The sequence below is a fragment of the Palaemon carinicauda genome, chromosome 23 (genome assembly GCF_036898095.1).
Source record: "Palaemon carinicauda isolate YSFRI2023 chromosome 23, ASM3689809v2, whole genome shotgun sequence".
NCBI classification, from domain to species: domain Eukaryota; kingdom Metazoa; phylum Arthropoda; class Malacostraca; order Decapoda; family Palaemonidae; genus Palaemon; species Palaemon carinicauda.
This window is the reverse complement of record NC_090747.1, coordinates 108,414,111-108,473,697: the sequence shown is the minus strand read 5'-3', so window position 1 is coordinate 108,473,697 and position 59,587 is coordinate 108,414,111. Positions and strand designations below refer to the sequence as shown.

The window sequence follows — 59,587 nt, the reverse complement described above, 5'->3', positions numbered from 1 at the left end:
CCTTTCATTAATATATACTCTGCACAATTAGGATAAGTTCCTGGATCTTAAGAACATAGAATTTAAAGTTTTCTGGGTCGAACCTGTGGCGCCGGGCGAAAAGTCCTTCTTGTATACCTTTTCTGATAAAAACCTTCCAATTATACCAGAGAAAGATAAAAGCATGGAATGCTGAGGTTACAACCCTCGCGCGAGCACCTTTTGGGTGTCGTGTATAAAGCAAAGGCGCGTGAAATCCACTATTCACAGGTTGTCTTCCATTTAGTTAATTCCTTCGCCAAAGGGATGGGCCGATATAGAGGCCCTAGACACATCCCCACGCCACGACGCGAGCGCCATCTGAACATCATCCTTCTTTTTGGAATTCAAGGTGTTGAATGTTTTCGTTGTGCTCTCGGTCTTTTTTATCTATCGTGGATTTATTTTGTCATGTCCGAAGCTCCATCTTCACACATTCCAATGTTAAGTACCATAGTTTGTTTTGACAGTATTTTATTGTACCGGGCTTGTGTTTTATATCCAGTATAGTCTGTTTTATTATTCCCGTCTGGCCTGTCATGGCGGCCATTGTTTGTTCACTTGTTTGGGAATTCATCTTTATCTGCCCGTTTAGTACTCTGTCACTTAGGTTCTTGGTTAAGTCCCTGGCCTTATGCCTTTAGAACCGTTATTATTTTTATTTTTATTTTTTTTTTTTTTTGTGTATTTATGCTCATGGTACTTTTTGCAAGTAAGTCCAGCCTACGATCGAGATAGCGATTTAGCTTTGTTTTTGTTTAGTAACCGCCCGAGGCGTTCGTCACTCGACTCGGTTAAAGGAACAGTGCTATTTATTTTAAGTTTTAACGGATGCTATTCTTCGATCGTAGTATTATATGGATGTACATTTTTATTTTATACGTTTATAATAGTGTTTTGTGATTTTTAGTCCTGTTTTTGTGTCCAAGAGAGCGGGAGATTGGGGGTCCCCGTTTTCTGTTCGCAGTCACGAGTTACCCCTTTCTCTCGTTTTCTTTCTTAGCTCCGGTGGGGGAGTGCATTTCCCGTTTTCCGTTTTGTGCGTTCAGCGGGTTCTCCCTCCCTCACCTCTCCCCCTCTGGGTGGATGATAACTTACGAGTTATTTATTTTTCGTGTCTTTTCAATTGTTAGCGTTATTTTGGTCCGTGTTTCGTCCTCTCCCCGTTACGGCTCGGGAGTAGTTATGAACGTTATCCACTCCGCCTTGAGTTATACTCCGCCACGAGGGATTCTCAATAACTTTCGTTCTATTGTTATATTTATATTGTTTACTACATGGGACGGGCTTCATATTGTTTAGATAAGACCCTCCGGTGGCCCTTACTTCGGTCTCAGGCCACGGCCATATCCACAATAGCCTTTGTTATTACAACTGTGTTGTTATTCACAATAATTATTCAGGACCTTTCTTCTCCCTCCGGCCTCACCGGAGATCGTAAATACGCTTTACTATAATCTAAGCTTTAGTCTTTAGCTACGACTTAGCTTTTTATCTTTCACAATTGAATTATTAGCCACAATTGAATTATTCAGGGCATCTCATTATCCTCCGGCGTCACCGGAGGTCGCCCAAACACTTAACACTTAAAGTTGCCTTAGCTAATTAGCTAAGGCTCCTTTATTCAGGACATTTCATTACGATCCGGCCTCACCGGAGCTCCGGCTTCACCGGAGGTCGCCCATACACTTCACACTTATATTTGCCTTGCCTTTAGCTAAGGCTGGTGTTTGTATTTATTTTAAGGGCATGTCACTGCTTCCCCGACCCTTGGAGGTCGGCGGATTACTTTAAGCTTATTATCCTTATGTCATTAACAGACATTGGGTGCATTACAAATATACAGACAATTGAATTTTAAAGTGCCAACAATGGTATGGGGCAGTATCAACTTAAAGTTAATAGTTAGTTGTTTGGTCAATGCAATATGGGTGCTTAGGTAATTCAGTGAGTGCCAGAACTCTAAAATAATAGGTTTTTATCCCTTATCAGAGTTTCAAGCATCACCAGACTCATGTCTCCTTTCTTTTACAGAAGGCCCGTTGTACTGCTGAAGGATGCTCTGCCTCGTTCAGCGACCCCGTTGGGCATGACCTCTGCCGGTCTCATGCTCACTGCTCCATTCCCTTTATCCAGGAACCGGGACAGGCCCAATACCCAGTGTGGTTCCCGGATTTGTGCTCGTTCTGTTACGAGTTGTCGTCAGTTCTGCTGAATGATGATGTAAGTGGGTTTTCCCTTTGTTCCTTATTTCTCGTTGGCAGACACTAATATAGACATGAATATGATATACACAGTATATTTAGGAGGGCAAACCCCCTCCTCCATCACTAATCACTGCAAATCTTACAGGCCGATGATGTCTCTCTTCGGTCAGCAAGGGCTACTCTTCGGCCGTGGGTGTCGGGCTTTGGCAGGAATGCCCCGTCTGGCGCTCCCTATCTCCTCGATGGGGATATGGCCTCCCGTCTCTTCCCAGGCTCGACTACTGCTGCAGTCTCTCCTGACCTTGCTGCCCCTTTAATTGAAGAAGTCAGGGCTACCATTTCCGTGGAGGACGAAACCCTCGTACCGATGGACATGGCTGGTCTGGATATAGACGTAGAACCCAGGGACGAGCAGGTAAGTGGTGCCGAGTTGGTGGAAACCCTTTTCTCTCCTACTCCCTCTTCTACCTCTTCCTTTCTAGGTTTTGATAACTCTAAGGCTTCTCCTCGGGATCCCTCTGCCTCCGTACGACCCAAGGTGAAGCCACTTCGAACTTATAAGACTTCAGATTTGCCAGTATCAACGTCACCGGTCCCCGGACCCTCGACAGCTCCTGATATTCATATTGCTCCTCGTAAAACCACTACTCCTAAGAAGTCTAAGTCTACCAAATCCAAGAAAAAACCAACGGGTGCCTTTCAGGTACCCTGGGCTGATCTCCTCCCCATCCAACTGATCAAAGGATTGGTCAGGGATCAAGTTCAACATCACTCTGGTGCAATAACAGAGATTAAGGATATGATGGCTACTCTGATCCGCGCCGGAACTCAGTTCCCTCCCCCTTCTGCCCCAGACGCATCGAAGCTGCCGCCCTTCGATAAAAACAATCCTTGGCGGTTTGCTTTGCATGCTCCATTCGTAGATGGCTCCCTAACTCTGGAGGGCATGGGCACCCGCCCTCTAGAGGACCTGGAGTTCTATCCCCCGGACCTAGCATTCCCGTTCAATGGTTTTGTACGGTTAAAGGAACATGCATTGGTCCGTATGGACAAGGTACCGAAGGAAACGGTCATATTTCCAAAGAGCAGGCCCAGGCTATCTGAGCCAGAACACTATCAGAGTGGGGGTGTATTAACTCCAAGCTCACCCCTCACAAGGGTTCCTACACTATTTTTACGACAGCGGCCTCCATCTCTTTGCCGCTCATAGACAAAGTCACAGAGCTGACTATACAGGCCATCAAAGAAGGCTCTTCCATGCCGGCTCTCAAGGAGACGGACCCCACCTCTTTGCTTATTCCGGGTTCCTCGCAGCCTGGGATGCTGCGGCCTCTACCTTCACGGTGGGAAACTAGACCCGGACTGTGCCCTCTACTCTTTTCTCTGAGAAGCTTCCAGATTAATAGAGAGTCTTCTCAAAACTGAGTTCGAGACCCGTACTAGACTTGCTAGGTCCCTCAATCCATCACCTCCATGGAGTCCCTTGCATCTCTTTACCCAGAGGAAACGCTGTTCAGAGTCGCCACAAAGAACCAGCTGCTATCCTACCAAATAATCTCCATGACTTCTGGTCAGCACGGGTTAGTTGCAGGAAGTTCGTTCTGTCGGAGGCCACCATCAGGCATGAGCCGAACAGACTGATAGCTTCCTCCTGCTGGGGTAAGACCCTCTTCCCTCAGACCGAGGTGGATAAGGTTCTTCAGGACGCAGCGAGGGCAAACCAGAATTTGCAGGTAAGGTGGGGTCTCTCAGCCCAAAAAGAGGTTCGAACCCCAGAGACACACATTCTTCAAGAAGAAGCTGAGGTTTAGTCCTTACAAAGCGGCCCCGGGGGTACCTCGTCCCCACAGCCTTCCGCTGGCCTCGACTTCTCGACAACAGGCTCCTCCTCAGCAGGTAGTCTATCTCGCTGCTCCCCCTGGTACACAGCCCCAACCCCTCTTGGATGCCCTCACCCTGCATACAACCCTGCCTACGAACCCTCCGGTTCTTTCGTGGATACCAAAGAGGGAGTTCCAGAGGTATGAGGACAGTTCCGCCAACGCGGCGGGCCCAGAGCAAGGGGTTCCCGTGGGAGGGAGGGGGCCCTAAGTTCACTCCCTCCCAATGATGTGATGCCGGTAGGAGGGAGACTTTATCACTTCCGGGATCATTGGACCTTCAGTCTATGGGCTCACAGCATAATATCAAGGGGCTTGGGTTGGAAATGGTCACAGGGATCCCCTCCTCCACCGGTGACCTTCTTCCAGAGACCCACTCCCATCCTGGAAGAGTACACTGCGGAGTTACTCAAGAAGAGAGCAATCAAGCGGGTTTCGATCCCTGAAGTTCCAAGGCCCCGCCCTGTTTACAGTCCCGAAGAAAGACTCGTCGGCGTTGAGGGTAGTTTCTGGACTTGTCGAAGCTCAACTCTTACATCCTTTGCGACAAGTTCCGTATGCTGACTATCTCTCAGGTACGGACCTTACTTCCCCGTGGGGCCGTCACCACCTCTATCGATCTTACCGACGCCTATTATCATGTCCCAGTAGCTCGAAACTTCTCTCCTTATCTAGGCTTCCGTCTCGGCAAGAGAGCCTTCGCATTCAAAGTCATGCCCTTTCGGTCTCAGCATTGCCCCCAGGGTATTCACGAAACTGGGGGAGACGGTGCTCGAGCAACTCAGACACCAAGGGATACAAATCGTCGCCTATCTGGACGATTGGCTCATTTGGGCCCAGTCGCACCAGGAATGCAAAAGAGCTACGTCGAAGGTACTCCATTTTCTCGCCAAACTGGGCTTCCAAGTCAAACCTCCGGAAGTCCCGCCTACAACCATCAAGCCTCTTCGAATGGTTAGGCATCCGTTGGGGACCTCTCAAAGCACAAGCTCTCCCTTCCTCCCAAGAGGTGAGGGAGATAGCTTCCAAGGTCAGGAACTTTCATCAAACACAAACAGGTGTCCAGAAGAGCTTTAGAACGGGTCCTCGGCCTACTCCAGTTTGCCTCACTGACCGATCTCCTATTAAAAGCCAAACTCAAAGACATCAATCGAGTTTGGAGAAAGAGGGCGACAATACCTTTAAGAGACAAGACCTCGAAGATCCCCTCTGTCTTGAAAATGAGACTACAACCATGGTCCGATCGGAGGAACCTCTCCAAGTCGGTTCCTCTACAGTTCCCCTCTCCACAAGTGACAATTCATACCGACGCGTCTCTGAGTGGTTTGGGGGGGTTACTCCCAACATCAGATGTGTCAGGGCTCTTGGTCACCCGCCATGAGACAGTTCCATATCAATGTTCTCGAAGCCATGGCGGTGTTCTTGACCCTGAAGAGAATCTCCCCTCCGAGGTCGACCCACATCAGAGTAGTCTCAGACAGCACAGCCGTAGTACACTGCCTCAACAGGGGGGGGTCCAAATCACCCAACCTGAATCAGATCCTGGTCACTATCTTCACCTTGGCAGCCGACAAAGACTGGTTCCTGTCAGCAACTCACCTAGCAGGAGTCCCAGAATGTGATAGCAGATGCATTATCCAGGACGAGCCCACTGGAATCGGAGTGGTCCCTGGACATGCACTCCTTCCGGTGGATACTCAGGCTGGTTCCAGGTCTCCAGGTAGATCTATTCGCGACCCGACTCAATCACAAACTCCCGTGTTATGTGACACCGAACCTGGACCCTCAGGCTTATGCCATGGACGCATTAACCCTGGATTGGAACCATTGGCAGAAGATCTTCTTATTCCCTCCAGTGAATCTTCTACTGAAAGTCTTGCACAAACTCCGCTCCTTCAACGGGGTAGTAGCTTTAGTGGCACCCTCACTGGCCAAAGAGCAGTTGGTTTCCTCTCCTCCTCGAGTTGAAACTCCGTCCCTTCCGGATCCCATTCCCCAAACTGACCCAGGTGGTCCAAACACGGACTGTGTCAGATTCCTCAAGGATAGCCAAAACCCTAACTTTGTGGATTTCATGAAGTTTGCGGCACGTAGGGACGCAAACATCGACCCAGATAATGTCCTCTTTATAGAATCAGACAAAAGGGACTCAACGATTCGCCAATATGATTCGGGCGGTTAAGAAACTAGCGGATTTCTTAAGGACTTCAGACCATTCGGTTATGACTCCTAATTTAGCCATCTCCTTCTTTAGGTCCATTTTTGACAAAGGCCTAGCAGCTAGCACTATAACCACCATTAAGTCAGCTCTGAGGAAAGTCTTCCTGGTTGGGTTTAACATTAACCTGGCGGAGTCTTATTTCTCATCTATTCCAAAAGCATGTGCTAGGCTTTCGACCTTCGGTCCGTCCTCAAAAGGTCTCTTGGTCTCTAAATGATGTCCTCAAACTGGCCTCCGACACGGACAACGAATCCTGCTCTTATATCACTCTTCTTAGGAAGACTTTATTTCTAACAGCTTTGGCCTCGGGTTCCAGAATCTCAGAACTAGCAGCTCTCTCACGAAACTCAGAGAACATGGATTTCCTCCCTTCAGGTGAGGTACTTCTTTCACCAGACAGGGCGTTCCTAGCTAAGAACGAGGACCCCCCAAAATAGGTGGTCCCCTTGGAAGATTATTCCTCTTCTCCAAGATACTTCTCTATGTCCGGTCACCACTCTCAGGGCCTTTTTTAGCCAGGACTGCTACCCGATCGTCTGGCCCCCCTGTTTATCAGAGACAAGGAGGTACCATTTCCATACGTGCATTAGGCAACAGATCCTATACTTCATTAAACAAGCCAATCCGGGATCATTTCCCCATGCTCATGATATCTGATCGATAGCTACCTCCATCAACTATTTCCAGAATATGGACTTTGATAACCTTAAGAAGTACACGGGTTGGAAATCTCCTATGGTCTTCAAACGCCACTATCTAAGAACTTACAGGCTCTTAAATATCCAACGGTTGCAGCTGGGAGCCTTATCTCTCCCCATTGATCTTTTGTTCTTCCTTTCATCCATCTCTTCTCTTCTCCCTCCTACCCGCCACTCGCACCACGACGCCGCTTCCTTGGTGGTTCGTTAGCCCTAAGTGTATTACATATTAGGTTAATATGATTGACTATTATTGTTTTCCCTTGTTATTAAGTTGGGATATTCTTAGCCATGTCAGTTTTGTTGCATGTTTTCCTCTGATACTCAGAGGTTTCCTTGTTATCATGTTTGTTTATCCTTACTCTCACTATGCCCTGTGGCTAGTTTATATTTTATGCCTACTTACCTGAATTATATATGATTTTCTTTACATGGTGTTGTTTCTCTCCCCTTATTAAATTAGTAGTTATTGTTGGGCTTGGAAGGCATTCTCTGGTACATTTTCGCCCGGCGCCACAGGTTCGACCCAGAAAAGGGATTTTGACGAAGGAAAAATCTATTTCTGGGGAGAGACCTGTGGCGCCCGGCGAAACCCTTCCCCTTATTTTACACGATCCCACCCTTTCCTTTCCAAGCCATCATGGTCAATACAGAAGGATGTTGTTCAGATGGCGCTCGCGTCGTGGCGTGGGTGGTGCGGCGATGGGGATGTGTCTAGGGCCTCTGTATCGGCCCATCCCTTTGGCGAAGGAATTAACTAAATGGAAGACAACCTGTGAATAGTGGATTTCACGCGCCTTTGCTTTATACACGACACCCAAAAGGTGCTCGCGCGAGGGTTGTAACCTCAGCATTCCATGCTTTTATCTTTCTCTGGTATAATTGGAAGGTTTTTATCAGAAAAGGTATACAAGAAGGACTTTTCGCCGGGCGCCACAGGTCTCTCCCCAGAAATAGATTTTTCCTTCGTCAAAATCCCTTTACTATACAGTAGGGTCCCGAATTAAGAGTGTTCGAATTACACGATTCCCCTTTTCCGCGATCGCTATTTTTCAAAAATAAATTTTCTGTATCTGCGAGGCTGTTCAAAGTTCGCGAGTCAAGCACTACAAAATGTATCAAATCTATTGTCTTTTTAAGTATATTGGTAGCCCTAAATACGGTGATTTATAATAAATGTTACAAAACAATATTAACATTACATTTCATTAACATAATTTCATAATGAATAGCCTATTTAAGGATAAAATTCCACATCAACAATGAAATCAACTGTTAACTGTGCGAGTCCAGCTGACAAAATGTAAACAAAAATGTGGTTACGTTCTCGGCAATCTTTATCTTTCTCCAACCTTACGATAATTGTAATGGTAGTGTTAATGATGGTATATTAAAGCACTATTTTTGTTTAGTACAGTATATTTAAAAGCCTTATTTTTCCCACTAGGCGTTCAAGGTTTTCACGAGTAGACTGGGTTCGTTTATCGGCAGTGAATAGCCTAAACTTCGGTAACGAGTCGTCAATATTTTGTGTTTATCGGCAGTGAATAGCCTAAACTTCGGTAACGAGTCGTCAATATTTTGTCATATTTTAAACAGTATACATTTGATTTGCAAACATTGGTTTTGTAGAGTAGACGGTAAAATAAAATCTAGAGAGAGAGAGAGAGAGAGAGAGAGAGAGAGAGAGAGAGAGAGAGAGAGAGAGAGAGAGAGAGAGAGAGAGAGAGAGATTTGATGGCAGAAATCTCTCTCTCTCTCTCTCTCTCTCTCTCTCTCTCTCTCTCTCTCTCTCCGTAAGAAATAAAACCATAGTTCACATATGGCAACTTGAGTTTAAGAATGAAATTAACATGAATATTGTTAGTTGTGGCGATCAATTCCTCGCTTCAGGGGGTACACGAAACAAAAACACGACATTCAATTACAACAGCTGATTCTCCTCTCTCTCTCTCTCTCTCTCTCTCTCTCTCTCTCTCTCTCTCTCTCTCTCTCTCTCTCTCTCTCTCTCTCTCTCGTTATACAATACTTACAAATAGATGAAGAAACCAAAATCGGTTTTCTTGAAGTGTCAATTAAATACAAAACGAAAAAATTATACCGTGTATACATCAATTTCAATCATAGCTTAAAATACGGTAACCGATTTCGTCCGCAAACCACTATTTTTTAGGAAACACCATTCTATTCCAGAAAATTTTTACTCTTTAAATGTCAATTGCGCTATAATAAAACATGTACTTATGTTGTTAAATTTCGGGTGTTTTAAAAATCGAGTATTGCTAACTTATTTTTGTTTTACTTTTGGCTGTGATCACATCAGCTGATGTCTAGCTTCCGCGCAAATACAATAACAAAGAATTGTTTACACCATTTCTTAACTTATTCAAACCATCTATACAGTTAATATTACATAAACACCAATGTGTTATAACCTATCATTTTTATGAATAGAACTTACCTGGCAGTTATATATACATAGCTGCTAATTATCTCTATTTCGGCAGAATTTTTCTAAAACTAGGCAACCGCCTTGTGGTGGTTGGGTGGTAACACCCGTTAAAGGGTGGTAGGAGGAATCATTCCCGTTTTCTGTTCTTCAGTTCATCTCTGCCGGCCGGATCGATAACACTTTGGTCCGTCATTAAGAGTTTTTCTTCGCTTTCCCTGCTCGGTGTACCAGTCTGCTTTTTTGGTGAAGTACTCTGATTTGGGGTTTTGGCGATCGTTGTATTTTGTTTTCTCTTAGCTTTTTTTTTGCTGTTTTTCATTATGAGTGAAAAGAGTCATTACCGTATCTGTGCGAATGAGGAATGTAAGGTGAGACTACCCAAAATGGCGGTTGATCCTCACACTGTTTGTTCTCATTGTAGGGGTTTTGTTTGTGCCCTTGATAATAGGTGTGGGGAATGTAAGGTTTTGGATGAGAAAGATTGGTTAATTATGAAGCGCTATGTGCGTAAGCTAGAGCTCGATAGAGTTAGGAGAGCTTCTAGGTCTAAGTCTAAGTCTGTTAGTGGTAAGGAAGACGAACTTAGCGTAGATTTATCTATTGATCCTATTATTGATTCCTCTTTGGAAGTTGATCCTTCCCTTGAGGTAGTAACTCCTGCACCTTCTACAGGTTCCGTATCTACGGATGACCCTTGGTACGCTAGCCTGGCGGCCGAGTTGAAGGCCATTAAAGAACAGCTGGAGGCCTTTAAAGGTAAGGAAAGTGAAAGTGCTTGTGTTAGTGCATTGGAGGTGGCGACCGACCGAATCTGTCATACCCCTAGGCCTAGACCTCTACCAAGCTCCCAGGACCAAGGGAGAAGGTACGTCGATGACCGAAAGGGGGTGAGAGGTACGTACCCTCGGTCAGCCGTCGCCTCAGACAGTCCTGTTGTCTATTCCCAGGCTGCTCTTGACCGTCACGGGAAAGACGAGTCGGATGTGTTGTTTTCTTCTCCGAATTCGTCCAGACGTAAATGGAAGTATGAAGCTTCAAGACCTACTAAGAGGAGATGGAACCGCGACGAACGGTCTCGTTCTTTCTCTCCCGGTTCTAGCAGTTATGAACCTTGTCCGTCGGAGGATGATTTCGACTCCGTGCCTGTGAAAAGGACGAAGCCTGCTGCCGAAGATACGAGTGTTATTCGTCAGCCCCCCCCTTCGGGTCCGCAAGACCCAGCTGATGTTGCTAAATCCTTTATGTCTGTCATGCAGGAACAACTTTTGACTTTAGTACAAGCCTTTAGCCGCCCTCACGCCCAGTCTGACAGACGTAAAGACGACTCGTTGCCGATTAAGAAGTCTGCTTCTAAGAGAGAACGGAGTTCTTCTTTAAAGAGAACTTCTCCCTCTCTACGCCAGGATGAGGAATGTGTGCTTTCGCCAGGCGATACTTCTTCGCGATACCAGGGCGATACGTTTTCTCGTTCTCGATACCGGGACGATACCTTATCGAACGACGCTGCTTCTCGTTCTCGATACCAAGACGATACCGCCTCCCGTTCGCTTCGCCACGACGATACCTCCTCTCGTTCGCTTCGCCACGACGATACCTCCTCTCGTTCGCTTCGCCACGACGATACCTCCTCTCGTTCACGACGCCACGACGATACCGACCCTAGTTCTCGACGCCACGACGATACCGCCTCTCGTTCACGACGCCACGACGATACCGCCTCTCATTCTCGCCGCCACGACGATACCGCCTCTCATTCTCGCCGCCACGACGATACCGCCTCTCGCTCTCGACGACAGAACGACTCTGCCTCTCGTTCTCGGTCCCAGGGCGATACCACCCTGCCTCTTCGGGACGATACTGCCTCTCGTTCCAAGGATTCTTCTAGCGCGGGACTCCAGGATGCAACCCGTCTTTTGCAGGATGATGCCTTTGATTTGCCCTTGTCGGGTTCTAAGGATTCTTCTCTTTCGAAGGATATTGCAGATGTGGATCAGGCCCTCGAGGATGTTTCTGATGACGATGATAATCCTGCCGACGCTGTGGGAGATTACAAAGTTCTCTCTCGCTCCCTTCTTGAACTTTTTGGAGAGGAATTCCAACCTGCTGCCCCTCAATCTCCTCAGTCCCAATTTAACAGAAAGAAGGCCAAGAAACAGTCGGCCTTCATCAAGATGAAGCTGTCTATCTCCGCAAAGAAGGCTCTCACGAAGATTGATGACTGGATGATGGAGCGGAGACAAACAGTTAAGACTTCCTTCTCGTTTCCACCAGCTCGTCTTGCTTCAAGAGCGGGTATGTGGTATGCAACTGGAGAACCTTTGGGTCTGGGAGTGCCTTCCTCCTCCAAGGGTGACTTCTCTGGTTTAGTGGACTCTGCTAGAAGGCATGCTCTCAACTCAGCCAAGGTCATGTGGTCAATGTCGGAGCTGGATCATCTCGTCAAAGGTATTTTTAGAGCCTTTGAGGTTTTTAGTTTCCTAGACTGGTCGCTTGGGACTCTCGCAAGGAAAACTGAACAGATGGATGGATCTAGGGACCTTACCAGCATTATGTCCTGTATGGATAAAGCCCTCAGAGATGGGGCGAATGAGTTGGCTGCTCTGTTCTCAGCTGGGGTCCTAAAGAAGAGAGCTCTGCTTTGCTCTTTTGCTTCTAGGTCTGTTACCAATGCTCAAAAGTCTGAGCTTCTTTACGCCCCCCTCTCTCAACATCTTTTTCCCGAGTCCCTGGTTAATGACATTACGCGTTCTCTGGCCCAAAAAGCCACCCAAGACCTTTTATCTCGTTCTGCTCGTAAGCCCTTTGCAGCCCCTCCTTCTTCTTTGAAACGGGAGGAAAGGAGATTCCAGCAGCCCTTTCGGGGCAGGACTACTTCAAGATCAGATTTTAGAGGGAGAAGGCAAGATTCAGGACCAAGATCTACCAGGGGTTCTTTCAGACCTCGCTCCAGGAAATGAAGTTCGTCTCCTCCAGACAGTAGGCGCAAGACTGTCAGGTTTTTGGCAGTCCTGGAAGAGGAGAGGGGCGGACACCTGGTCCCTCTCAGTCATCAAGGAAGGATACAAGATCCCCTTTCTGAAAAAACCTCCTCTCGCAGATGCTCCGCTGGCCTTAGTAGCCCGGTACTCAGATCCTGGGAAACAGAAGGCTCTAGTAGACCTTGTCAACCAAATGCTAGACAAGGGGGCGATAGAACCGGTTCGGGATCTAGTCTCCCCAGGCTTTTACAATCGCCTGTTTCTGGTCCCCAAGAACTCGGGCGGATGGAGACCCGTCCTGGATGTCAGCGCTCTCAACGTATTTGTGGAGAAGACAAAGTTCTCCATGGAGACGACTCAGTCGGTGCTGGCATCAGTACGTCCAGGGGACTGGATGGTGTCCCTCGACTTGCAGGACGCATATTTCCATGTCCCCATCCATCCGACTTCGAGGAAGTACCTGAGGTTTGTAATGGAGGGCAAGTGCTTCCAATTCAGAGCTCTTTGCTTCGGTCTCAGCACGGCTCCTCAAGTCTTCACCAGGGTAATGGCGAGTGTGTCAGGTTGGCTGCATCAGGAAGGGATAAGGATATCCTTCTATCTGGACGATTGGCTGATTCGTTCACAATCGAGGGAGAAATGTCTGGAGGATTTACGGAAGACTTTTATGATGGCTCAGGATCTAGGCCTGGTCATCAACAGGGAGAAGTCTCAGATCAGACCGAATCAGACTATTCTCTATTTGGGGATAGTTCTGAATTCAGGTCTTTTTTGGGCTTCTCCCTCTCAGGAAAGAGAGACCAAGTGTCTCGTAAAAGTCAGAACTTTCCTGGACAAGAAGAGATGCACAGCGAAGGAGTGGATGAGTTTGCTGGGGACTCTATCCTCCCTCGAACTGTTTGTCTCTCTGGGGAGACTCCACCTAAGGCCTCTTCAGCACTTTCTTTCGAAGACATGGAACAGAAAGATGCAGGAAGACTCCTTTTCCTTCCCCATTCCAATAGAAGTCAAGACTCTTCTGAAGTGGTGGCTGGACCCAACCTTGTTAGGGGAAGGGATCTCCTTACACAAGAAGAACCCAGACCTAGTGTTGTTTTCAGACGCATCAGAGTCAGGCTGGGGGGCAACACTAGGAAGCAAGGAGGTCTCAGGCTATTGGGAAGGAATTCAGCTGGGATGGCACATCAACAACAAGGAGCTGATGGCCATTTTTCTGGGGTTAAAGGCCTTCAAGGACTTGGTGTCTGGGAAGATTGTGGAGGTCAACTCAGACAACACCACAGCTCTTGCTTACATCAGGAAGCAAGGAGGGACTCACTCTCTGTCTCTCTTCGAGACAGCAAGAGAGCTCCTTCTTTGGGCGAAGGAGAACAGGATAAGCCTGCTGACGAGGTTTGTTCAGGGACAGAAGAATGTGAGGGCGGACATGCTCAGCAGGAAAGGGCAGGTCCTTCCCACAGAATGGACCCTCAACCAACAGGTCTGTCAGAGTCTGGAGGCTGTGGGGGAGACCCCTCATCGATCTTTTCGCCTCCAATTTATCCAAGAGGATCCCCATCTATTGCTCCCTAGTTCCGGACAGAGAGGCAATAGCAGTAGACGCCTTTTTGATGGATTGGACGGGGATGGACACTTATGCTTTTCCCCCGTTCAAGATCATCAATCTGGTAGTCAGGAAATTCGCCCTCCTCGATTCGGGACGGATGATCCTGATAGCTCCGTTCTGGCCGATGAGGGAATGGTTCACGGAGGTGGTGGACTTGTTGATGGACTTTCCAAGAAGCCTCCCTGCAAGTCCAAATCTGCTCAGACAACCCCACTTCGAGAGATATCATCAAAACCCCCTCGCTCTCAATCTGACTGCCTTCAGACTATCGAGAAGCTCGTCAGATCGAGAGGCTTTTCAGCGCAAGCTGCGAAAGCTATCGCCAGAGCGAGGAGGGTCTCTTCGCAGAGGGTCTACCAGTCCAAGTGGGAGACTTTTAGGGCTTGGTGTAGGAAGCACAAGATTTCCTCATCCACTACCTCTGTGAGCCAGATTGCGGATTTCTTGTTGTACCTCAGACAGGACGCTAAGCTAGCTGTGTCCACTATCAAAGGGTACAAAAGTATGCTCTCGAGGCTTGGACTTGTCTCGCGACAAGGACTTACATGACCTCTTGAAGTCTTTTGAGACGACCAAGCAGACCCAGTTAAAGCCCCCTTCTTGGAACCTTGATGTGGTTCTTAAATTTCTGTGCACCAAGAGATTTGAGCCCATCTCACAGGCTCCCCTTAGGGAGGTTACCAAGAAGACCCTCTTTCTTTTGGCCTTAGCAACAGCTAAAAGAGTTAGTGAAGTCCATGCAATTGAAAAACAGGTAGGCTTCAATCTGAATGGGGCAGTTTGTGCCTTGAGATTAGACTTTCTCGCTAAGAACGAGAACCCTTCTAAGCCCTGGCCGAGGACCTTTGAGGTTCCTAACTTGACCAACCTAGTGGGTCAAGAGCAAGAGAGGCTGCTCTGTCCAGTACGAGCCCTCAAGACCTACTTGTCTCGCACAAAAAGTGTGAGAGGCTCTTCTAGCTCCCTGTGGTGTTCTGTGAAAGATCCTCAAAAGCCCCTTTCCAAGAACGCTTTATCCTTTTTCCTGAGGGAAGTGATAAGAGAAGCGCATCTCTTGTGTGAGGAGGAACACTTCGGACTTTTAAAAGTGCAAGCTCACGAAGTGAGGGCCATTGCGACCTCGCTTGCTTACCGCAAGAACATGTCGCTCCGTCAAATTATGGATGCGACATTCTGGAGGAGCAACTCTGTGTTCGCCTCTCATTACCTCAGAGAGGTGAGGGTGGATTATGAGAAATGTTATACCTTGGGACCATACGTAGCTACGGCTTCTGTATTAGGCAAAGGAGTTACTACCTCCCCTCAACCTTAGTTTTGTTTACTTGTACATAGGTTGGTGTATTTTTTTTTATTGGTTGTCTGAGGGCTTCGACTTGTGTACAGTCACCTCAGTCTAGTTAGATTATTTTTATCTACTTTGCAAATGTTAGGTGGTTGGTTTGGTAAAGTTGCGGTTTTTTATTTTGGGCAATAGGTAGTCCTGAAGTCTAGTCAGATTGTTGGTCTCACCCCGTTGACAGACTCGATTGAGTGTTTTTCAGCACTGCAGGTCACATCCTGGCTGACACTCCTAAGGGAAAGCGACTCAAGAGGCAGGAACCTTTGAAGTCAGCTACCTTAGCAGGTAAGGAATCAAGGTGTTTATTTATCCTACAACTTTTTTGGTTGTTTCCCCAACGATGTTACTGTCTATCACCCTCCTCCAAGTGTGTTAATCAGCTATGTATATATAACTGCCAGGTAAGTTCTATTCATAAAAATGGAGTTTTTATGATAAAACAAAGTTTTGTGAATACTTACCTGGCAGTTATATATACATTCGAAGGCCCACCCACCTCCCCTCAGGAGACAGGTCGGGCATAGATGAACTGAAGAACAGAAAACGGGAATGATTCCTCCTACCACCCTTTAACGGGTGTTACCACCCAACCACCACAAGGCGGTTGCCTAGTTTTAGAAAAATTCTGCCGAAATAGAGATAATTAGCAGCTATGTATATATAACTGCCAGGTAAGTATTCACAAAACTTTGTTTTATCATAAAAACTCCATATTTATTGTTTAGTACTTTAAAACCATCCCTCTCTCTCTCTCTCTCTCTCTCTCTCTCTCTCTCTCTCTCTCTCTCTCTCTCTCTCTCTCTCTCTCTCTCACATCGAACGTTATAGCGGTAACCTAATTGTTCGGTGACTTTAAAAATAGGCCTAGTACTGTACTTTCTTCTTTTACCTTTTTTGCATATGGATCCATAATTGAGGTGGGTACAAGTTGACTTATAACTGAAGTTAGGAAAAGTATTTTGGATATGGAAAGGACAATTATCTTTCGTAACAGTTTAGAATTATCGTAAGTTATCACTCTGTCATTAGCGGCAGTTTGCTATTGTGGATTAAACGCATAAGGAAAAAAAAAATTTCCAGCTTTGCTACGAATTTAGGAATTTATATGGATACGGTAAGTAAAATATTTGTAATAACATAATGTTTACTAAATGTTTGTAATATCATTAGTTATGACTTAGATCATGTGTGTTTAATGCATTTGTTTGTTTATTATGATCGAAGATGGAGCGTAAACAAATGGAAGGTTTCCGTTTCAGGCGGCATCATAGAGAAAAACATTTCATAAATGGCATTCATTTCATTTATTTGAAAGTTCTAATAAAAAATAATTAGAACATTGGTAATAACAAATTCAACATATAATCTATACTTGGTAAAATTGCTGTCAATTCAAAAACACAGATGTATAAATGCGTCTGTTTCTTCATTGTGATCAGAGATAAACGTAAACAAAACATTGGTTGTCGTTTTCTATTGTGCTTTTTAGCGTGTTTAGGAAACACATGATATAAAATCGCCTTTATTTTGATAATTCTGGATTTTCAATCATACAACAAGCTAGTCTATAGAGTGATGGTTTTGCTATTCACCAGTTGTATTATACAATAGATATGACAAACATTAAAATTTGTCTGTATTTTGGGTTGTGTTATAACGGGAAATATATGGTGTTTACACCTATCCTGTTTGTAATTTTAACCATTTTTCAAGTTATTAGAACTTTAAAGTATATTAAATGTTTTATTTATTTACAAGAACAATTTGATTTTCAATATTTAACTTAGCCGGTGATTATATAGCTGCAACTCTGTTGCCCGACAGACAACTCTACGGTAAAAACTCGCCAGCGATCGCTACACAGGTTGCGGGTGTGCCCAACAGCGCCATCTGTCGTCCAGATACCCTGTACTCAATGTAAACAAAGACTCAATTTTCTCTCTGTCGAGCTATCGACAAGACGTACTTACTCGCTGTTGCTAAACTGGAGTTTTTTCACAACTAATTGGTGAAGTACTTTATTCTAGTTTTGAGCTTTCGCTATGCAGGTGTTTTATCTTCATCTTAAATCTTGAATTCGTTTTGGATAGATTTAATTATGGTGGCAAAGAGAGTATGGGCTTTCTTTCACTTTTAAATGGCCGACCCTTCCCTTAGACGGAAGTGTGTTTAGGCTTTTAGTAATTATATCACGTTATAGATTTTCCTCTATTTTTTTTTATATCTCTCCGCCTTTATTAGGCCTCTTCGATTAACTTTCCATTTATTATAAACATATAAAAATAATTTTAATGTTTTGTTTATATAGACCTTTCCTGAGAGTAGGCGGTCCTAACTTGGAAACCGAAGTTAATCTACGTTGAGCCCTTTATATCGTAATTAGCTTTTAAAGAGCTAAGGATTTAAAACTTTTTAAATGTAATATTTTATGAAAGAATTTCTTTGATAGTCTTCGTACTGTTTTCAAAGATGAACTAACGTTTAGTTTATTTATGCTACGCAGTTGTTGACGTTCAGGACGTTCAACATGCGTTCTATCGTTACGATAGAGAGAGAGTGTATCACGGTTTCACTTTGCAGTAAGAGTAAATCGATTCTGACGTTTTGTTCATTCTTTCTTAGCTTAAATGTTTTAAATTCTATTTTAAAGGAACTTTTTATTTGAAAAACCTTTCAGTTTTTTCCTTTAGTCAAATAACATGTTTTTTTGACGAAATATAATTGGGCTCTTCTCTTAGGTGCGAAATCAAGAGAGAAAGAGAGAGAGAGATAGAGACGGAGGGGGAGAGAGGAGAGAAAACGTTCCGTTCAAGCGGGTAACGTTGTTCTCGAGTTGCTCTCGTCCCTAGTCGCTGTACGGGGAGGAAGGATAAAACGTTTTAGTATTCTCGTCCCCAGGCTATGTGCGGTGAGAGATTGAAAACGTAGTTATATGAACTAGTGTTTAGTCTCTTTCCCAGCCACTGATTTTTTTATCTTAAAATATGTTTTCTGTTTTTTGCTGGTATTAATGAGCTTGCATTATACGACTGATTTCGCAATTACTACCTTTTAATGAAGGGTAGAATTGCGTGTTTCAGGTAGAAATCAGTAAAAGTTTCGATTTCAGTGAAATAAGTGCAAAACGAAAATCGAAGTGATAAAGTGATATGCGCAAAGTGTTACAGTGTTGCGTCCGAGGGTTCGTCTGTTCGTGCCTGTCGTTCACCTAGTCCGGGACCTCTTACATGCTCCCAAGCCCAGGGGAGAAGTAATGTCAAACGACTTATGGGTTCGAGAGGCCTTGACCAACGAACAGACGTTTTCCCTCTATGGTATCGGGTGTATCTTACCAAGATCTCCCCTACCATAAAACGAGAGAGACGTTGTTTCTCCTCGTCATCCGAAGGCTTTTCGCATAAGAAACCTGTCACAAGGTTTCGAAGCCCTTAAGCGAAAGTCAGTCCTTTCAGGACAGGTCCAGCGTCCTGGTTACAACCATTAGGACAGCTCTGACCCTATGCAGTCATCGGATAACTGCTCGCCGCCTAACAAAAGCGTAACACAGACTCCGAGTCTTTTTTTTGTAGGCAAAGTGTTGCGGTCACAGAAGTTACCCTCGTCTCTTACCACAACCATTTCCGTTGATCCTTAATGGGTTGTATGGCAAGACATGCAGTATATGCTTGCCTCCCTTATGGAAGACTATTCTGCCGATTAGTCCGTTGAGTCTAGCCGTTTATCTCATCGATATCCTGGCTTTCAGCCAACCTAACGTTCCTTTGTGCTTACTGTTGACGTTGGCGTAGCTTAGTCACGTCAGTCAGGTTGTTTAGAACCACACTCGATGCGGTCTCGTGTGGTTTTTCAGCCGCATTTGGACGTTAGGCCACTTGCTGATGCTCCTGTTGACGTTCAAGACGTTCACTAACAATCGGAGTTGACTTGTTTTGACGCTGTGCGTCAACCTCCGCATTCTAGAGTTGTTTTGACTGCTCAGTCTAGGCAGTCAAAGCAGTCTCGAGTGGACGCTGTGCGTCCTCACGCACCTGTTGTGGTTGACAGTTCAGTTGTTGACAGTTCACAGACTGTCAAGCAGTTACATGACGTTGCGTTCTGGTCCGCTACTAATGCACCAGTGAGTGTGGACTCTGCTTGTAAAGCATTGCCATCACGGTAGGTCTCTCCCTTGCTTGAGACTCAGCTTTTATCGGACAAGGTTCCTGTAGATGAGGAAGTTGCTGTTCCCCCTCCTACTGATATTCCCTTGAGGACTCTGTCAGATGGAGAGGAGCCTAAAGCTGCTTAGCCTCCTATGGACTTTAATTAAATCATGATGATTTTGTTAAGGATCTTTGTCCGGATCTTTTTGTAACTGCTGCTCCTCGTTCGCCTAAACGTCAGAGCTTACACTAGGCCTAGCTACTTCGAAGCCGTTGTTTTTAAGCTAGTGCTCTCTCGCTCTCCTAGAGAGCTTTACGTTGGCTAGGCGACTGGTTTTTCACCAGGAGGAGTTTGGGGGATACAGCCTTTGCTTTCCATTCTTTTAAACTGGTTTATAGAGCGAGAGTCTGATATGACACGAGAGAAGTTCTCGGCTTGGGAGTTCATGCCTCAGCCCAGATAGACTTCTCAATTCTCGTAGACTCTCCCTGGCGCCTGGCCAGGAGACGCTCCAAGTTGTTTACAGGTCAACTTCACAGCTGTTTTCGAGCCTTTGAAGTTTTGCTGTACAATTATGTCACGCATAACAAGGCTTTCAGGGATGGTAAACGGTACCGCCTCAGTCGCTAACCCCGTCTGTTGCCACACCTGCTCCCGTAGACCCTAAATGGGCTTTGCTGCAAGACATGCAGTCCAAGCTTGCGTCCTTGATAGAGGACTTTAATGCGGAGAAGGTTGCTACCGAACCTTCTGGCCAACAACCTTCCAACCGGTCGGTTGTGCGCCCTGTTGACGCTGAGGTACCTACTCGCGTCTGCCAGTTGAGGTGGTTCCTCCACCGATGCGACCCAGTGTGGGTTGCCAGCCGCACGTTGACGTTAAGCGACGCTCGGAGGTGGTTGTTGACGTTCAGGACGTTCAACAACCAGCAGAGGTGACTTGTTTTGACGCAGTGCGTCAACCTCAGCAACCCGGTAGGGTGTTGACTGCACAACCCAGACGGTCTAGACAGTCTCGGGTTGACGCTGTGCTTCCTCGCGCACCCATGGTTGTTGACAGTTCACAGACTGTGCAGCAGTTCCATGATATTGCGTCCGGCTCCGTCACGCATCCACCAGTGCGACCGGACTCAGCGAGCCAGACGTTGCCCACTCCGTTGCCGTTTCCTCATCAGTTTTCGGATGAGGAACCCTCTGATGAGGACGTTGCTGAACAACAAGACGATCAGCCCCCAGAATAGATCAAGCCCTGCTATCCATCCAGAAGATGCTGAAGAAGGAACGCTGCTCAGTCAGGCTGTGGATGTCTGGTAGGGACGCTGTCATCCGTGGAACAATTTGTGTCACTAGGAAGACTACACCTCCGTCCTCTTCAATACCATCTAGCTTTTCACTGGAAAAAGGACAAGACGCTAGAAGCGGTCTCGATCCCGGTTTCCGAAAAGATAAAGTCTTGTCTGACTTGGTGGAAGGACAATATCAACCTAAGAGAGGGTCTTCCCCTGGCTGTTCAGACTCCCAACCACGTTCTCTTCTCGGACGCATCGGACGTGGGCTGGGGCGCGACACTAGACGGTCGGGAATGCTCAGGACTGTGGAACTCGAGTCAGAGGAGCATGCATATCAACTGCAAGGAGCTGTTGGCAGTACATCTGGCCTTGAAAAGCTTCAAGTCTCTCCTTCGAGGCAAAGTGGTGGAAGTTAACTCGGACATCACCACGGCCTTGGCGTACATCTCCAAACAAGGAGGTACCCACTCACTGACGTTGTACGAGATCACAAGGGACCTGTTCATCTGGTCAAAAGGTCAAGACATCTCCCTAGTAACGAGGTTCATCCAAGGCGACTTGAACGTCATAGCAGATTGTCTCAGTCGGAAAGGGCAAGTAATTCCAACCGAATGGACCCTCCACAAGGATGTGTGCAAGAGACTTTGGGCCACTTGGGGTAAAACCATCCATAGATCTCTTTGCAACCTCGCTGACCAAGAGGCTTCCAATCTATTGCTCTCCAGTCCCGGACCCAGCAGCAATACATATAGATGCTTTCCTCCTAGATTGGTCACATCTGGATCTCTACGCATTCCCACCGTTCAAGATTGTCAACAAGGTACTGCAGAAGTTCGCCTCTCACGAAGGGACAAGGTTGACGTTAGTTGCTTCCCTCTGGCCCGCGAGAGAATGGTTCACCGAGATACTTCGATGGTTAGTAGACGTTCCACAGTAGTCTTCCTCTAAGGGTAGACCTTCTACGTCAGCCACACGTAAAGAAGGTACTCCAAAGCCTCCACGCTCTTCGTCTGACTGCCTTCAGTCTATCGAAAGACTCTCGAGAGCTAGAAGCTTTTCGAAGGAAGCAGCCAGTGCGATTGCTAGAGCAAGGAGAGCTTCTTCCATTAGAGTCTACCAATCGAAGTGGGAAGTCTTCCGAGACTGGTGCAAGTCAGTTTCTGTATCCTCGACCAGTACCTCTGTAGCTCAAATAGCTGTTTTTCTCTTATACCTGAGAAAAGGACGATCCCTTTCAGCTCCCACTATCAAGGGCTACAGAAGCATGTTGGCATCGGTCTTCCGGCATAGAGGCTTAGATCTTTCCAAACATAAAGATCTGCAAGACCTCCTTAAGTCTTTTGAGACCTCCAAGGAGCGTCGTTTGGCTACCCCTGGATGGAATTTAGACGTGGTACTAAGATTCTTCATATCAGACAGGTTGGAGCCGTTACAATCAGCCTCCCTGAAAGATCTCACTCTTAAGACTCTTTTCCTGGTATGCTTAGCCTCGGCTAAAAGAGTCAGTGAGATTCATGCCTTCAGCAAGAACATAGGATTTTCGTCAGAAAAAGCCACTTGTTCGCTACAACTTGGTTTTCTAGCCAAAAATGAGCTGCCTTCTCGGCCTTGGCCTAAATCTTTCGATATCCCCAGCTTATCGGAAATCGTAGGCAATGAACTAGAAAGAGTCTTATGCCCTGTTAGAGCTCTTAAGTTCTATTTAAAGCGTACTAAACCTTTACAAGGCCAATCTGAAGCTTTATGGTGTTCAGTTAAGAAACCATCCTTGCCTTTGTCAAAGAATGCTTGGTCAGACTTTATCAGATTGTTAATACGAGAAGCTCATTCACATCTGAGTGAGGAAGACCGAACTTTGCTTAAGGTGAAGACGCACGAAGTTAGAGCTGTAACAACTTCCGTGGCCTTTAAGCAAAATATATCTCTGCAAAGTATAATGGACGCAACCTATTGGAGAAGCAAGTCAGTGTTCGCGTCATTTTACTTGAAAGATGTCCAGTCTCTTTACAAGAACTGCTACACACTGGGACCATTCGTAGCAGCGAGTGCAGTAGTGGGTGAGGGCTCAACCACTACAATTCCCTAATTCCATACCCTTTTAATCTTTCTCTTGAAATGTTTTTATTGTTGTTTTTTGGGTTGTCCGGAAGGCTAAGAAGCCTTTCGCATCCTGGTTGATTTGGCGGGTGGTCAAAGTCATTTCTTGAGAGCGCCTAGATTAGGGGTTTTGATGAGGTCCTGTTGTATGGGTTGCAACCCTTGATACTTCAGATCCTAGGGGTCGATCAGCATCCTAAGAGGATCGCGAGGCTCCGTAAGGAAGACGTACTTAAAAGGCAGAGAAATTGTTCAAGTCGACTTCCTTACCAGGTACCTATTTATTTTGTTTTTGTTATTTTGATAACTTCTAAAATGAAATAAAAACTCTTAGCTCATAAAAGTGTAAACATATATTGCTGGTCTCTACCCACCCCCCTGGGTGTGAATCAGCTATATAATCACCGGCTAAGTTAAATATTGAAAAATGTTATTTTGATAATAAAATAAATTTTTGAATATACTTACCCGGTGATTATAAATTAAAGGACCCTCCCTTCCTCCCCAATAGAGACGCAGTGGGACGAGGAGAAAATTGAGTCTTTGTTTACATTGAGTACTGGGTATCTGGACGACAGATGGCGCTGTTGGGCACACCCGCAACCTGTGTAGCGATCGCTGGCGAGTTTTTACCGTAGAGTTGTCTGTCGGGCAACAGAGTTGCAGCTATATAATCACCGGGTAAGTATATTCAAAAATTTATTTTATTATCAAAATAACATTATTATAAAGAAATACAGTATAGTGCAAAGAAAGTATTGGAAATGGGTAGTAAACACATTTGAATAGGCAAATTGCTGGTTGCCATGGCCGCAATGGAATTATTTCTGTTAGTTGTGTTTCGAAATTCGCGATTTTCCATTTACACGAGGTCATTAATCGACCAAATTCTCGCATAATTCGGGACCCTACTGTATGTTCCCTGTGACATGGATTAATAGTTTAGCCAGACTGCCAAAGTATCTATCTTAAGTCTAGTCCATTGTGTTTAGTCTTTAAAGATATATTAGTTTGTAAAAATAAGTATTGTAACTGAAACAAAACACAGTTCTTTCCTCTTAGTTCCTTCTCTTGGCCACTACAGTGGCTCACTTGAACCATTTTAGGAGCCATTGTGATGCAATTGTATTGCGAAATCTTTTTTTGTAATGGTAATTCACTAGATACGAAGAATTGGTTAACTGTTTTCAGAACTGTAATATTCAGGTAGTAAAACCATTAGTTAAATAAAAAAATTATACTGATACTATGATTATAAAAGATGATTATTTTAGTTATTGAACAGGATTTTTATATTTATTTTATGTCATTGCAGATAATCGTGCAGGAGGATGGTATAGCTACAGGATGTCGAAAACAGCTTTAAACATGGCAACCAAAAATTTGAGTATAGAACTTGGACGTGGAAAAAAGAAGGTTGTTTGCATTGCTCTTCACCCAGGTATATTTGAATACTTTATTAGAATAATTAATTTCATGTTACCCAATCAATGTTCTAATGAGATGTTTTAATATTAAGCCAAGCTGAGCTGTAAAATTATTTTGCTCTTAATCATTGCATCCCCACAATTGAGCTGATATATATTATTCAAACATTCTGCTTACAACCTTTAGAAATTAAAGATAACATTAATGTAGCTTTGGTATTAAGATTGTAGTACTATTAAATATTAAAGTCGGGTGTCACAGTATGGAAGATTAACGATATATAGATTGCCCGTTGTTTTATGATTGTTATTTCTTTATTATTGCTGTTGCTTGGTAATTTAATGAGATTGCCACATTGCTGTACTTATAAGATACCCCAAAAGATTTGCTTTTCAATGAAAGGTTAATTTGGAACAAGATAAATTCTAAAGATAGAAGCTAAGAGAAAAGGACAAAAGGAACAGAAAAAAATTAAAAGGCAGAAAGCAATGCTCTTTGAATTGAAGGAAAGTTGAAAGAGCCTATATGGCAGTATCATTATCATTTCTTGTTGACATTACTTGAATAAGCTATTCATGAAATAAAAAGGGGTTTAGTTAATGCCAATGATTTAAAAATATTATAAATGGAGCTCTCTTTTGGTGTTGTAGCTAAAGTTATTATTACTATGAATCTCACCTAAGGCTCGTAAGACTTCTTGAATCCAAGTAAAAATCTAAAATTTCCAATTTTCTGTAATAACCATGCCCACTTATTGGAGTGGTGTAGGGCAATAATAGCGCTAGGTCAAGCCATATGGTAACTGTCTTTGATTGCTAATAACTTGAACAATTTTAAAGCAATTTCTTTCAAACTTGAGCAGCAGTATGACCCATACGGAGGAAGTATAAATCTAGAAAATCCTGCAAGCAGCAAAAATCAGTTAAAACGTTTGCTCTTCTAAATCCAAGAAATGCTCAATCAATTGCTTTCAAATTTTTTTGCTGGTGATACCTTGGGCCATGTTCTAGTGCACGCACAAGTCTGAGCTAATTCTGTTAAGTAGTTTCTGAGATATCATGACATCAAAGCTGGCTGCTACATGGTCGAAGATGCTAAAATCGGAAACTACTTGGCCGATTTAAACCAAATTTGGTGGAAATGTAGACGGTCATGAGACAGCATAAAATATGCAATATACATAATCTAGACCTTGACCTCAAGGTTACAGGACGATTTATGAGACAACATAAAATGTGCAATAGCATGACCTAGACCTTGACCTGAAGGTTACAGGACGATTTTTGCGAAAAGATTGATTTAAAAAAAAGAAGAAAACATTTATGGTGCTATCCAGCCCAATTTCATGCAAGATTTCATCTGAGCTTGAAAAGTAGGGGTTAGGTGGCCTTCCAAGGCTACCTAGATGGTAAAAGGCTGGTTACTTTAAGGGGTGTAGTTTAGGTCCCTTTGTAGGCCTATAATCAATAAAATGCCATTTCTAATCATATTTTTTCTTTATGCTTAAGAGCAAAATATTGGCAAATTCTGTGTGGAGTTCTTTCTAATGCTTCGGCAATTTTAATGTTCTTTAGTTGTTATTATGAATAGGTAAGCTACAACCCTAGTTGGAAAAGCAGGATGGTATAAGCCCATGGGCTCCAACAGGGAAAATAGCCCAGTGAGAAAAGAAAATAATCAAATGAATAAACTTTAAGAGAGGTAATGAACAACCAAAATTAAATATTTTATGAACAATAACATTAAATTATATCTTTATATAAACTTTAAAAACTTGGAAAAACAAGAGGAAGAGACATAAAATAAAATAGTGTGCCTGTGTACTCTCAAGCAAGAGAACTCTACCCCAAGACATTGGAAGACCATGGTACATAGGCTATGGCACTACCAAGACTAGAGAACAATGGTTTGATTTTTGAGTGTCCTTCTCATTAGAAGTGCTGCTTACCATAGCTAGAGTCTCTTCTACCCTTATTAAGAGGAAAGTAGCCACTGAACAATTACAGTGCATTAGTTAGCCCCTGGAGCAAATCAATTTTTTTTGGTAATCTCAGTATTGTCAGGTATATTAGAACAAAGAGGAATATGGAGGAATAGGCCTGACTATTCGGTATATTTGTAGGCAAAGGAAAAATGAGCCGTAACCAGAGAGAGGGATCTCCAGTGGTAGTATCTCAATGGGTGGCTGGTGCCTTGGCCATCGTACTACCTTTTAAACAGAAAAGGAGTCATGAATTGGCAAATCTGAATGCTTCACCATATCAATATTCAGAATATGAGGTGGAAGTTGATTTATAACAACTGACATGGATGAAGTATCACTGTTTCAGGCGTTACAAAAGTTTAATGTGGAAATTTATTCAGAAAAGTGAATTCAGGGAAGTTCTGATAGTGCTTATTTTACATTGTTGTCTTTTGCTGCTAATGCTAATAGACTTATACTCTAAAGTTTTGTAATATTTGATGTATCAAATGGAAGGGAAGTCTACTAATACTTCTTCCCATCTGATATTAAAACTTTATCTCCTGCAGAATCATTCATTATTTAAAAAACTAATCTATAGCCAAACCTTACCATTCCCCTAGATTAAGCTCCTTTGCTAGTATCCCAGGTAAATATAAACAAAACAAGTTGTTATTTGCAACTGGTTTGAGTTGGTAACTAAAGATGTGTTCAGTAATTTATGGGTAATTACTTAGGGGGTTTTATTTGAATTCTTGCAGATTGAAGAAAATTTTGGGGGTCATCGGGATCTTAATCTTGTATGGGATTACTTGGCATATCTGGATCGAAGAGTTCCAGATAGCACTAGAGGCTACTGCTATATTTATTAGTTTTGTTGTTGAACGTAGAAAACTTTGTTCCATTGGTTGAAATGTTTTCAGGTGTGTAGAAACACACACCTTGTTTTGAGTTCCAATTTAGATCAGAATATGATTGATAGTTTTATCGAGCAGCTGTATTTTAGAATGAGAAATGACGTTTAGAGAAAGTAGACTGAGGTGGTATGGTCATGTCATGAGAAGAGATGAACAGTATATTGGGAGGAGAGTGATAGAAATGAAGGTACGAGGAACGAGAAGGAGAGGGAGACCAAAGTGAAGGTGGGTAGACTGTATCAAGGATGACCTTCGATCAAAGGGATTAACCGGTGATGAAGTGTGGGACAGAGGTAGATGGAGAAAGCTGACCAGAAACATCGACCCTACATAGAAGTGGGAAAAGAAGTAGACAAAGAAGAAGTGACGTTTAGAGGTCATTTCACTAAGGCCTGTTTTTTCTCCCTATCATCATGTCACCCCTTCTTTTTAAGACTATTCCTCTATACCTCCTTGGGAGAATTTCGGAAATACAGGATTTCGAACTTAAAGAAGGCTAAGCAGAAGTGCCAACAGGGCTTGGCGATCCTGTAGGTTCTTTAGGATTGATAGTCATTACAAAGTAATTCCAGTAGGAGAATACTTTCCCACTTATCAGTTTTAGGAAAACTTTCACTTCGAACAGTAGGTCCTCTTAGTGGTAAGAAAGAGTTTAGGTACTGAATTCCTCTGTCCTGTCCTCCAATCCTCCTATGTCAAAGGAATCCATTTCTTTCCCAAATTGCCTAAAGAATTTGGCTAAATCCCATATTTTGATATCAGGGATTGCAAAACTTCAAAAGAAAGCCATATAGGAAGTCTTATTCCTTCCCATGGTTTTACAATGGCTTATTTGTAGTTGCCAAGGTATTGGAAGGGTTGGAAGCCAGATATGGATGTCTTAATTTTAAAGAGGTATTCAATTCTCACTGAATTTTCAATAGAAACTCCTTCTGTAGACTTGGAAGCAGTGAGGAAAGTAGATTGGATATTTTCAATAGATTTAACAGATGCTTTTTTTTCATTTAATCATCAGGATATAAGGAAATTCTACTTATGGACCGCTCAAAAATATATCTTCGATTCCCTGTATTCAACAGGGTGAAGGCTTCAATCTTAAAAAGGTTGAGATATCTGGGAATCAGGCCTCTGTTGTACCTAGACAAATTCTTAGTTTTGGATACATTCTTAGAAAGGATTTGGGTCCATCAGGTATGATTGGTCAGGGTATTGAGTAGGTTGGGAAACTGTCAGTTTGGAAGAATCCCTTCTGATTTCAACAAAAGGAGCCTATATTTCAGAATGAGGATAGTAACAGTTGGTTTTTGGCTTTTTTTATTGGAAAAGAGGATTTGGTCCTTTTTGTCTTTGTTAGATTTCAAATAGATGAAAGCAGTGTCGGTTTGTATGTAGATAAGGCTCTTAGATACCCTGGTGTCTCTCGAGAAGTTCCTTTCAATGGGTTGGCTGAAGAAGTGGGAAATATTTAGTTACCTCTCAATCATCATTCGAACAAAACCTCCAATCTAGGTAATATTTGTGTGCCAATGATTTAGAACATGCTAGTGCTTTTAAAATAGTGATGACCCTTGTCATTTGGCTTGGTGTGGCATTGGATGTAAAAGTTCTAGGCGTGTATTTTTTCAGACATGACTCTGGATACGGCTATTACTATAAAAGAAAATGGGAAATTTAGGATTTTAGAATAGTAGTCTATAGTTTGCTAGCTTTGAGAAGGAAGCCTTATTGTTAATACACTATTCTTGTGATAACCGTTTGTTACATCACTTGACAAATGACAGTCAAACACTGAATGAGCAAATAAAAGGGAGGTATAACTTTTGTGTCAAAAGTAAAAGAAGTTAGAGGCACTGAGCATTTCTGTCTGAAAATACGATTTTTTTTCCAAAATATTATTGCTTGAAGTTAATTTCACAAGACCACTCTAGTTACCATATAGAGATTTTTGTAAATTAAGGTAAATATGCCGCAAGGTAGAATTGCAGAAAAGAACAAAAGAACAATGATGCTGAAGCTAAAATTATGATATAAAGAAACTAGTAGCTTCTACATTATGCCATACAAAGCATACTTTGGTAGTACTAGACCATATATAGCGACCAGCATGCAACATTTTTGGAATCTAGTTAAAATTTTAATTAGTCATTTTAAGGAGAGGTTGGTCATATTCAGGAGATACTGTATGCTGTATATACAATGAGAAAATTTATATAGTTTTCTGAATAACTTAAAAATGAGTGGCAGTTAGTAAAGGCTTAGGATGTAATTGTGTGTTTAGTATATACTGAAAACAACTAATTCCAGAATAGAAACCAAGTATGAAAATCTAAAACTAGGAATAATTGATAATTAGAACTAGGTTTCTATCGAATTTTTGTAGTAAGAGAATGGAAAATGCAAGTAGAAAATAAGCATTTTTGTTGTTGGATTCCATGGAATTATAGCTGTCTGCAATAATTTTGTGAAATTTCTTTGTTCCAATTTTTTATTTTATTAGTACTTCAGCAAGTATGAGGAAATATGAATTAGTACTGTGTTTTGCAAGATTAGCATCTTTATTTAAGCACAAAGGGTTTCTCATTCTTTTACAAAAAGATAAATTACTTCTCTCAAGTAATTCCAGATCAAGTTGAAGATTGTGAGGTTCATGAAATTCATAAACAAACTTTGGATCTAATTGTATGCCAGGAGTGATATTGTTCTGCCTCATTTTTCATACCTTTATTGCTAAATTTATCTTTAAAGCTAAGATTTTACGTAAAGATGAAGGGTTTAATATCAAAAGATGTCTTGAATTAAAACTTGAAGATTGCAGTATATACTCTGTTGAAGTAAAAAAAAATATAGTGAGAAGTAAAAATACTGCAAAAAATTTACTATGAAAAGTGTGATAAAAGGAGAAAAAGCAATATATACGAATTGCACGTAGTTTACTACTGCTCAGGTTGCCATGGATAATGCCATAAAAACTTGGATACCTGCACACCCCGGACGTGGGACCAGGTTGTGGGTTGAGGCCTTTATGAGTACTAGACTTATCCACCACCACAGTATATATAACTTCTTATAATCATAGTTTTATTGACTTGATTAAATGAATAGAATATTAAGAGGGTAATAAAAGTATGGAGTAATATAGCTGTTAACTAAAATGTTATGTCTTTCCTTTTTACAGGAACTGTAGATACAGAGCTGTCTAGACCCTATCACAGAAATGTTCCACCAGGGAATTTGTTCTCTCGTCAACAGTGTGTTGATTATTTGATGGCTATCATTGACAGAGCTACTTTTGCTGATACAGGGAAATATTTTGGATGGGATGGAGCTGAAATCCCATTTTAAGGTATGTGTTCTTTTATTTCTCAATCTAAAGTAGCTTTGATACACCACCTAGTCCCCTCTTTTGGAGCAATATGTTTAGTTTGTGACTTGACCAGCTTCAGGTGAAAGACTCTAAACATAAAAGAAAAAATCTTTTGATTGGGGTGGAAAATCCTGAGACAATTAGGCTATTATATTACTTACCTGTCAGGGGTTGGAACTGTAGTTGCAAGCTTCATAAACTAACTAAATATGTCATGTTCGTGCAATCTGATAAGAAGGCTTGAGTGTCTTTGGGCAAAAACAATGATACTATCCTAACCTGCACTGTTTGGAAGCTTAGGCTAACTCATTAATTTTGTATTAATTTTGCCGAGTGGTGGTTGTGTACCAGTTGCCAAGAATTTTGATGGTACTGTACACAGTGAATTATAGAGTTGACATTAGGCTTCTTAATCTTCACCCTTCTACTAAAAATAATGGTAATTATATAGTTGATAGCCTCATTACAAGCCCTCCTTATCTCAAATTACTTCAGGTCCTTTAATTGAAAAAGCTTGCTCTTTCATTTTCCGTCTACTTTATACTGTACAACCTCTTGTTTCCAAGATAGTGTGGATCCCAGTTTATGTTTGCCGGTTGAAGCACTGATGAGTAACCTTTATTATAATGTTCCATATCATATGGTTCCTGTGGAACCAGGTACGAAAATTTTAAATAAAATTCCTCAATATTTTTCTGGAGCTGAAAAATGGTTGCCTTATGTTTAAAATGGCAGTGGTTTTCCACCTAGGTTTGGCCAGTACCACATCTGAATTTTTCTGTACCAATGTTAATATTTGAGCTTGTACCTATGTGACCAGAATGGGGCTTTTTCTTAGAGCAGGCAAAAGAGCTACCACTTATTTGTAAACAAAAGTCATGGAGTTTGGGTTGGAGGTCACTTTTAGCCGTCTTGATTTTAAATATTTATGTAGTTTCCACCAAGTTTTCATTAGAAGCAACTCCTACAGTCTTTGGGACAGAAAGGAAAGGGGATTGGATGTTTTTGATAGACTAAATGCATGATTGTTTTCTTGATCCTATTCATCCAGAATAAATAATTTTTTTTGGTGTATGGACTGTGAAAATATATCTATTCAAGTACTGTACCTGTGTTTTGTACTTAGGTCTGTTCCTCAATTATTCACCTTGGTGATGGCTCCCATCTAGAATGGATTATTCTAGGTATCAGAGTTAATACTGTACATAGATTAATGGCTTGTCTTAAACATATCCTCAGGAAATATGTCCATGAGGTATCGTTGCTAAGGTTAATGAGAAGTTTGGGAGTCTTGGTCAATATCGAGAAGTCTCCTCTGATTCCAACTCAAATGATTCTATATTTGGGAATGAAATAATGTTGGTTAGTATGTGGATGAGGCTACTAGGGACCTTGGCATCTTTCAAGAAGTTTGTTTCGGTGGGTGGGTTGAAAACGAAGGATTTCCAGTTACATCTCAATTGTCATTGGAATAGGACTCCTGACATAAACACAATTTGCATACCATTGATGCAGAACGAGTGAGAATTGGGGAAATAGTGGGACAACCATGGTTGTTTGGTTTATGGAGTGTTGTTTGAAGTAAAGATTCTGGACTTTCCTCTTCACAGATGTTTCCCAGGAACGGTTGAGAGCAACCATGGGTTACGTTCACCTGTCAGGATAGTGGTCAGAGAAGAAGTCTGCCTTACATATCAATTGCCTGGAACTTTTGTCTGTACTCATGGCCCTTAAGATTTAGGAGTCTGTAGTGATGGGAAGTGTGTAGCGTTTTCTTCAGGTGAACACAACGGCTGTCTTGCATTTGCAATTAGGTCGGAGTAATTGTTCTGCATAGTGAAAGTGTTTTTATCTTGGACATACCTGAGGGGAAACTCCTCCTTCCTCAGTTTATTCCACTACATCCTTTGGTGCGTCAAGAGATTTGGAGTTGTGGGGAACACCAAACTGGGAATTTTTTGTGACTTCCCTTAACAAGATGATGGTGTTTTGCTCTCCAGTTCTGGTTCCCCTAGCATAGATGATGGACTTAGACATGTATGCATTTCCTCCATTCTCAATGATTTGGGCATTAATAAGAAAGTTCATGGTTCAGTATCTTCAAACAGCAGGATGACTGGTGTCTTCCATTTGGTCTCAGAGAGAGCTATTTACTGAATTTTGGCATGTTTAGTTGGAATGTTGGAGGAGATTACATTACATTATAAAAGCATTCTTTCCAGGTAACCAATTTCAAGGTCAGTTCACCAAAATCCCATGCGCTGCATGTAACCTTGTTAGGACTATCCACCCTGTCCACCTTATTCTCGGAGAAAGTTTTCTGGGCCCTCAAGATTTTATGTTAGATTCCAACAGGGAGTCTTCAATAAATTGTAACAAAGACAATGGATTGTGTATTTTGATTGGTGCAGGTCCAGGAATATTTAAACTAGTTTGGATATTATCGTTAAGTTTATGCATTTCCTTTTTTATGAAAGAAAATTATCTATTTTGGCTTAGTACCATACTTGGGCACTTGGGGTTAGATTTATCTACCTCTGGTATTATTATTATTGATGCGTTCAGGTCCTTTGTAATTACGAAAGTGTTACCATATCTAAAGGTCTCTTGTTTTAAACCTTTGGAAGTTCATTAAAAATCTTACAACCAAGACTGTTTTTCTCTTAGCTTTGTCTTAAGGTAAACATATTAGTGAGCTACAGTTTTTTCCAATATTGTGGATTTTGGACTTGGGAAGGTGATTGTCTATCACTTGACTTCACTTGAGAAATAGGTTAGCTGTATGTCAGAAAATAGGTTTCTTTGTCTCATTAGAGCGGTCAAGATTTATTTAGACAAGTTAGAAAATATTAGGGGAAAGGTTCCTAATTTATTTTGTGGGGTTAGGATTCCAATGTGTCCTCTCTACAAGAGTTCTGCCTTTTCTTAGTAAGTGTATGGGGACAGAAGATCACAGAGAATTGGGTTTAGGTCAGATGAAGGACTTGATGGTTTGAGTTCATGATATTAGAAATGCAGCCGCTGCCCTTAATTTCTATAAGTCTTTTTTGGGAAAGTGGTTTGGCAACAGCTTAGTTTCATATTAAGTAGGTTATCACCAAGCATTAATTAAAAGAAGCCTGGCTTTCTTATAAGAATCAATAGACATTGGGTGTGGGGGTAGGTTTGAGGGATATAGAATGAATGTGCGCTATTCGTTTTAATCAAACTCCTCAAGCTACTAAAGTAATAGTACTGTATAATTTTTATCATTGCAAAATTACCTCGTATTGAGTACTATAGCAGATACACTACTGTATGTTGATGTAGTGTTAAGTATTAAATTGTGTATTTTCCCAATTTTCAGTCAGGAGTGTAAAGCACAGAAGATTCTTTAGTGTATCCCTTTGGCTCTCGGCTTCATAGTTGTATTGTCTTCTGCATTCTAATTTTTATGTTTGCCATGCTCTCTTACCCATCCTGAAACTGGGTCGTTTGGCCAAAATGAAATGATCCTTCCGTCCCACTTATGCAGCTTACCAACTTCAAGAAATAAGCCTTGCCCCGTTTTATGTTTGTAGTCTTAAACAAATTCCCGGGCGAGACTTGTCTATATTTGACTGCGTTCTTATTAATTTACTAGAGAATTTATACTGTACATTGCTTTCTTGGGATTTACTTGTGAAGGATAAATATGAATATCTTAATAGTCTCTTGTTTTTTTTTAAGGTTATTGCACTTGTGGCTGCATCTCATTTAGATTATTAAAATCCTCTTTATTCTTTATTTCAGGAGGTGTCCAGTTCCAGTGTTTATGCCTAGCAGTTATTAGTTTTCATGTGTGTGGGAATTTTACATATTTTAGTTTTTGTAATTAATGTAAGTATAGTAAGTACTGTACTGTTGAATTTACAACTGTGGTCTTTGCATGACCTTTTTCTTAATAATCTGAGTTTTTGACAGTTTATTCCTTTTTAGTGAATTTTGATAGTGTTGGTTGAAATTGTAAGCAAGGTGAGAAGTAGGAAATAAGATGGCGTGGTTTGCAATTATAAAATGAAATATGTCTGTATATTTATGGTACTCTGTACAACATACAGGTTTGTTCTAACATTTGTTACATGTCTTGAACTAATCTAGGTGAAAATATCTTTTCTTGGAAAGTCGTCGTCGTCTTTGACTGCATCTTTTCCCACTTTTATGTGGTGTCGATGTTTCTGGCCAGTGTTCTCCATCTACCTCTGTCCCACACTTCTTCACCGGTTAATCCCTTTGATTGAAGCTCATCCTTGATACAGTCCATCCACCTTCATTTTGGTCTCCCTCTCTTTCTTTCTCCCTGTACCTCCATTTCCATCACTCTCCTCCCAATATACTGTTCATCTCTTCTCGTGACATGACCACACCACCTCAGTCTACTTTCTTGGATCTTATCGGATAGAAAGAAAGAAAAAATAGAAATCTTGAAAAGTAAAATACAGTAATACCCCTGTATTCAACCGTAATACGATCCAAAATAATGGTTGAATACCGATTTGTTCGAATACCGAATCATTATTTGCCATTACAGGTGATGTATGAGTTGTTAATGTTTCAAGCCCCTGTTGATTTGTTAGGAGTATGACTTATTGGTATAAAAAAGTGATGTAGGTATGTAGCTTTAACACAAACAGTAAATATAACAACACGCACAAACTTTCAATGAAAAGGAAAACATTAGAAGTCATTTTAACATAAGAGAACTTGAATTTTTGGTTGCAATATGACGGCGTCGGTGTATAGCAGTGTGGGAGGAAGGGAGGAGATATTGGTGGGAAAGGGAATCCCCATCCATTAAAACATCAAGTAATTTAGTTTCAGGGTTTCTTTTCCCTTTTCTGTTGCTTAGGGGCAGGTATTCCTTTAAAAACTAAATCAATGTTAGTTTCTTCTGCCTTTTCTCAGAATTTTTTGGTAATGAAAAGGTTTACAGTTCTATGGCTGACAACGCTATCTAGTATTCAAGAGCAATTTCCGAAACCCGCATTCCGTTTTTGTGTTTATCAATAATTCCCTTTTTCAGTTCTCTTGTTGTTTGCACTGTTTTACTTGACCACTTTCACTCTTATTTGTCTTTGCACCCATGTTTATGAGCTTATGAATCAAAATAGATGAAGAATGATGTAAAATAAAGATATACGAGTGTAAAATGAAAAATAATGCTGAGCATATGTTTAGTTTCGCCCAAAACAACGGCTAATGCGTAACTGATGACGTTCGGCTTAGCGGGCTTTTACTCGGTCTGGTCGAATACTGAAAATTTGTTCAAGAACATGGACATTTTTCACTCAATCTTTTTGGTCATATTGAGTTTCAAAACGTTCGAATACCGAAGTTTTATTGTAAAAGTTTAGGGAATATAATTATTTTCATAATCACCTGTATTTCACATTTTTCTTTTCTTGGAGCTAGTTGAATGTCAATTTTTATCTTAAAATGTAAAATTTCTCATTGCCTTTGCAGCCAAATATTAACGTTCATTTTCAGTCTTTTCATTGATTTTAATTCCATGAATAGATTTTATTTTCATTTTAAATGGGTTATTTACCTTCAGATTAATAGGAGATGTCTTCTGATTTTCCATGCATTCCTATGTTATTTTTTCACGGGGATTATTGCTAGATGATAAAGATCTGCACTCCCTTTGTTGAATGTGTTGAGGGGAGCATTTTGGTTTATACAGTCATTGTGCTTTTTATGTTAGGTTACCAATCCCCCTTATAGAGCAGTATGGCTGACTAAGTTTGCATATAAAACTCCAAATGTAAAAGAAGAGTATCTTCTAGTTCAGGGAAAAATCTAAAGAAGACTAGGCTATTGGAGGCAGGTGATGATTTACAAGTAGTTTTGAGTGTATTTATGGTTATTTGTATTTAATTTTACTTGTATATATCTATACTGTAGTTTATTATTGATTTTCTCAGTGGGAGTGGCCTGTTGGGTAGTTTGGTAACGATAGTGGTTTAATTATAAGTATTAAGAGTGTAATAGAGAGTAATTTTTATGCAATTCCTTTGAGTAGGTATTAATTCTTGCCCCTAGCGTGTATTTATTATTTAAATCTTTTCTCATTCGGGGTTCTTGAGGTATTATGTATGACTTGATAATACTGTACTCTTGAACTAGATTAATCGTATTCTCCGATTATTTTTTTATGCCATAGTTTTTATCTGGGATTTTATTGTATATTTTTACTTTGGGCCATCCCTGACAGGGTTGTAAATTAAGATTTGATTGTAACAGCTTCACAGCCATTTAAATTAACAAGAATAGAATACTGGCTCAGTTTTTCCCTGAATAATATCTATTCATTAGGTATCTTTTGATGTAGTATCCTCAGAGACTTGGATTTTTACATCCATCTCTAGTTCAAAATTCATGAATCGGTCAGCATAGATTGTGAGCTCTCCAAAAAGTTTTGTATCGTATGTATAAACTAGTTTTCTACCTGCATACCACTATACTGTATACATTTGTTGGCAACAACTGATTTCTATTGCTCATCTAAACCTTTAAGCCAAAGACCTGAGTAGCATGAATGTTCCTTTAGATGATAAGATGGTAATGTTGATTAACACATTGTTTTGCCAAGTTGACCAAGTATCACTATTTAATCTGGAACCATATAGATACTTGTTAAAAAGATTTGTTTCACCAAATTTGTGTCCAAATCTTAACTCAAAAGCATAGCCAATATAAGAACAAGTGAAAGAACCCTGGACCAGTCTTTGTAGACATGATCATAGAGATTTCAGGTATTGGTAAAGAAAGGTGAAGCTGATGTTAGCATTAGTGGATGCTTGTCAGAAATCTTGCCTTCCATTGATACCATGATTAGTATGGTAATGCTTTGATCTGAAAGTATGCTCAGTTTGAAAGGAATATCCTGTCAATAATAGATTTTGTCAGGAGTTTATGGGTGTACCCCAAACCAGATCTAGCTTTTCAATGCCTTTAGGTTTTCTATAAAAGCTATTTATACATTTTTTTTATTAGGTCTTTTGTAAGGATACCATATAGGGTACTTTTCATTTCTGCCATTGAAGCATATCTATCCCTTCAGTACTAGACGTTTGTATATCTTATCTGTCTGAGAGATTGAACTGTGTAAGCCATATGGTACTTTGTTTGCTAATTTGTAAAATTATTATACATGCTCTGGCACCTATTCGGGATTTATTTCAAAGCAGATTACTTGTGCATTTTGTGGTATGTTCAAATGAAGCCAACTGTTTAAGCAAAGGGTCAAAATGATGTTGATTATCTCTAAAAAAGATGTAACAATTGTACATCACAATTGATCCTTTTGTTGGATCTTGAGTGATCCACTGCATTTCATAAGTGATACAAAGGGCTGACAGAGTTAGATAATGGCAGGTAGATGAGGGGAGGGTACTACCATTTAACTGACAGTCAAATATTACAAAATCCTTTACTGTATCATTGTATAGATATCTATGATGCTGCCCTTTGTTTTAGACACTTATTTCTACCATAAACCTCATTATGTTTTTGGTTGATTACCTTTACTCTTTCATTGACCGGCTTTGACATATATAGATGTTGGGTGTTAGTTTTATGCAAGGAGATTGAGCAGTGAAGGTGCTTTGTGTGTAAGACTGACCTTGGGTGCTTATATGTTACATTTGAATTTTAATCCTTATTTGTTTTATTTATCTTTTTCTGGGCCCAAATGTGTTTACCTTGAGTAGAGTTCTCTGATTGGTGTGTTGCACAATAGCCTAAGTGGGACTAAGAGAATGTTTTAAGCATATTTTCTATAGTGTCTTTAAAGGTGCAGTAAGCTTTCTTTCTCTCCTTTGCTTCTTCCTGAATTGGTTTTGGTTGTAACCATTGCTTCATCTTCTTGATCCATTCTTTATTGCGCTTAGTCTACATTCTTTAGTGAGATCAGGGCAGTAATGGAGTTTATTCCAGTAGCTGGCTACTGAAAATGGAAAATTTTTGTGATGTTTTGAATTATACTATATGTATAAAGTTTCTCTGATTGCAAGCTCTATATGGTATTTGACAAGATCATTATTTTGCATTATTATTGGTTAGAGGTGCAATTTTAATCTAGAAAAATATAATAGTATTTCTTAGACATTTTCTCAGCTGGATTAATGCTTACAAATGTCAAAGGTACTGTAGTTGCTAAAAATAGTTTTATTTTTATGGACATTTCCCACCACGTGCTTCACATTTTTACTTTTCACTATTTTAGTTTCTTCCTAATTAGCTGTCTGTTGTAGTATTGTGCTGCATATTTGGGTCAATCCTGTGGGGTTATAGAAAAAAGCTGAATGTTGTGGTTTAAACTATGTTTATTAGTAATGATAGTAATGCAATGATACAGGTAATGATGATGGTATTCCTGTAAGACTATGTGAAAGTTAGGAGAAATCTTAAAACTAATTCAATGAAAACAAAGGCAAATAGTATTTTTTAGGTTCTTAGAAAACAGTTTGCACAATAAAGGGGTGTGAATTTTACGCGTATCTGAACTAAATCATGACTTTATTTCAGGTTTCTGTTATGTCTAAATAATCAAGACTACCTCGAGGACTACCTCATTGCCTATTGCCATGTTCAACAACACCTCAAGTTTCTACTCAAGTTTATAGTCCTGTGGATGATGATTTTTTATACCTGTTTTGATGTATATATACATGTTTTTTATTATTTAAGAAAATAATAAATTGATATTTGAATTGGTACGTAGAAAAATTTTCAGAGTAAAAGATACGTGACTGAGATCATGGCCCCAAAGATTTTGTATGTGCCTTAGCTTTCAGCAGGATCATAGAAATTGGATGCATAAGCAATGAAAAACCATCTAATGCAGTCACGCCTTTATGAAATATCCTCTTGGCAGTTACTAATTTTTCACCCCTTTACCGCCGTCATATCTTTCAATAGATTTTGGTTGTCATCCTCCTCATTATTACACACCTCATAGTTTTGTCTCCTGTCTTAGCCTTGTCTTATCCTCTCAGCTACCACTTTGAATTGCTATGCACCTTGGCTTTATTTTTTTCGGACTTGTGTGTATAGATTTTTGTCTTCATAATAACCCATTGAGATTCTTTGTGGATCTATGACTCCGTTGTTGTAAAACCCATTTGGATCTTATATATCACTAATGAGCTTCAAAATAAGTTCCTTTTATGTCTAAATGTATTCAACATCACAATAATTATGGTTTTGGTCTGATTTAATGTTATGCAATTATACTTTTTTTTAGTATTTTTTTATAATTTGGTACTATAAGAAAATATGATCTACTTCCTTTTCTGTAGTTTATATTTCTATAACTCTTCCCTGATGTTCATATAGCTTCTCTCTGGAAGCTTTGTTTTATCTACATTTAATCCTAAAAAATTAAGATATTTCCTGTTTATTTTGTATCAATAGACTTATGGCTCTAATAAAGCAATGAGACAATATATTGGTTGATGACATTAACCAGTGGTTTGGGCAAGCCATACTGAATTTGTCTTCAATCTCTGTCAGCTTTTCAACATGTCCTCAGCCCCAGATTGTTCAGTTTCCAATTTTTCAGTGTTTTTAGAGATATCTTCTTATATTCATTAGTAAATGTTGTGTAGATTGTTAAAGGAAATTGTTTCTAGGCAATCATGATATCTTGGATTTGTTAGCAACTGTGTAGATTATTCAGTGGAATTGTTTGTAGGCAATCATGATCTCTTGGATTTGTTAGTAACTATTGTGTAGATTGTTCAATGGCATTGTTTCTAGGCAACCATGATCCACATTTTCTGTCTCTAATGTCTGAGACAGTAGTGTGATTCAGATAACCATTGTCAGGTGTATGAAGGCCTCACAGTTCCTGTTATGGAGAAAAGTATGTTTCTTTGGTTGCAGCGGCGACAATGACCTTAGATGTCAGGATTCCTGAAAACCTTAAATCAATCAATCAATCAATCTTTGGTTGCAGACCTAATTAAAACCTAAAATTGCTAAACCTAACCTGCTTTTATTTCAGGTAAAAATCCAGACAAGATTAAGCTAGTTGATTATAGGAGTGATGATATACCAGTATTGAATTCCAATATTGTACAGCAATTAAATGACTAGTTTTGATAGTGATTTTCTTCAAAAGCTCTTAATTTCTTTAGCTTTTTGTGAAATCCAAGGAGACCAGTGAGTCTTAAATTAAAAGCAGTAATTCTGAACTAACATACCCTATTTTGAATGCTGGCCTGATTTTTTTAAGTGGGGTCTAGAGGTTTTAGTGCTCCATTCAGTAAGGGTTCTGATTGTGTTTAGTAAATTAGTTTCAAGATAGAGTATAGACAGTATGTGCCCATTATAAGTTTTTCTAGGGATTATTTTTCTAGTAGCTGTGCTATTTCTTTCTACTTCATGCATGTTGCAGTCCCTCTTTTTTCTGATCTTTCAAACCTCACTCCATAGTTCAGTGTCTCTAAAGTACAGTGAAAAAAATACCCTACTTCTTCTGAGACATTCCTATCTATCCCACTCTATTGTTGACGTTTCTGTTCTTCGCCATTTTAGGTATCTAAATTCTTGTACTGTGTAGATTTTGTAATCCAGAACAACTTTTAAAATCATTTGTTATATTTGGTACATAGTACTTATCGGTAGTTCACTTCCGCATCTTTTATTAAGAACTACGTGGCCTCTTCCCTGATTGTACTTTTTAGACACCATTTTGTTTGTTTTTCTGTTTTCTCTCCATTCCACTCTTACATCACAAATAACACTTCCACAATCTCTATCTCTGATTTTGGTATCAACACTCCGTTAAAAATCATTGAAATGGGGAAAAAGAAATTGAAAAATAAGGAATAATAGTTATGGGAAAAATTATTAGAGAATAATATAGAATACTGTTATTAAAGTCATATAAAAACCCGAGGATTGCTTATTTCTGTGTTTTCCTGTAGCTTTTTCCATTAGTATGCTAAAATGAAAAAGTCCATGTACAATGGTAGTGTCGTCCTTTTTTAGCCTTTTACTATTGTAATTTCCTTTCCTCCATCTTGCTGTCCAACTTTATTCAACTTTTGTTTCATAGCACAAGTGTGGTGTTATTTCTGTGAACCTCCCTAATGTTCATTTTTCAATATTAATCTTACCCGATAATCATGTAGCTGTCAACTCCGTTGCCCGACAGAATTCTACGGAAGGGATACGCCAGCGATCGCTATACAAGAGGGGGGTGTACTCACAAGCGCCACCTGTGGCCAGGTACTGCAGTACTTCTTGTTGACACCACCTCAATTTTTCCTCTGTCGTGCCTCCGGCTAGACCTACATGGATACGCTGTTGATTCTGGAGTTATTGCTCACGATTTGGTGATGTATTTGCTCTAGAGTTTAGCTTTCGCTATTCAGGAAGTTTTATCATTAGCTTAGCTAGCTTTTGGAATTAATTTGATTAATTATGGTGACGAAGAGAGTATGAACTCTCTTTCACTTTTAAATGGCCGACCCTTCCCTTAGACGGAAGTGTTGGTGTCTAAGAGAGTATAGACTCTTTCTTAATTTTGCTTAACAAAAGTTATAGATTTATTTTATATCTCTCCGCCTTTTATAGGCCTCTTCGATTAACTTCCTTTTATTATAAACTTATTAAAATTAATTTTTATATTTGTTTATATTCGACCTTTCCTAATAGTAGGCGGTCTTTTCTTGGTACCGAAGTTAATTAACATTGAGCCCGTCATTTCGGTTTTACCTGTTAACATATTATGCTATTTTAATGTTTTTGAAAGAATTTCTTTGATAGTCTCGTACTGTTTTCAAAGTTGAACTAACGTTTTGTTTTGTCTCTGCAGTTGTTGACGTTCAGAACGTTCAACTTGCGCTCTATCGTTACGATAGAGAGAGAATTTTCACGGTGTCACGTTGCAGTAAGAGTAACCGTTTCTAGCGTTTTGTTCATTCTTTCTTTGCTTAATGGTTTTAATTCTAATAAAGGAACTTTTTATTTGGGAAATATTTCACTTTTTTTCCTTTAACAATAATATGTTTTAACGATATATATGATTGGGCTCTTCTCTCAGGTTCTAAGTCAAGAGAGAGAGAGAGAGAGAGAGATAGAGACGGAGGGAGAGAGAGCTGGATAAACGTTTCGTTCAAGCGAGTAACGTTGTTATCGTTTTTGCTCTTCTCCCTAGTCTCTTTAGGGGAAGAAGGTAAACGTTTCTAGAGTTTTATTCTTGTTCTCAAGCTTTATGCGGTGAGAGATTTTAAACGTAGTTTATTTGATCTAGTGTTTAGTCTCTTTCCAGCCACTGAATTATTTATCTTTCATTAGATTTTTCTGTTACATTGTAATTCTGTTTTCGCAATTACTAACTTTTAAGGAAGGATAGAATTGCGTGTTTCAGGTACAAACCACTTAAAGTTTCGAGTTCAGTGAAATAAGTGCAAACAGAAAATCAAAAGTGATAAGTGATTAGCGCAAAGTGTGTCAGTGTTGTGCGTGAGGGTACTTCTGTGCGTGCCAGTCGTCCTCCCAGTCCGGGACCTCTTGCAAGCTCCCAAGCCCAGGGGAGAAGCAATGTCGAAGGGCAAAAGGGTTCGGCAGGCCTTGATCGGCGCACAGAAGTATCCTCGGTGGTTGCGGGCGTGTCTTACAGAGACCGTCACTCCCACCCGCAGACGATTGAGCCCTTATTTTGCTCGTCTGCAGAAGAAATTTCGGGGAGAAAACGCTGGACTCAGGTCTCAAGACCTCTTAAACGTAAAGTCCAGACCTCTAGAGTTCAACAACCCGGATGCAGTCATTGGGTTAGCTCTGACTCTCCGCAGTCATCAGGTGACTGCACACCTCCTAAGAGAGGTAAGGCGATGCCGCAACAGACCTCATCTTCTGTTAAGGCTTTGCCTCAACAGACCTTATCGTCTGTTGATCCCTAGATGACTTTGCTGCAGTCCATGCAGTCGCAGCTTGCGGTCTTAATGCGTGAGTTTCAGGCTGAGAAGGTTACACCTCCTCCTGCGAGCGCTCCGCCTCACCGCAGTCCAGTCTGCCAGGCGTACGAAGTTGAGGTTCCTCAAGCTACCCTACCGCGTTCGGAGTTGCCAGTTACCAGCGTTGTGCAGCAACCTCAACCTTCCTTAAGGCAACCTCAACAATGGGAGCAGGAGTCTTATGCCTTGAGGCAAGATTTTCTTGCAGTTAGACCATCTTCGAGGCAACAACCTTTTGAGGTACGACAACCTCTACCATCCTTGAGGCAGCCACCTCAGCTCTCGCAGCTGCTACCTCAACTTTCCTCAAGGCGAGAGCCTCAACTCTTGAGGCTAACTCCTCAGGAACCTCAACTCGTGAGACAGGAACTGCGTTCTGCGCAGCCGCTACCTCAACTCTCGCAGCTCACACCTTAAGAGCCTCTCTCTGCGCAGCCACCTCAACCCTTGAGGCAAGCGCAACTCTTGAGGCAGGAACCTCATGCTATGAGTCAGCCACCTCAACGCATGCATCTGCCACTTTCTCCTCAACTTGAGCCTCTTCCCATTCAACTTTGAAATAACAAATGACAATAATAACACCTCATTACTTTCATAACTTGCATTTGTAATCATATACATGTATGCCTACACAAACATTATGATAATGGAGGTTATTCGTATTACTTAAATAAAAAAATATATATGTATTCCTTGCAATATATTTTTAACAAAATCGCAAAATATGGCAAAAATATCTTCAAAACAAAATGAATCATGAGTTATGAATGTAATGTAAATATTATGTTGATATTAAAACCCCATGCAAGCATGCATGAAGTAATGCAGTGTTGCCAACAGGGCGAGTTTCCCTTTCCTGAGGTGAAGTAGATTATAGTACGTATATTTAATGCAGCTTAATTCTACGATTATCATGCCGGCTATCAAATTCATCAACAAAACAGTCTAAATCAATTCCCTCGACACGTGCACTTTCAATGGACAGTAATGCGATATTACTCAATCTAGCACTGGTCATGGATTTTCTGAGAAATGTTACACGCCATGCAACATGCTCTGCTTACCTTACAGCATGCTCTACATACAGCATGCTCTGCATACAGCATGCTCTGCATACCTTACCGCATGCTTCTCAGTCACACATCTTTGGTTGTTGCCAACTCACTAGACTGTCAAGCAGTTTCATAACGTTGCCTTCTAGTCTGCTGCTTTTGCACCAGTGAAACCCTCACTGAGAGAACTTAGCTTTTCTCGGATATGGTCCCTGTAGATGGGAAAGTGCTTTTCTCCCTCCTTCTGATATTCCCTTGAGGACTCTGTCATTTGGAGAGGAGCCTTTAGCTGCGTAGCCTCCTATGGACTTTTATTTAAGCATAACATGCTTCCAGGGAAGGTAATGGTTCCACTTTCAGTCGCTAACCCCGTCTGTTACCACACCTGCTCCCATAGACCTTGAGCTGTGTTGCAAGACATGCAGTCCAAGCTTAGTCCTTGTTAGAGGATTTTTTGTTTACGGAGTCAGTGTGTCACTGGGAAGACGTTCAACAACCAGCAGAAGTGACTTGTTGTGACGCAGTGCGGCAACCTCAGCAACCCGATAAGGAGTTGTCTGTACGACCCAGACAGTCTAGACAGCTTCGGGTTGTCACTGTACTTCCTCGCTTCCCCATGGTTGACAGTTCACAGACTGTGCAGCAGTACCATGATCTTGTGTCCGGCTCCGTCAGACGACTGGCTTTTAAGAGCTCCCACAAGTCGTCGCTGTCTGGAGATTCTCAGATGGACTATGGATCTGACCAAGGAACTGGGCCTCCTGGTCAATTTTGAGGAGTCTCAGCTCGTCCCATCCCAGACCATTGTCTACCTGGGTATGGATCTTCAGAGTCGAGCTTTTCGGGCTTTTCCGTCGGCCCCAAGGATCTTCCAAGCCCTAGAATGCATGCTGAGAAGGAACTGATGCTCAGTCAGGTAGTGGATGAGTCTAACAGGGACACTTTCATCGCTGGCCCTGTTCATCGTGTTAGGGAGACTCCACCTCCCCCCCCTTCAGTATCATCTAGCTGCTCACTGGATAAAGGACATGACGCTAGAGACGGTCTCAGTTCCTGTTTCCGAAGAGAGGAGGTCTTCTCTCGCGTGGTGTAAGAACAGCTTTCTTCTCAAGGAAGTCTACCTTTGGCTGTTCAGAAACCCGACCGCCGTCTCCTCTCGGACGCATCAGACACGGGCTGGGGTGCGACTTTGGACGGACAGGAATGCTCGGGAACATGGAATCAGGAGCAAAGGACACTTCACATCAATTGCAAGGAGTTGTTGGCGGTTCTTCTGGCCTTGATAAACTTAGAGTCCCTCCAGCTTAACAAGGTGGTGGAGGTGGACTCTGACAACACCACAGCCCTGGCTTACATCTTCAAGCAGGGAGGGACTCTTTCGTGGAAGTTGTTCTAGATCGCAAGGGACCTCCTCATCTGGTCAAAAGATCGAAAGCTCACGCTGTTAACGAGGTTCATTCAGGGCGGTATGAATGTCATGGCAGATCGCCTCAGCCGGAAGGGTCAGGTCATCCCCACAGAGTGGACCCTTCACAAGAATGTTTGCAGCAGACTTTGGGCCCTGTGGGGTCAGCCAACCATAGATCTGTTCGCTACCTCGATAACCTAGAGACTCCTGTTGTATTGTTCTCCGATTCCAGACCCAGCAGCAGTTCACGTGGATGCTTTTCTGCTGGATTGGTCCCATCTCGACCTGTATGCATTCCCGCCGTTCAAGATTGTCAACAGGGTACTTCAGAAGTTCTCCTCTCGCAAAGGGACACGGCTGACGTTGGTTGGCTCCGCTCTGGCCCGCGAGAGAATGGTTCATAGGGGTACTGCAATGGCTGGTCGACATTCCCAGGACTCTTCCTCTAGGAGTGAACCTTCTACGTCAACCTCACGTAAAGAAGGTACACCCAAACCTCCACGCTCTTCGTCTGACTGCCTTCAGACTTTTGAAAGACTCTCAAGAGCTAGGGGCTTTTCGAAGGAGGCAGCCAGAGCGATTGCCAGAGCAAGGAGAACATCCATGGGCTCTCGTGGCATGGTTGGTTTCGACCTGGCCTTTCATTAGAAGGGGCTAGCGTTCGATCCCAAGTATGAGGTAGAAATTTATCTCTCAGAATCTATCAGTCTCAAGGGGAAGTCTTCCGTAGCTGGTACAAGACCAATGCAGTTTCCTCAACCAGTACCACTGTAACCCAGATTGCTGACTTCCTGTTACATCTAAGGAAAGTAAGATCCCTTTCAGCTCCTACGATCAAGGGTTACAGAAGTATGTTGGCAGCGGTTTTCCGCCACAGAGGCTTGGATCTTTCCACCAACAAAGATCTACAGGACCTCCCTAGGTCTTTTGAGACCTCAAAGGAACGTCGGTTGTCCACTCCAGGCTGGAATCTAGACGTGGTCCTAAGGTTCCTTATGTCATCAAGATTTGAACCTCTCCAATCAGCCTCTTTTTAGGACCTCACATTAAAAACTCTTTTCCTCGTGTGCTTGACAACAGCTAAAAGAGTAAGTGAGATCCACGCCTTCAGCAGGATCATTGTTTTCACTTCTGAAACGGCTACATGTTCCTTGCAGCTCGGTTTTTGCTAAACGAGCTTCCTTCACGTCCTTGGCCTAAGTCGTTCGAGATCCCAAGCCTGTCCAACTTGGTGGGGAATGAACTGGAGAGAGTACTTTGCCCAGTTAGAGCTCTTAGGTACTATCTAAAAAGGTCTTAACCTTTACGAGGACAATCAGAAGCCTTATGGTGTGCTATCAAGAAACCTTCTTTTCCAAGGTCTAAGAACTCAGTTTCTTACTATTCAGGCTTCTGATTAGGGAAGCACATTCTCATCTGAAGGAAGAAGACCTTGCTTTGCTGAAGGTAAGGACACATGAAGTGGGAGCTGTGGCTACTTCAGTGGCCTTCAAACAGAACCGTTCTCTGCAGAGTGTTATGGATGCAACCTATTGGAGAAGCAAGTCAGTGTTCGCATCATTCTATCTCAAAGATGTCCAGTCTCTTTACGAGTACTGCTACACCCTGGGACCATTCGTAGCAACGAATGCAGTAGTAGGCGAGGGCTCAGCCACTACATTCCCATAATCCCATAACCTTTTAACCTTTCTCTTGAATACTTTTTATGGGTTGTATGGTCGGCTAAGAAGCCTTCCACATCCTTGTTGATTTGGCGGGTGGTCAATTCTTTCTTGAGAAGCGCCGAGGTTAAAGGTTGTGATGAGGTCCTTTAGTATGGGTTGCAACCCTTGATACTTCAGCACCTTAGAGTTGTTCAGCCTCCTAAGAGGAACGCTGCGCTCAGTAAGGAAGACGAACTTATTTAAGGCAGAGTAATGGCTCAAGTCGACTTCCTTACCAGGTACTTATAATTTCATTGTTATTTTGAATAACTGATAATATGAAATACGGGATACTTAGCTTCTTGATATACATGTACACTGGTTTTCACCCACCTCCCAGGGTGTGAATCAGCTACATGATTATCGGGTAAGATTAATATTGAAAAATGTTATTTTCATTAGTAAAATAAATTTTTGAATATACTTACCCGATAATCATGATTTAATTGACCCACCCTTCCTCCCCATAGAACCAGTGGACCGAGGAAAAATTGAGGTGGTGTCAACAAGAAGTACTGCAGTACCTGGCCACAGGTGGCGCTTGTGAGTACACCCCCCTCTTGTATAGCGATCGCTGGCGTATCCCTTCCGTAGAATTCTGTCGGGCAACGGAGTTGACAGCTACATGATTATCGGGTAAGTATATTCAAAAATTTATTTTACTAATGAAAATAACATATTGCCGCTTTTGCAGGAGGTCAGTTTATTGAAATTTATCTAAAAATAAAAAATAAATAATTTTTTTCTTTCTTTTCAATAGACACATTCATCTAGTAAAGTAATGAGACACCAGCAGTTAATGGCAAGATGCAAACCACTAGGGACTTTTTGTTATTAAAATTTAGGTTTATTCTTGATGTATATCTCTTCCAGATTGTGATAAGGTATATTGCATTTTGTCTTTCGCTGGATTTGTTAGTAATTGCTGTGCAGAGAAGACTCTGCTAATATTTTATAACGGTGATGGTGATGAATATGCCACGCCAGCACTATTTCTGATATAGTGTACACACTTACCGGTAGCCAGCCTTCAGAGATTAAACAAAGGAAGCTTTGTTTTAATCTGGGAAGGCCTATAAGTCTTTGCTTGTAGGTGGTGATTATGCTCTTCAACTCCCAAGTTGTGAACTTTAACCTGACATGCTTGTTGGGTGTAGCAGCTGTAGTGGTCCATTTAATAAGAGTTTTGAAGGTTTACTGTCCCTTGAAGAGTTGAGATTCTATGAGTCTTATTGCTAAAGAAACTCCCTAATAAGTTGGTGAAGGTATTGTAAGTTCTTATGAGGATTTTTTATAAAGGTTCGGAGATAACAGCTTTCAAGACTGTATACCTCTTAATTTTCCCTTATCATTAAGGATGAAGTAGTTGATGTGTTATCTCAATGACAAAGGAAACCTGGTAATTCTAGTCTTGTTTTGTACCTCAAAGACATTTTGACTGGTATAAGAATAACCATGTACATAATCTTGTTCAGGTCATTTTAATTTCCTGGTTTGATCCCATCATTACTGGTTGTAAATGAAAATCATTAAATGCAGGGTTTGCAAGCTGTTTGTGAGTAGTCATGTAGAAAGCATTTGTAAATACTTAACTTTGTAATTTCTATAATAGAGGTTATTTCTAGTTTTATTGAAGGCTTTCTTTTAGCAGACACGCTTAAGATGTTTTATTTTTGTTAGTCATATTAAGGGGAGAGGTAGCCTGTAAATTTAGCAATTTCCTTTAAATTTCGCTAAAATAAGATTTCGCCATTTTCAAAGAGGTAAGGGCCCCTGCTGTTGCCAAACGAAAGATTAAAGCAATCTAAAGTATTTTAATCATTATAATTGCAATTTTTTTGTGCATGTGACACTGAAAATTTCAATTTTTCAGCTGTCAGACATCAGGTGACAGCTGACGGAGTTTTTTCCACGTTTATTTAATTTGATATTTTTTTATGCCCTAAATAACGACATTTTTCTCAATGGCTTCGATGACGTCGGTTATTTATTTTTTCGATCATATTGTCAGTGCACTTTGATCAATAAGACAGAGGAGTATTACTTTTGTGTTCGTGAGAGATATTTCGTTGATTTTTTCCTTTTGTATAACTTTTTATATTCTTACTCAAACATCAATCATGCCTAAGAGGAATTATTCAATGAGGCGTTTAGCTGCTATAATAAACATTCAAACGTTTAATGAAAAAAGAAAACGTGAACTAAAAGAGAAGGCAACACTACTTTTTCCACCAACGTTTTACGGAACACATGGGATTTTCTTTGTCCGTGAGAACATTCTATAAAACTCCTCGAAATATTAGCAAAACAGTGTGTGTGTTTGATGATAGTGTTGATGAATTTTCATTAGTGCTATCTGATGATGAAGATATATCTGCAATGTTACCTGTAGATGAAACTTGTGGAAGTGATGTGCAACAAGTAATGCAACATCTGTTGCTTCAGGTGCTGAACTACAAAGTAAACTTAGGAAAATTTTATTTGTGATAAAGAATGTGCATTGAATTATGTATCAAATACCAGTGAGATCCTTCCTATGTAGTCAGAAAAAATAAGTAATTCTATGTCCAGAGTGATATGTGGTGATTTTGGCAGTAAAGTAGAACTTTGCTTTGAAAGAAAAAATTTAGATGTTGATTTGAAATTTGAATGCAAATGTGTTTCCTGAAAATTTTCATAGTTCAACAGTTAAATCAATTGAAAATGTAAAAACTTGTAATGTAGGTTTAGTGACTGCTTTTTTTGTTTATCAGAACATTTAAAATTGGGTTGGTTTGGCAGCAATGCACAGCGTAAATGCCTTGTCTACCCCACCTCTTTCAGACAGCACTTACCAATTACTGTATATAAGAAATACATTGAAACTCTTGCTGATAAGGAATATATTATTATTATTGGTGAAGTTGATAAAGGAATCTTTCAACATCATGAAGAGATGGGATTCACACCTGATGAAGTGTGTATTGGACATTGAAGTGATTTATTATGGTACTTGGATGAAGAGGGGATATGAATCTCCAATTTATATGGATAAAGTAATAGAAGCTCATATAGGGTTGTGCTTGATGCTGAAATATATTCAAAGAACTGCAATGCTTTCATTGTTAAAAATTTCAGAAAAAAAAGGAAAAAACTAACTAATGAGGAACCTGAGGCTAAATTAAATGAACACAAAAGTAGTGGAAATTGCAAGAAGTATTATGAAGAATATTCAGGAAAAATTGAAGTTGATGGAGCTGTTAAATGATGGCAATTGATCTTTGGATAGGAAATTTAGGTATCGTGTTTGTTTGAGATTGAGATTCAAAAGGATATAGAACAGAAGTGGGCATGAATTGAGGAACTGGACCATATGGCACTCTGTATCCAATGTTCAAGGAGGAGTGTATCAATCATTTACAGAAAAGATTCAAATTTCATTTGGATGAACTAAGAAAGAAGTGTGTGAAGAAAACAGTAATAATTAAAGATGGTATTGAGAAAATTAACAATACACACTGTGGCCTTGACAAATTTAGTAGTAATAATAATTTGAATATCAGCAGATACTTAGGATGTGCAGTTAGAAGAGATGTTAAAAATACAGAAGACCCAATTGGTGGAATAGTAAAACAAACAATGGCTATATTCAACCATATTACAAGCAGGGATACTAAACATAACCATTCACTTTGCCCAGAAGGAGAGAACAGCTATTGCTTCTACCAGCAGGACATAGCCAAAAATGTCCAGGCTAGAAGCCATAAGAAAATGAAAGTGAAACGGAGACTAGATGATGAAGAGACAGACCACCCTTGTTCGTCAGTTTAAAAAAAAAAAAAAGATATCACATGATCTGTTAAAGAAATGCCTGAAGGGTTGCACCCAAAATATAAATGAGTCTTTTAATGCTAAAGTATGGGCTAAGTGCCCTAAAGTAAGGCTACATGGAGATGATACTGCAACCTGTTCCTATCAACATGCAGCAATCGAACACAATGCTGGGTGTACTGCTGATTCACTTTGGTCATATATATAGAAGACAACAAATGGACTTGTTAAAACTCTCCAGATGAGAGAAAATAGAAGAAAGAAAACATTCTATTCCTAGAACAACAAAGGAAAGTGCCAGGAATGGGAAAGGAGAGGACTGCAAACCTGGGGGATTTTAGTTTACCAGACCTGGCTACAATGAATATTTGGCACATTATGATAGCCTCCCCAAATAGATTAAAAATATTGAACAAATGTGTTGATTATAATGACTAAAAATTGGATAATATCTGTTCATAAAAGAGGGGACCAGGAGCCCAGTAAACTCGCCTAAAATAGATCTTTCAACAAAGGTAAGTGAAAAACCTTAAACTTCTGTATCTCAAAATGACTTTTTTTTTTATTCTACTATCTATCAACTTTGTTATTTATGAACCAATTTTAATAATTTGAAAAGCATTTTAATTTGTAATTATTGCACATTTTAAAATTAGGAATATAATTGTTCATTTTGTAAAAAAAAACTTTGAAAATATATCTAAGAAAAATTTTAGTATTTTCTATAAATGTTTTCATAAATATTTTTGTTTAAAAAGAATTTGAAAGAAAAATTCTAATATATTGATATTCTATACTATAAGCTTAACGCTGGATTTTAATTTTTTTATATAAAATATATGGAGGGGATAACTTTATAAGAAAGGTAAAAAAACCCCCAAAACTGGAAAAAATTGATAATAAAGAAGATATTCAACTTAGTTGTAAAAAAACTAGTTTTTGATGAGAACATCCTCTACAATTTGGGGGTGATAAAAAAAAATGGAATGGTATCATTAGACCTCTCAGATGGATGTTTTATTGTGCACTCCTTATGGAACAGTTCCAAGGTGCAGTGAGAGACACAATTTTAACCAATTTTAATTGGTTTCGGCAAGAAAAGCCGTAAACATTATACTGTATTGGATTCAGAGTTTTAACTTTACAATTTTTTCAGAATTTTATCTTTTTTTAATCTGACATTTACTATTTATTTCTTTTTTTTATCTCTTATATTTACTCTGTATTCCTTTTTTTATATAGTTTTAATATATTTTTTTCTCCTAAATTTAATCAGGCCAGCTCTCTTGAAATTTAGCTCAACTCATTGGGCTGGGGAGTTGCCTCCCTTTTAATAGTAATAATTTGGATAGTTTCACATTCACATTAATTTAAATTCTAGAAAATGCTATACCTTTGTCTCGTACAATGGGTCAAAGGTTTACTAATCAAGTTCCAATATTGTGGTCTCGGATGAAATCTTCTCGTTATTGTGAATATTTATGGGGCTAAGAGTTCTTATATACCTGGACGACTGACTAGTTTTGAGCAATTTGATGAAAAGGATTCAGGTTCAATAGGTATTGTTACTCAGGTTTCTGGATTGGATGGAGGTTCTTGTCAATTTGCTGATCTCTATAGGCTACAACTCGAAATGATAATAGCAACGGTTTTTTCTTGTTTGTTTTTTTCTGTAGGAGAGGATTCAGTTTTTTTGTTGCAAAAGTTCAAAATGTTGAAGCCTATGTTGGTTTGGTTTGGATGGAGATGAGACTACTTGGGACCGTGACCTCCTTAGAGAAATTTGTTCCGATGAGATGACAAAACGTAATGGATTTCCAGATTCTTTTTTAAATTGAAAAATATTCGATCTAGATACAATCTCAATTTCAGTGATGAAAACCAACTTCAACTGCAAAGTTGGTGATCTATGGTGGTTAGCTCAGCAATTGTCTTTGAATATGGAAATCCCAGACCTTTCTCTGTTCGCAGATGGTTCAGAGGAGGGTTGGGGAACTCTTTGATTATGTGCATCTGGCAACCCCTCTTATCAGTCACCAAGAGCGTTGAGGATTGTTCAAAATTTATGAGGACCAGGAACCACTGGTGCTGTCGAAGACCCTAGCAGTGTTTTTTCACACAATACGACTGCATTAGCTGACATATTTAACCAAGGAGGTATAAGGTCACTCTCCTTCAGCTGGGTAATGGAGGTGAAGTTAACTTGGACAGACTTTAGAGGACTAAGCATTCTTCCTCAATTTATTATTCAAAAATTGAAGGTGTTAACAGATCGGCCAAGCAGAACGTTAGTTATTCTAAACAACTGGTCGCTACATCCATAACTATATCCACAAACTGAAATTATGGGGCTGCCCGTTCGTAGACGTTTTCAATGTTACTGAACAAGAATTGAGGTGTGTTGATCTGTTGTGGGTTCCTTAGCATGGAAGGTTAATGCCCTATTACAAGACTGGTCAGATCTAGATCTTTATGCATCCCTATTGTTTACCATGGTAAGGCAGATGTTAAACAAGTTTAGGACATCTGCAAACAGTAGGATGACTCTTAATTGCCCTGTTCTAGTCACAAAGGAAATGGTGCACAGATGTGTGGCCTCTATTGTTTGAGGGTTCGATAAGGTTCCGCACAGAACCAAGCAGCTCAGACAACCAATTTCACAGTTAACTCATCCAAACCACATGGAGGCAATCTCAGAACCAAGGGGTTTTCACATCTCTAGATTGTATAGTTAAAAGACAGTGTACCATTATGCAGTATTAAAAACACTGAAATGTTTATTTTTAGTGGGGCCAACCTAAGAGTGTACCAGTGACTTTAACCAGCTAGGCAAATATTGTTAAATCTTACTTTTTTATGAAAAGACAATTTCAGCAATTGAGGGATCTAGATCAATGCTTAATTCTGTAAATGAGCATCTTAGATTAGGCCAGTCTATTTCAGGTATAGCTTATAGTATTTAGAGCTTTTAGTAATGAAAGGCCTCCATTAGTCAGGTCTATATTTTGGAATTTGGATGTGGTTTTACAATGCTGTATATAAAAGGGTTGGCTTTTGAACATTTGAAAATCTTTGATTTTTAGATTTCATGGCTAAAACACTTTTGCTATTAACATTGGCTTCAGCTAAATACATAATATTATACAAGCACTATCTTTTAAGGCAAGTTTTGGGGAATATAAAATGACTTGGGCTCTGTCTTTATTCAAAGAAAAAAAATAATTTCAAGACTGAAGTGTGTGCTGCAAGTTTTTAACAATCCCCTCTTGACGAATTAATGTAAGCATTTCATCAGAAATTTCTTTTAAATTTGATCCAAATTTAGTAAAAACCTTTAAAGTTAAGATTCATAATATTAAAAGTGTAGCTACCTCTTAATTTTCCCAGAAATCTTTATTTGGAAAGAGTTTTATGGCAGCTCATGGCAATTCTGTGTTCCCTGAACCATATCTGACCTGAAGAATCCTGGTTTACTTATTGAGATTGCTGGGATCTAGGTTCTGTAGTGGTTGCTGTTGCTCTTCATTGAGTTTCATGGTGTTAGTGTTATATAGATAGAAAATTAAAAATAATATATTATTTAAAGACACTCTGAGTCCTGGATTTTAGGTATCTTCTGAAAATAACCTGGAGTCCTGCATTTCAAACTATTTGAGGTGGTTTATAACCATTAATCTAGACCAGTTGATTCTATGATTTGGATATTCTTTAGTATTTTATTCTATTAATGACATTGTCTTTCCTTCTGGTGTTCCACCTCCAGAATGTGCGAGTCAGCAATATGAATATCAAGTGAGGGTCATAGAAATAAATATAATTTTGATGACAAAATTTATTTCAACACCCCTGATATTCATGTATATGTCCATCCTCCTCCCCATTAACTTGTAATGTCAAGAGGATAGCAAGTTATTTTGACTGCGACTGAAATAACAGAGCTCTTACTGCATCACTCATCGCTTCTTGCCATTAACCGCTAGAGTGCCTCATTACTTTACTTGAGGCATGTGTCTATTGAAAGATTCTAAATTTTATGGGTAAATGTCATTAAACTAAGCTTTTAGAGAAGAAGCCGTATGAACATCAGGTGAGTATAGAAATAGCAGTTTTTATTAAAATAATTTTAACCACTTTTTCACCTTTTCCCTCATTTTGACACAAGTATGGTGTTAAAACTTTTCACCTTCCCCAGTAATTCTTGACTTACCTTTCACGTGTCTTGACAAATTGTTGAGTGTTAGATATTTTATACTTCTTACATTTAAAAAACTCAACTTGGACTGTTTTCTTTGAGCTTTGAACTGCCCGTTGACACAGGTCAAAAATTTATTTTTGTGTATAACTTGCAAGTTGAAACATTGATAGGGATAGAAAATGTATCGTATATTAGTTTTTATAGAGAAAAAAAAAAAGAATGTATAGAGAACTTGCATGAATATTTGATGTTTGTGAGGACAATGTGCTGTACTTACAATATAGGTTTGTACAATTGACTGTTTGGTCAGTTTTAGAAGGGACTTATTTAATTTAGTGCTATTATGAACCCACCTCTGGTAATCATCATCATCTTTACCATTGATATTTTCACAAATTTTTTTACTCAGGAAATTTTGAAAGCTATTTTCGACATTTATATTTCATATACTTTCTGCCTTGATGTGCACTAACTGGTATTTCGGGTCCTCATTCATAACCATTTCCTCTAATTTTCAAAGCCTTCAGGTCCATTATTTTTTTCACTAATTGCTTCTTTTCTCATCACCCATCAGTCTTTGTGATCTAGCGTGTTTTCCTCTTTTGAGTTTAAAGTATGTTTTCAGTTTAGTTATTGATCAATACCACGGCATAGTGGTTCTCTTGGGCCTTCTTTTATGTATTCATTTGTATTATCTTAAATTACTAAGATTACCAATTCAGTAATAAGTTCAGATCCTTTATGGACCCCACATGGGTCTTGTATTTTTATAGGGTGCTCACTTGTACAAAGTATTTTCCTGGTACCCTCTTCTTTTCATAGCACTCAGTCAAGTATTTTCTTAATAGCATTTTGTGGCACAATCCTGTATATTTTTTTGTATAAAGATTGTCTACTGATATTTTTTTTTTGTCATGGAGCCAAATGTAACTCTTGTTAGTTGTGTCCACTTTCCTTATTCCCCCTCAACGTTTTTTGATACGTTAGGGGCTATTTCATAAAGGATATTGATAAATATTTAATATGCACTGCATTAGAAAGAAAAAATCTCGCAAAAACAAGAGGGTTAAATTTGAAACTTGAAAGTCTTAATACTGTAAAAATTTAATAAAATACAAAACAGTATTTAAAGTTTAATAGGGGCCATGATACAGTTCAGTACTATGATATTGTATAACGCATGTGAGAATATTATTGACTTATATACATTGTGAAAACTGAATGTATCAGTAATTATTAATTTTTAACCATGAAAGGAAGGGAAAGGTCAATTGTAGAGCTTTTATCTTTGTTATTTATAACTTTGTTTAAAATCTTATTATATCAGTGAAACAAACTTTATGAAATTTATTTGCTATTCATTCTTTAAATGGAAGGCTCGGCCAAAATAAAGATAAGATTTTTGCAATGACGCATGTAAAACCCTTTGTCCCCACTGAAAAAAAAGCAATTGGGAATAGAACTTTTGAGTAAATAACTACTACTCCCATTCTCAGCCATCTGTTTTTTTTTTTTTTTTGCCTAGCTATAAATGGCTGTACCTCTGTCTGCTCTTTTTCAATGTTGATAGTACTATAAATCTACCTTTTATTTGTCAGGAATTATATAGGTACAGTACTGAATATGTCTTCTAAAGAGGAGGAAGGGTTGGGGGAGTCTGACTGCTCCCCACACTCTAGTTTTGGAGTGTCTGAATGTGCATGGATGTACAGTAGTACGATGGAATAGAAAGATGGATGTATTACCCTTGTGTGAGACAAATGTAAAAGGGAAGGTTGGAGTGATGTTTAGTTAAGTAATAGGTTGAGCATGTGGGGTTGAAAGGGGAAGAGCAAGGAAGGGCATGGCTTTATTGTTGAATGAATAATAGATAGATAAAGTAGTGGAATGGTTGGAGTTATCCTCTAGGTTAATGTGGATAAGAGTTAGGTTGAATAGGGAATGTTGGGCTATTGTTAGTGCATATGGTTAAGGTTGTGAGAAGAATGATTTCTTGAATGAATTAACTAGGTGTGTAGGACTGTATAGAAGAAATTATGTAGTTATGTTAGGTATCTTAAATGCCAGAGTAGAAAGGTAGAAGGTGTCATTGGGAAGTATGGCGTGTCAGGTGAAAATGAATGGTGAGAGTCTGGTTGATGTGTGTTGAACAAGAGCTGGTGGTAAGTAATGGTCTCTTCAAGCAAGATATAAATAAATATACATGGATAAGAGTAGTAGAAGAGCATTGATAGATATGATGATGATGACAAGAAGGAAGATTGAAAGATGTGCGTTGAAGGAAAATTAGTTGTAGCAAAAGAATTTGGAAATAAAATGGACAGATGTAAAAAAAGAGGTAGTGAAGGTGGAAGAGATGAAAAAACGTGAGGTAAAAAGTAAATGTTAAGGAAAGTGTGAAGGGGCATATGATGTGAGAGAGAGAAACTGGTGATCTAGAAGTTTGTGAAAGAAAATTTTGTGTTAGAGGGTTGTTGGAGGTAGTGAGTGGTGGAATAAAGGAGTAAGAGGTTTGTTGGAGGTAGCGAGTGGTGGAATGAAGGAGGGAAGGTGAAGATGGAAGAGAAAAAGAAGACATTTGTACAATGGCTACGGGATAACTGTATAGAGAAGTAAGAAATATAGAGGGAAAACGTGGAAGTAAAACGGAAGGTGGCAGAGGCAAAGAGAGCAGATGACTGGAGGTGGGTGTCAGTAATTGGGTAATTTGTATGAAGAAAATAAGATTTTTTGAAAGAAGTGAAGAGAGTAAGGAAGGGTGGATTGAGAAGTGAAGAGACTGGGGAAAATTAAAATTAGAGATTATTGAAAGGAGATGAGGCAAGATAAAGGTGGGCTGAATAGTTTGAAATGTTAAGGATGATAGGGAGGCAGATATAATTGCTGTTTCAGGAGTTGAGGTGTTAGTGATTGGAGTTGAGAACAAGAAAGATTATAAGAGCGGAAGTGAAGAGAGCACTAGATGAAACAAGAGCAGGAAAAGCATCTGGTATAGGTGGTTTGAGGGAAGGAAGGGGTGGGGTGACTGTGCTGGAATGATTGATGAGATTGTTTGTTTTATGTTGTCAATGGTACCAGTAGTAGACTGGGTGTGTGTCTGTATTTCACTATACAGAGATAAAGGAGATGTGCACAAGTGTTGTAATTCTAGGGATAGTTCGAGTGGTTTGAAAAGTGTATGATAGTGTTATGTAATGGGATTAAGGAGCTATTGAAACTAGTTTGGGTTGTTGCTCTCAATTTTCTGATTAAAACAGTATTGTTGGACACACCATGTTAAGTCCATACTATATCATCCTAAAGTTATTCAAGGTGCTTAAAGAGTGATATGTAGCCCGCTGTCCCTCCAACCAATACAATAAGGTATTCAGCTCATGAGTTCCAGAAAGTTTTATCAAAATAAACTTTGTCTTTAAACTAAAGTTTATTTCAAAACTTGACTGAAATTCATAGTTCCCACTCTTACCAGTTCTGATTTTTTCTACACGATATGGATACCTCGGAAGAATAAGAAATCAAGATTACGGTAGCTGGGTAAATGTATTATTTGCAACTTCTTGCTAGTCCTTGCCATCTCTTTCCGATGTAAAAAAGGGGTTTTACATACAGATCATCATTTTTAAAACTGTGTTGATTTTTACTTCAACATTTCAGTTGTAGATTGGATAGCACATGAATTTAGATGAATATTAAAAAAGATATTTTAGTTAAAAATTAAGTTATTTATTATAATGTATACAGTCTTCCTTTGTGGTCAAAAGTTAATGAATTTAACTTTACTGACCTTGTTATTTGATAAGTTACTTTTTTAATTAGTTTTATTAAAATTCTTAT

General features: G+C 40.2%; 1 long non-coding RNA gene across 1 annotated transcript; it reads left to right on the top strand.

Moving 5' to 3' along the window:
• Nucleotides 1-24,241: 24,241 nt before the first annotated feature.
• Nucleotides 24,242-39,740, top strand: LOC137617051 (uncharacterized). The gene is made up of 4 exons (XR_011039563.1): nucleotides 24,242-24,368; nucleotides 30,411-30,578; nucleotides 34,371-34,457; nucleotides 39,147-39,740. It is a non-coding gene; the product is annotated as an uncharacterized lncRNA (long non-coding RNA).
• Nucleotides 39,741-59,587: the final 19,847 nt, after the last annotated feature.